Raw genomic sequence first — 72,089 nt, forward strand, 5'->3', positions numbered from 1 at the left:
TCTGAGCAACTGGGATACGATGATATTTGTCAACCAAGTAAGCGAGCCTGGATGCACGCCACACAAAAAATAAAAAAATATAAAAAAAAATGTAGAAAAGAACAGCACTGTACCTGATAAGGTTTAGAGGAAGTCTTTTGGTCCAGTCGGTGTCAACGAACTGGAACCTTTGTTCTAGTTTCGAGGTGTTATAGTTGGATGATAACAGAGTAATGTTTCTTATCCAATGGCAGCTCGTCTATTTTGCGACACTGCGATAATGTTAAGTCGGCTACATGGTATGTCAGTGTAAATTGCAGTCATATTATTCATGGACAATACACGTGATTTTATATTTAGTTTAAATAGTAGCGTTTGGAAGTACACGGGACCTCGTAATATTTACAGCCTCTCCACATCATGTCCATATTGCGAAAGCATATATTGCGATATGTATTGCAATATATTGCAAGAAGTATTTTTAAACATAAAACTACTTACAATCGAGTTAATGCTTGATTTATAAAGCAAAAACATAACAAAATAACAATGCTTGATTAAGCTTTAACAACAACCTTTAATCATGACAAAATAGAATGTAAATAATATTTGGCACAAATGAAACACGGAAATATCCGAAGATTTCCGAGTGTTACGAAGTTTTCCGAATGCAAGTCAAAATACCGGTTTTTGACCAGCTTATCGCAATACGTATTGTTTTCATGTTTGAACCGGTAAATACCGGTAAACCGGTTATATTGCGCAGCCCTATTTACCTCTGTTCGAATCGAAAGTTGGGGGTAATATGTGAGCCCACTTCAGGTGTTCCCGCCATGGCAGTGCTGGAGTATTACTACCAAGTGCGTAAAACCAAACTCACTCACTAACTCAATGTAAACAGACACATTTACTCCATATATACGTCCCTTGAATCTGAGAATGAATTTGGCCATAACATGTTGGATTAATGTAGCGTCATGAACACTGCTTAGTGGTGGATACGACGCGAAAAATGTTTTAGTAATGATAATGGTAGTAGTAGTAGTGGCTGTAGTAGTAGTAGTAGTAGTAGTAGTGGTGGTGGTAGTAGTAGTAGTAGTAGTAGTAGAGGTGGTGGTAGTAGTAGTGGTGGTGGTAGTAGTAGTAGTAGTAGTAGTGAAAGTAGTAGTGGTGGTAGATGTGGTGGTGGTAGTAGTAGTAGTAGCATGAGTAGGAGTAGAATTAGTAGTAACAGCAGTATTAGTAGTGGTGGTGTGGTGGTGGTAGTGGTAGTAGTAGTAGTGAGTGAGTGAGTTTAGTTTTATAGTGCTCAGCCCACTATATGGCGGCGGTCTGTAAATAATCGAGTCTGGACCAGACAATCCAGTCATCAACAGCATGAGCATCGATCTGCGCAATTGGGAACCGATGACATGTGTCAACCAAGTCAGCGAGCCTGACCACCCGATCCCATTAGTCGCCTCTTGCGACAAGCATGGGTTACAGAAGACCAATAGTATAACCCGAACCGAATAGTAGTTGTAATAACCCGTAGTAGTAGTGGTTAGTAGTAGTGGTAGTGGTAGTAGTAGTAGAAAGTAGTAGTAGTAGTGGTAGTAGTAGTAGTAGTGGTAGTAGTGGTAGTAGTAGTAGTAGTAGTTAGTAGTAGTAGTAGTGGTAGTAGTAGTAGTAGTAGTAGTAGTAGTAGTAGTAGTAGTATTAGTGCCACTGCAGTAAAAGTGAAATAGTGAAACCAACTTACTTTGTCAGTTGTCAACATTATACGATCATCATGAGGTGAGGTGAAATTGGGTTTAACGTCGTGCTTGAGAATATTTCGCTCATATGACGAACGATCATCATGATGACAGGAGACAATAACATCAATGGAGGAGGAGAAAGAGGATCAGTGATGCATGCCTTAATACTTCGTCATAATAACACAAACAAAACCATTAACAGTCATCAACAAAACCGGACCTGAATGATATTGCCATTTCAGTCATCACGTGGCAGGCACGGGCCTAACGCAGTGCCCGGATGCAATGGGATGGCCCTTATGTCAGTGTCACACTAGTCAAGGTATGACGGCTTTATCCGACACGGAACACTTACTCCAGCGCAAAGTGACACGGATGTCCCCGTATACAGTGATGAAACACAACATATCTACATATAAAGTTAACGCACATCCGTATCTACATATGACGATGACGCACGTAAGACAACTCAGGGAGTTGTTGTCGATGTTGTAGCTGACTGAAACATGTTTGGAGTCCGACCCCTGTCAAAATGAGGTGAGATTTATTCCCGCTTGTGTCAATTCTTGAAATGGTACATTTTTCCAGAATAGTCAAGTGTGTCCGAAAATATACATCTGCATGCAGTGTGCGAAATAGCCACTGGTCCGCTAGACCGTGGCTAGTAAAAATCCTATCGGGCCAGTAAATCTCCACAGGCACTGGCCCGACTGGATAGAGAATTTTCACGGGGTCATTTGGTTTTATGGTATTTTACCTATTCGTAATCATTTTGCTTACTTTCTACATTCAAATTTCGCGGTAGTGAATTATTTTGTGGTCTAGTAACTTTCAGGCATAGCTTGCCTGACTGACTAGCAAAATTTGGAAAATATTTCGCACACAGGCTGCATGTATTACCAAAAGTAAGATCTAAGTTTTCACTTCATTAAACATTCGCCAATCGTACACCTCCACACAGTATTATGTAATGACGACATTCTGTACACGTTATCTTTTTTGTGAAAAGATGTTCAGTTTATAAAATCAAGAAGAAAATAAACACGCCCCATTTTCAACGTGTTCTCAAACTTTCCGGTCGCCTGTCATACAGATCTCAAGGCTAGCATGTAGGTAACACATGTAAATGTGGACTGTTCTGGAAAGGATTCTGTGTCTTGTAGTTCCACGCCATGCCCTGATAAACCTCCAACCCAATGTAACATACGAGTGAACCATCTGCTGGCGTATTGATATGCCTCACGAGGTGTATTTACGTCACAAACAATTGTCTCGTCGGTGTATATTTGATGAACCTGTTTCAGCCGTCTGTGCTGAAGGAATATGACGCAGTACTGGACCACATGGCATGCTGGTCACATCTGGTTTAAACATACACAAAGAACTTAGTTAAGCACCACCTGACACATCTCACGATTGAATAAGCCCCGATCTTAACCCTTTGGAGCATATCTGAGACATGATTGGTCGTCGTGTGCAACAAAGGGATCTTCCTGTACAGAACCTGGCCCAGTTGGAAGCTGCTTTACACGAGGAATGGCGTAGACTGACCCTTCAGGAGACCAGGAGGCTGACAGGGGGTATGAGGAGGAGAGTGCTGGCTGTCATACAGTCACATGGAGGTTACACTCGGTATTGACTTTGAATCGTGTAAGTCACGCAAAAATGACATTTTGAGGTTCACATTCACCAATAAATTCAACATTAAACATTTCAGTGCCATACTTGTACAGACATGGTTTTGTATGAAAATCAGTGTTGTTTTTTTAAATGACCAATTATCATTATACAATCAACATGGATTCCAAATATTTTGTCGTTCATACGGGTCAGAAAAAAACTGTTTCTCCATTGCGGTCACCACGAGAAGTTTTATGTACTTGTTGAAAACCTATCATTGCAAAAATACCGGAGGTGCTTAATTAAGTTATTTGTGTATATTTTATTCAGAAAAGGATTGGCAAACTAGCCTAAATGGCTTATATTAATGCCGCTCCATAATACATGTGTAGGTTTACATATATACATGATGTTGTACGTAGTAAATATAACAAGCCGTGAAAATAAGAACATGTAATAATGAATTGGTGGACTGACTGTACAATATCCATATTCGTCTGATATACTGAGTTAATACCCCCCACACCATCACACTATCGCCGCCAAACGTCTCAACTTCCTCAACGCAACAACGTGCTGTGCGTTCGTTCCGACGTCTGTAGACTCGTACCCGACCATCAGCTTTGTTCAGCTGGAAGCGGCTCTCGTCACTGAAGAGTACCCGGCGCCAGTTCCGCGGCTGCCACTGCCGAACTCTACGTGCCCAAGCCAATCGACGACGTCGATGTTCACGCGATTAACGTCACGCCCCGGAATGGTCTGTAGGCTCTGATACCGAATCGGCGGAGTCGTCTGGATATGGTCCTTCTACTGACTGGATGGGTAAGGCTGGTTGTTGCTGATGACGTACAGTCAGGAATCTGTTGCGCAAGTGAAGCACCCGTAAAGTGGCAGTCTTCCTGAGGGGGTGGTTACGAATTTGGTCTCTCCCTGTCCTAGGCCTGTCTGCAGTCCGACCTGTTGTTCTGAAGCGTGTCATCAGTCTGGTGATGGTTTTCTTGCTGCAACCCATGATTCGACTGTGAGACGTGGGGATGCGTTCAGGAGATGTGTTCCTAAATAAATTTCCGTCATAACGAAAACAGAAGAAATGTTTTTACAATTTTACTTTGGGGACGTTTCTTTTTGCCCTCAGTTTACCATTTAGCACATCCCGCAGTGAGAAACCTTTCGCATAAAAATATGATCACATCTGTAGAGGGTTCTTCTTATTAAATTAACCATGTCCTCTTGGTAATGAGTGAGTGAGTGAGTTGGGTTTTACGCCGCTTTTAGCAATATTCCTGCAATAATCATGGCGGGGGACACCAGAAATGGGCTTCACACATTGTACCCATGTGGGGAATCGAACCCAGGTCTTCGGCGTGACGAGCGAACGCTTTAACCCCTAGGCTACCCCACCGCCCCTTTTGGTAATGAGATCAGTTGAATAATATGATATTTTGCCTGAATACTTGCAACGGATATCGCATGAAGGCATTATGCATTCCCACTTGATTATGTCAGCAAGGACACTTTTTGATATTTCTATTTACAAAATGTTTTTACTTGGTTTACATAATGTGCGTCGAGCGTTGACTACGAGATCTGTTCTTGACCAATCAGAGGGTTAAACTGTGTCACGTGACAAAAAATGTGTTACACGTGGAGAACAAATAGACTTTGGGACAAACATGTACGTATGTATGTAACAAAATTTATATAAGCAATCATCACAATGCAGGTGTAGTGAACGTCAATTAATCAGATTTGCAGACTTCACGATGAGGTACGGTTGGTGTATTTTTCAGTTGTTAAGGAGATAATGTTTCCTTTATATTCAATATTTGTTGTTTAAACATGAAATAAATAGACTTTATGTTCAAAATCATGTTGGAACATAATGTGGCGCTATAGGTAGGTATTCCTACCCTTTTGGTGAACATTGACTAGCCTTTGCATGCGTTTGTGACGGGCACCATCGCTTATATTAAATATTTAAATTGTCATGATTTATCGCTATTTTGCTTTTTACACTCAATGGAATCTGTACTGTGGGTAATCGAGACTGGATGTACTGTTGTAAGGTTGGGTCCAGAATTCGAACCCACGCTCTCAGAGACAGGCACCTAATCGCCAGCTCACGAAGTCAGCCATCTAACCCACTCAGCCACCCGTGAAACATGTGTTACATTTAGGATTACATTTTCTCAGTAAGGTGCAGATTTTAGTACTCTTTTCGGGTTGAGTCACATCCGGGATTCGAACCCCACTTAAAGAGTCAGCCACCTAATCGCCAGCAAATAATGATGCTACTTGTGTTAAAATGTAACTGATGTCGCTGTATTTTTGTTTCAGTGTTGTATTTGCAGTATTCCTGCTTCCCGTGGCTGCTGCCACCAACTTTCCCTACACTATTCCCGACCGATGGAACGGGGGTGTCTCCACCAATATATGCACCACCCCGGACGTGAAGCTGTGTGGCTGGGAGATGAAGTTGGTCTTCTCCGTCAATGTACAGAGCATCGCCGTGAGTACACCGTTTAGCGACACGTTTTCAATGAAACGGGGTTTTAAAGACCCCTTTTAGCCATCCCAAGAATTTATGACAGACAGGGAGATGTACTGGATATAAAACATCGCTTGTTAATATGACGTTAACCCTTGCTATCCCATGCTATGACATATGACTTCCCTGCTAACTGGTGCTTCCGGAAGAGCAGGGCATGTTTGCCTTTTTCGCAAATGCAAACACCTGGTGTCATCACTGATTTTCAGGGACCCATTCAAAGAATTCTCATAAATAATTTATGTAATCTTTTTCTGTAGATATTAGAGATTGGCGGTTCTCTGAAATTGACCTCGTTGGAATTTAGGGACCAAACATTTACTCAGGGATTTTGTTTCTTGAAATAAATTATTTTCCAAAATCAACAGCATATGTTTCTCTGCTCATGTTTTACGTTCCTAGAACTTGTGTTATAAATTATGCCGATGCATAAAGTGAGTTTGTGAACTGAAATTCACGTAGCAATATTTCAACAACATCATGGCGGAGGAAAACTATATGGGGACTCAAACCAGTTTTATTAACCCTTGCTGGCGCTTACAGGCGCTTAGTTAGTTAGTTAGTTTGTTAGTGAGTTAAAGTGTTCGCTCGTCTCGTCGAACTCCCGGATCCTATCCATGCATAGGTACATAATATGATATCCATTTCTGCTGTTCAGTCTCCTTATACTGCTGTAATATTGCTAAAAATGGCAAGATATGCTCACATATTTCGCGGACATCTGGTCACTACGTTATTTAAGTTCCTGTCTATAACTTTACTGTTCTTTTGCCCTTTACGTCAAATGGAATCTGTCTGAAGATTGACGTTACATCTTAAACCATCCTCACTCATTCACTCACTGCTATAAAAAACACACACCGAAAAACACGAATACGAAAATAGAAAAACAAAGACCAATGCAAGACAAAGCAAAGAAATATCCTCAGAAAAAAACGAGCATTAAAAAAACTACTACCAAAAGAAACAAACACCCCGGCTCTGTTACCCATCACCGGTTTCATTGCATATATGTCTGTCTCAACAGCCTCATGACTTCCTACTGACAAACCCACAGTCGAACAGTCGTGTGTACTACATCAAGAACCAGTCGTCTAACGGTGACAGATCGGCCGGACAGGAGTTGTGTATCGGCTTTAACGCTGATATCTCTGGGACGTCTCCTGTTGTAATATCAAGACTAGTCTTCACGAAGACATCTTCTGATGGACAACCTTGCCCAGGTAATACCAGATTAAGATGCAGTGGTGTCATGTACATGTTTGTAACCCGTGAAGATCCGGGTTAGAATGAACCTTCAGTAACCCATGCTTGTCGTAAGAGACGACTAACGGGATCGGGTGGTCAGGCTCGCTGACTTGGTTGACACATTTTATCGGTTCCCAATTGTTCAGATCGATTATCATGCTGTTGATTACTGGATTGTCTGGTCCAGACTCGAATATTTAAAGACCACCGCCATGTAGCTTCGTTTATAACCAGCGTCACATTGCGCAGGCTGTAATTAAACATAAATGTATTCCCACAATGTAGATTGGACAAGCTGCAGGGCAAAATACAATATAGACTTGAAAACATACTACTCATCAAATGTTTAGACTCACTTAAAACAATCACTATATGTTATGCATATATGCCTGGTTACATCGAAGATGAATTTCTCCACTAACTTGGGGGAACCAACTGCAAACCTTATGCAGATGAATTGCACGAGGATCGTGCATCAAATTGGTGAAAAGCATGTGCAAATATCGTGTTTGTGAACAGCTGCGTTTTGGCGAGTGAGTGAGTTAAGAATTCACCAATTTTCACTGAGTTTCATTATTTATTGAACTCATGACAAATAATCTTTTCAACGTTACGAACTTGTTTTACAATACATCAGTTCATGTGTAAACAGTACCCTTAAACTGTATAGAATATTTTGCAAAATCTAGTTTAGATAAGTTGACTGAAGTAAGTGGCTACATTTACACTAGTGAGTCTAAACGTTTGATGGGCAGTATATACAAAGATTTTATTTGATAAAAATGACAAACGTTTATCAAAACGTCCTAGGCTTGAAACAGCTGCAGAAAGTCTGCAACCATAAGGTCCGTATCAAAATCATTACCTTCGTATTTTCTTTATTGATTCTGTACTTTTTAGTCACCATGAGTGTAATTACCTTTTTGCCCGACTGTGAACTCTCTATTACATATGGAATACTGTAAGGGACATTCTCGCGATCTCGACCTTTGGAAACAAGCTAAAAATGCCAAAAGTGCGAGAATTCGAGATCGCGAGAACGCGAGATTTTGGCCAAATAGGATATTCGTAAAGAGCGTTTCAAGGGACATAACTCTATGGGGTTCGTTTGAAATAAATTTCGGTCGGTAGAGAGCGCGAGAGTCGATTTAATTCATTTGAACTTTTTAATTTCATATTGTAATGTTAATACGTAATCTTTTTCGGAATAATTTATATGGTAGGTTCGCTGGGGGCTGATAGTATTAATGAGAGGAATGCAATATTGATTTTAGAGAAGTGTGGCGTGATAGTGTGCCTTTAACAAAACACTGTTCACAGCTGTGTTCATTGAATGACTCGTTCTGTCATTCCAGCAACCGTATCAGGCGCCTACGCTGACGTCCTTGGCAAATCCATCCTGTTCTATGAGGCCCAGAGATCGGGACACCTTCCTTCAACCAACAGAATACCGTGGAGAGCTGACTCCGCCCTCAATGACGGCAGCGACAACAACAGAGACCTCACCGGAGGCTGGTATGATGGTCAGTACATGTATATGACATGGTCATACTCAGTAGACGCTTGCAACATGATACACCTTCTAATGGTCATTTTATTATTTTTTCATTTATGATTTCGACTATATTTTTAGAAATCGTTTAGACATCCCACATATCAACTGTTTTAGTTGCCCAATTCGTGTGGGTTATGGGTTCGAATCCCTTATTATGGTATGTGGGCACCACATCCGGACTCTTGGCTTTCGCCAAAGCCCACGACCGTATCACTTGTAGCGTTCCTCCACATACAACCGCCACACTGTGTTCTAACTGACATAGTGTTCAAAGTGTCCTTAAGACTCGCTCAATCCCTCCCTCCCTCACTCTCTCACTCATGTGTTGTTCAGCTGGCGACAATGTCAAGTTCAACTTCCCCATGGCGTGGTCCACAACGACCCTGGCCTGGGGGTTGATCCAGTTCAGGGCAGGGTACCAGGCAGCTGGCGAGCTGACCAACGTGTACGACTCCCTGAGGTGGCCACTGGACTATCTGCTCAAGTGCTGGGACAGTGACCACAACGAATACTGGGCTCAGGTCAGCTCCATGTTATTTCAAAAGAAATGAATATGTTTTTTAATTATCAGTAGGATAAAATATACACTAACTAAACGCGTACATTGAATAAGCAAAGCCTCGTTCATGACACAAACTCCACCCAATGCTGTATGGAGAGGTAGGGCTTAAACTTTCCAAATGTCAACTTTCCCCAGTCAAGCAATATTTCAGACCAATAGGCTGTGGTCACCAATTCACAACCTTTGAGGTACAGTCGAGCATATTCCTTCCAGCACAATGACATAAGGCACCATAGGACTGTGGCTCCAATTTGTTTGACCAAGGCTACAACACTCAAGACCACAATGTTTTTATAGTAAATTTAGATATGTGGGGGGCATTTCCAAATTTTAAGTATCGGTGACAAAAATGTCCAATCGCGCCATAAGTCCTGGTGAAAATTGACTTGCCTTTGCATGTGTTTGTGAAGGGCACCATCGCTTATATTAAATATTTAAATTGTGATGGTGCATAAACAAAAGACTCACGAAATAATACAATTGCCTCTGTCCTTCGAGAGATTTCCGATTAATACTGACAAGGCTTTGACGCTTTTATGAATATATGCGAGTTGTCAAATGTGTGATCCCAGATATAACATTATGTTAAATACGAATCATAGTTCATGTTGAAGTGAATAATCTTATTATAACCATGTAGAACTGGATTAAAATATCCGACCACGGACGTCTTTCACAGGTCGGGGACGGTTATGCAGATCACTCTCAATGGACAAGACCTGAGGACATGACCGCAGCACGACCTTCCTACAAGGTCACCATTGGCAGTCCCGGAAGTGACGTAACCGGCGAGACTGCGGCTGCATTTGCCGCGGCTTCAATAGCTTTCAGAAGTGAAGGTATCAGAAAACTATTCCATAAAGACACAGTTTATGCAGATTAAATTATAGAGAACGACGTACGGCTTGTCCTGATACAACATAGAGTTATTTTTGTTGTTTTGTTGCTGTTATTTTAGCATTGTTGTTTCTTTTATCTCATTTAATATTTTAATGTTCAGTATTTAATAATTTAGTTAGTTTAATTAGCAGTGTTATATTCAATACTAAATTTGATAACAGTACTGCAGTTTATTATGTAGTCACATGTTTGTATATATCATTATACATTTTAACAATGTATTGCTATTTTATAACTTTTGTTATTATACTATTAGTTTATAAATATTAATCAGTGCACAATTTGTTGATAAGATACAATGCGACTCTTTACCGAAGAAATGCTAACAGTACATTGGCTATGTTGTACAAACAACATTGCTTGACAGATCATATACAGTAATATGAAAATATAGGGTGGTGCGGAACCTCTCTCGAGGGCAGCATCTACGGTATCCACTCTTTGTTTTAGAATAATGTACGAGGTATTTCAAAACACAAAACTATATTATAAAATTTGTGTGTAAATGTTTGCATGGAACGAAAATTTAACGTGTGGGGTGGCATATCTGTGTTAGGGGCAACGCCCTCTGTGTATTTGAAGGGAATATGAACAGTGAGCGGTACACAGATATTCTCGAGGGACATTTACTCCATCTGCTCACGTGTTCTATGGAAAGTTTTGGATTTTCCAGCAAGACAACGACCAAAAACATCGTTCAAAGCATTCACAGGCCTGGTTTCGGACCCAAAATGTGACATTATTAGATTGGCCAAGCTATAACCCTGACCTAAATCCAATAGAAAATGTTTGGGGACTTATGAAGGAAAGTGTCAATAAGAAAAATCTGACAATTATTGCTGAAATGAAAGAAGAGGTGGTCCGATATTGGGACAGCATGGACCACGACTTTCTAACTTCTTTGATCAGTAGTATGCCCCGCCGCATTGAAGCCTGCATTGCTGCCCATGGTGACTTGACAAATAATAACTGTTCACCTGTCTTTGAATCTGGAGTTATGTTCTGCTAATATTCACATTTAATACGTGAGTAATGAGTGTAAAAAAAAAAATTACAATCTTAAATTCTCAATAATTTCTGGTTGTACTTTATCTGGTGTTCCACCGCCGTGATATTGCTGGAATATTGCTAAAAGCCCGTCATGCATATCCCGTGTGGGAAAAGGGTTCATGCAAACATACATATAATTGATCTGTATGTTTAAGTCTCTGTAATGCCACATTATATTTCATGTGTCAGTGCTGGTATGTTCCTATTCCAGCTGTTGATGTACGAGGCCAATCCCTCTGACGCTGGACTGAAGGCCCGGGTCGAGAACTTCGTCAACAGGTATCGGTCTTCTGTAACCAAGACACCCACTTGTGAACTCTCGTGGTATGCCAAGTGGGGCACTCTTCGATACACAGGTGAGTTGGGGTGAGTGAGGTGAGGTTGGTGGTGAGTGGTGGGTGAGTTCAGGAGGGTGAGTTGAAGTTGGTGAGTTGTGGTGGGTGAGGTGAGGTTGGTGAGTTAAGGAGGGTGAGTTGAAGTTGGTGACTTGAGGAGAGCTAGTTGTGGTGGATGAGTTGATGTTGGTGAGTTGATGTTGGTGAGTTGAGGTGGGTGAATTGAGGTTGGTGAGTCGAGGCTGGTGAGTTTAGGTGAGTGAGTTGAGGTTGGTGAGTTGATGTTGGTGGGTTGAGGTTGGTGAGTTGAGGTTGGTGAGTTGAGGTGAGTGAGTTGAGGTTGGTGAGTTAAGGTGAGTCGGTTGAGGTTGGTGAGTTGAGGTTGGTGAGTGGAGGTTGGTGAGTTGAGGTTGGTGAGTGGAGGTTGGTGAATTGAGTTTGGTGAGTTGAGGTGAGTGAATTGAGGTTGGTTAGTTGAGGCTGTGAGTTGAGGTTGGTGAGTTGTGGTGGGTGAGTTGAGGTGGGTGAGTTGAGGGAGGGTGAGTTGAAGTTGGTGGGAGGTTGAAGTTGGTGAGTTGAGGGTGAGAGTGAGGTTGGTGAGTTGAGAGGAGTTGGTGATGAGTTGAGGTTATTGATGTTGGTGAGTTTATGTTGCTAGTTGATGGTGGGAGTTGAGTTGGAGGTTGATGTTGGTGAGTTGAGGCTGGTGAGTTGAGGTGGGTGTGTTGAGGTTGGTGAGTTGATGTTGGTGGGTTGAGTTGGGGTTGGTGAGTTGAGGTTGGTGAGTTGAGGTTGGTGAGTGAGTTGAGGTGAGTGAGTTGAGGTTGGTGAGTTGAGGTGAGTCAGTTGAGGTTGGTGAGTTGAAGTTTAGTGAGTGGAGTTTGGTGAGTTGGGTTTGAGTTGAGCTTTGAGTGAGTTGAGTTGGTGGAGTCGAGGTTGGTGACTTGAGGTTGGTGAGTTTGAGGTTGTGAGTTAAGGTTGAGGTGAGTTGATTTAGAGAAAGGAGGTTGGTGAGTTGTGGTTGGTGAGTTTGATGGTTGGTGAGTTGAGGTTGATGAGTTGAGGTTGGTGAGTTGAGTTTGGTGAGTTCTGGTTGGTGGGTTGAGGTTGGTGAGTTGAGGTTGGTGAATTGAGGTGGTTGAGTTGTGGTTGGGAGGTTGAGTTTGGTGAGTTATGGTGGGTAAGTTGAGGTTGGTGAGGTGAAGTTGGTGAGGAAAAGTGAGTGAGTTGAGGTTGGTGAGTTGAGGCTGTGAGTTGAGGTGATTTGAGGTTGGTGAGTTGAGGTTGGTGAGTTGAGGTGAGTTGGAGTTGAGGTTGTTGATTTGAGGTGAGTGAGTTGAGGTTAGTCAGTTGGGTTGGTGAGTTGAGTTGTAGGTGAGTTGAGGGGTTGTGAGGTGAGGCTGGTTAGTTGAGGTTGGTGAGTGGAGGTGGTGGTGAGGTTGTGAGTTGAGGTTGGTGACTTGAGAGTTGTGAGTTGAGGTTGAGTCAGTTGAGGTTGGCCAGTTGAGGTTGGTGAGTCGAGGCAGTGAGTTTAGTGAGTGAGTTGAGGTTGTGAGTTGATGTTGGTGAGGTGAGTGAGTTGATGTTTGTGAGTTGATGTTTGTGAGTTGATGTGGGTGAGTTGAGGTTGGTGAGTTGAGGTTGGTGAGTCGAGGCTGGTGAGTTTAGGTGAGTGATGTTGGTGAGTTGAGGTTGTGAGTTGATGTTGGTGAGTTGAGGTGAGTGAGAGTGAGGGTTGGTGAGTTGAGGTTGGTGAGTTGATGTTTGTGAGTTGAGGTGGGTGAGTTTTGAGAGTTGGTGAGTTGAGGTTGGTGAGTTGAGTCAGTTGAGGCTGGTGAGTTTAGAGTGAGTGAGTTGAGGTTGTGAGTTGAGGTTGGTGAGTTGGAGGTGAGTGAGTTGAGGTTGGTGAGTTGAGGTGGGAGTTGAGAGTCAGTGAGAGGGTTGGTGAGTTGAGGTTGGTGAGTTGAGGTGAGTGAGTTGAGGTTGGTGGTACGACATTTTAAATAAATGTATACTGGATAAGAATCCAACGCGTGCCATCATTGAACACAGGACCAACTATGTTAACGCTTCCACCGACATTCCTAGTGTGTTCCATTTACGCGGAAGAAGTGGTACCCAGCACGTCACTTTTCTTAATTGAGTGAGTACGGCTGGTGAAACTATGTAGGGGCTTCACACACTACGCGTATGGGAACCGAGCCCCTTAAAACTCGAGATTTTTATTAAGATCTTGGCGAACTCAATGCTCGATCAGTGGAGTGAGTGAGTGAGTGAGTGGAGGTTTAGGCAGTTTTTACTCAATATTCTAGCAAGATCACACAAGAAATAGGCTTCACGCATTGTACCTCTGGGGGATTCGAACCCGGCCTTCGGCGTGACGAGCGACTATTAGGTTACCTCACCGCCTCTCGATTAGTAGAACTGGTTACATTTGTAACTTCCTGTTTGTGTTTGTGTCTATTTCAGCCAACGCGGCTCTAATAGCGATGGTTGCGGCCGATGTCGGCATCGAGGAAACTAAGTACAGGGAGTGGGCGCTGTCACAGATAGACTACATGCTTGGTGCCAATGAGGCCGGCCGCAGCTACGTCGTAGGATATGGCAACAACCCTCCACAGCGACCACATCATCGCGCCAGGTCAGTGATGGTGAGAGTGGGAAAGTGAGTGGCGTGTGAGTGTGTGATTGGGTGAGTGAGTGATTGAGTGTGTGAGCGAGTGAGGGAGTGAGGGGTGAGTGAGTGAGTGAGTGAGCAACCTGAAAGCATCAGTTGGTAATAATGTTTTTTCTCTCTTTTTGACTGCTGTTCTCACAGAACAAGGAATTTCGTTGCAGCCCTCACTGAAAACAGTCTTGGGGTGCATGGCACCCGTGAAGATCCAGATTAGAATTGATCTACATCAACCCATGCTTGTCGTAAGAGGTGACTAACGGGATCGGGTGGTCAGTCGTTCACTTGGTTGACACAGATCATCGTATGCCAATTGCGTAGATCGATGCTCATGGTGTTGATCACTGGATTGTCTGGTCCAGACTCCATTATTTACAGACCACCGCCATATAGCTGGAATATTGCTGAGTGTAGCATTAAACAACAAACAGGGTGCATGATCTTTGTCCGGTGTGTATTTCAGCTCCTGCAGCTCTGATCTCAACCAACCCTGCAACTGGAACGACTATAACAACCCCGGTCCCAACCCAAACGTTCTCACGGGCGCTCTCGTCGGGGGTCCTGATAACGGGGGCAACTACACCGACGCCAGGTCTGACTACATCCGCAACGAGGTCGCCTGTGACTACAATGCTGGGTTTCAGTCGGTGTTAGCGGGTATGGCCTCTATTTTCCTTCGGCAAACATCGGTAATTTCCGTACTTGTGTGATCGGAAAGAGCTTTTCGTTCTCTTGTTTAATCAAAGACAATACGTTGTAAGTAATTCAGCATAAACCCCTACCTTTTTGCTGTAAAAGACTGGGATTAAGATAGGGTACACACTAAACATTAGTACATGTAGCTCTACTGGCTAGCGACCAGTTATCGCCGCTTACCAGTTATCGCCAACACCTGTCTGTCGCGCTTGCTCAGACAGATTGACTTGTACTTCCGTAGTATTTCACTCATTGACACATCACAAAAGCGATAGGCTACGAGAGTTAAAATCAAGCGGTCTGTGCAAGCGCTACAGACAGGTGTTGGCGATAACTGGTACGCTAGCCAGTAGAATATTAGTGTAAACACTTTACCAAACCCATATATCGTTATAATGATATCTGCGCTGGTGAAACTCGTCTAAAAAGAAATATGATTAATCAAATTAATTTATATAGCCAGTCATATTACTTTGAAATTTGTTTGTAAAACGACATTTAGCCAATTATCAAAACATGCACCTTTTGTTCAAGGCTTGGTAGATCTGCAGGCTCGGGGCAAACTGCCGGCGCACACGAACCCGTGTTTTAAATGATGGAAGTCTCTTCGTTTAATCGAAATAAACAGATGAAAACTGAAACATGTGACATTGTATGTTTGTCTGAAGTATTTGTAGTGAGTGAATGAGTTTAGTTTTACGCAGCTTTTCTTAATGAACAAGCAATATCAAGGCGGGGGACACCAGAAATGGGTTTCACACATTGTACCCATGTGGGGAATCGAACCCGGGTCTTCGGCGTAGAGAGTGAACGGTTTAACCACTAGGCTACCCCACCAACCGAAGCATTTGTAAGGCCCATGCCGATGGAATTGTTCCCCAGAAACCTTTGTTGGTTGAAAGACGGAACCGAGTGCCGTTGTACAAACAATGTTGGGGTTAAGGTGATCGTAACTAGCAAACCTTAATGTATAGTTACGACTGCCGTTGCGCTAAACCCGTGAAGATCCGGGTTAGAATCGATCTTCAATAACCCATGCTTGTCGTAAAAGGCGACTAACGGGATCGGGTGGTCAGGACCGCTGACTTGGTTGTCATCGTATCCCTATTGCGTAGATCGATGCTCATGCTGTTGACCACAGGATTGTTTGGTCTAGACTCGATTATTTACAGACCGCTGTCATACGGCTGAAAAACAACAGTAAACAACCAACCAACAAACAATCTAATCCAAGTCCAGAATCACAATGTGCCAAGGAACATTAAGTGTTACCCCTTTTGACACAACAATATATACTAGGCACATACAATCTAAATTTATCAAACCTGTGTAGACACATAAGGATTTAAACTCAGACCTTAGTGACATGTATCCAACATGCATCCACGTGCCACGTTCCGTGACGTCAATGGGTTCGTCCTTGAGACGTGCAATACGTTGTTGCACGTGCATTCCGGGAAAGAGAAACAGAGCAAATGAATGCCACACAATACTGTCACATTGGAAAGCTCAACCCCTGCCCTTGCGATCGTTCAAAAAATTAAACGGCTATTGAAACGCATAGCATGCCAAGGCTCACCTCTGCACAACGTCATGAGGCCATTGGGATGGTCCGTGGGGGAATGTCTTAACGACAAGTGGCTGCACATTTTCACTGCCACCGGAACACCATTTCTGCACTGGTGAGACGCTACCAGAACACAAATGACGTCATCGATCGGCCACGTTCTGGACGTCCACGCGTAACAACGCCAAGACAGGACATATGGATAAGGGTAACCCATCTTCGCCACAGGTTTCAGACTGCAGTGATGACTGCCCGAACCATCCCAGGACTTCGCCGTATCCACCCCAACACAGTTCGACAACGTTTACGTCATCACGAGATCAGACCACGACGTCCCGCCATACGGCCTATCCTGACACAACGTCATCGACAAGCTCGCCGAATGTGGTGCCGAAATCATGTCCGCAGACCCTTGTTTTGGTGGAGAAATGTTGTTTTAAAGATGAGTCCAGGTTTAACATTTTCCATAGTGATGGACGTGAACGTGCCTATAGACGCGTGGGAGAACGTTATGCACAGGCCTGTGTCTTGGAGAGGAATCGCTTTGGTGGTGGTTCCGTGATGATTTGGGGTGGAATAACCGCACGCCACAGAACTCCTTAGGTGATTGTTCAGGGCAACTTAACTGGTGTGGGCTACAGGGATCAGATTCTTCGACCTGTGGCAATTCCTTTTCTGCAACGTCATGGCCCTGGGTTAACATTCCAACAGGACAATGCCCGCCCTCATACGGCAAGGGTTGCTATGGAGTTCTTGCAACACCACAACGTGAGTTTCTGAGACCTAAGTCACTCACTCACTCACTCTGATGTTTGAACAATTAAGTAGCTAGTAGCCACACTCAATGTCATCCATCTTATTTGGGAAAATGGGAAAGCATTAATGGAGAGTCTTGAAGAAAGGGGCACAACTCTTGCAACGTTCAACGATTTGTTCATAAATCTCAATCCTCTTAATGTTTGAAGCGATGTAAAATCGTTATATGGCGCTCTTGTTATGTTCGTGCACGAAAGGGGAGGACGTTTAGACAAATACATCAACAGAACTACAATAACAGCCTTATGACTGATGTACGTATGTATGATTAATAAATACCGTTAGGACACATGTGCGTGTGCGTGTGTGAATGTTAAAGCCCTATTCCTTAACTATCCCCTTTTCCCATTCCATTCACTATAAGTATAACAGAATGTATATGTTGATGAAACACGTCGGCACTTAACACATGCAAACAATACGGCAATAATACCGAAGGAAAATCTCAGTGAATCCAGTCTTGTCAGTGGCATTAGGTCACAGGGTCAAGGTTATGGGATATACTGGAGTATTCCATTACCTACGTAATTCCTTGCAACGTCGAGCGGTCGGATAGCCTGGAAGTTGAAACGTTCGTCGTCACACCAAAGACCGGGTTCGATTCCACATATGGCTTTAATGTGTGAAGCCACATCTTGTGTCTCCTGCAGTGATATTGCTGGAATACTGCCAAAGCGACGTAATACTAAACGAAAACCCACCCACTCACTCGCTATAGAGCCCGAACGGATTTCAGCTAAAGAAGCGGATGTAAAATGCTTTCAAGTCGAGCACGAAACACTCAGTGAAAAGAGGGGTTATCTCCCTTATAATGGCCGTCCGGTCGAATGTTGTCCTCTCGCGTTGCGAAGACTTTTGTCTATCATGGGACGACGTTGTGTGTGCGAGAACCAAGGCTGACAGGGAGAAACTTTATTTTGTATGTGTACCTGCAGCTGCACATCGTTTTTCTGGATCTAAACATAATTATATATTTTTAGAAGAGGTTGCATGGTTTTATGTTGTTCAGTTTTGCAATCATACTATTTACAGTTTGTTTTTAAAGCAATTGCTGGGGGGCTCTTTTGTGGTAGCTTTGCAATAGTATGACAAGCATCCCGACCTACCACGACACTGTTTAATGCCATGTCGCTCGTTTCAGCAATTTGGAAGCCACAGTCCAATGAGTTAAGGGATGTAGCTGTGGTCATTATTATGATAAAATATATTTATGGACATGTCGCAAATATTCACTGATGGAATTTAGGAAAATACTATGTAATGATGTTGTAACTTGTAACCAAAATGTCACTGTAACCGCTCCCTGGTGGTCTTGAATTATTAATTCCTCTTGTAAGTAAGTAACTAGTCTGTTCACGGGGCGTTGGGGTACCCTAGTGGTTAAAGCGTTGGCTCGTCACGCCGAAGACCCGGGTTCGATTCCCCACATAGGCACAATGTGTGAAGCCCATTTCTGGTGTCCCCGGCTGTGATATTGCTGGAATATTGCTAAAAGCGGCTTAAAACTAAACTCAGTCAGTCAGTAGTCTGTTCACTCACTTACTCACTCACTCATAATCTTTAATACACACACACACATCGAAAGTTTGACTTTTCAATTAAATTCATGTATTGAATATACATACAATAAATCGTGATACATATATCACGTAAATTCACTAAATGAGATATACTTACATGGAATCAGCATATCATTTTTTTTTTATATTAATCACACTAAATATACGTATAGGTAATCAGTTTGACGTATCATTCAAATTAATAAAATTCAATGTACATACAAGTATTAAGTTTTAATATTAGTCAAATAAATATAACACCATATATGTAAGTGAGGGATCAGTTTGACATATAAGAGAATAAAACGAAACCAAACTCGAGTAGCCTATGAAAAATAATTGTGTTTTTAAGTTGAAATAAAATTTTCTCTTCCGCTACGAGAACTTTTCTATCGACGCGTGTGACATAACGCTCGCCCATGACTATTGACAAGTTTACGTAGGGAGTTTCATGTCGTTCCTGGCTGTCCCAACAACCTCGGTTGACACTCTGTCCCAAACTCTGTTTTAAATACACAACTGCCTGTTTACTAAATATCATTAAAAATATCATTACAAAACACGGTAACGGAAATGCGCCTCGGATCACGATGCTCCCCGTTACAAGTAGACATATTCCGCATAATGATAGTACTTTATTTGATCCACTGTAAACAGGGTTCTGCTGAATTAGGAGTCTCCCAGCAACCACAATCTATCGGTTCCGAGTAATCATTTCTTTTTGTGATAAAAACACTTGTCTTTCATGTTTCGGTGTGAAAGAAATATATTTCGTTAAGCTCTGCGATTGTAAGGTAACCTTGCATCTGAAAAAAACCCAGTTCAGCAGATCTATGTTTTTACAGGCCCGAACTGCATATGATCTGCATATGATGTTGACGTCTACATATGATGTTAATATCTACTTATGGTGTTGATATCTACATATCATGCTAACATCTACAAATAACGTTCATATAAGGACCTGTGATCATATAATCTACATGTGATGTTGATATCAACCTATGATGTCGATATCTAATTATGATGCTAATATCTACAGATGACGTTAACATCTGTGTATGATGTGATGATCAACATATGATGTTATGTTCTGTATATAATATTATACTGTTCATATGATATGATCCACCTATGATTTTATGATCTACCTATCATGCTAATATCTACGAATGATGTTAACATCTAAATATGATGTTAGGATCTATATATAATGATCAACGTATAATATTATGATCCCTATGATGTTATGATCGTTTTATGATGTTATGATCGTTTTATGATGTTATCATCTACATATATTATGATCCCCCTATGATGTTATGCTCGTTTTATGATGTTATGACCTACTTATGATGTTATGATCTACATATGATGTTATGATCTACTTTTGATGTTATGATCTACTTATGATGTTTAATTATTCCTGTTAGTTCCTCTGTGGCGCCCTGCACTATTGCCATGGGTAAGTTACAAAGTCCTATTTCGTTTCTGCATTCCAAAATGACTTTTTCACTTGCAAACAAAAAGAAACTTCTTCAGAAACTGGACATGGGATATGGTTTGTTTCAAAGAATGGCCCTTAAATATGGAAGCATACAAATGGCGGTGCTGAATTAGCATCCAGGCATATGTATGCGTAACAATAATTTTCAAATACGCTTCATCCTTACTTTTGCTCAGAGTTCCAGATCAAACACTCTATCAATATATAGTTGCCGGACCTATTTTAACATGGAATCCCCTTAGGACCAAATTTAACAGGACGGTGGACTTAAAGTCCTAAGTGAAGGTGAGTGAGTGCGTATGGTTTTACGGTGCTTTTTGCAATATTCCAGCAATATAACACCTATACAACATGTAACACCAGAAATGGGATTCACACATTGTACCCAAGTGGGGTTTGACCCCAGGTTTTCGGCGTGATGAGCGAGCGCTTTTACCACTAGGCTACCCCACATATGTGAAGGAGATCGTTGATGTTTACAGCCTCCAAACCTCGCACCACTGGGCCACCGTGCTGTCAATGTAACATTGGATAGTTGTAGAGCATCACTTGATTGATTTAACACAACACCCGGTGCCATCACTATTTCCATCGACTTCATTAAATATTCACCTCCATTTTGCCATATACATCCAATGGAACCTCTTTTGCTGGATAATAGAGACTGGTTATTCTATGTCCTTGATGGTTCATATTGGCGTATACAACCTCATTGTCCAAGGGATAAGGCAACCAGATGATCGAAGCTCACTGCATATCACATGTGTACCAGGACTCGCTGATTGGGGGTTTGAATCCAAGTTTTGAATCTGGGTCTGTCAGGGCCACGTCTGTTCTGCTGTCGAGATAAAAGATTCAGTTTTCAACATTTAACTGTCGCCGTTCACATAGCGGGAGGATGAAGATCAATTGACAAATAACCTTGATTAGTGAGTGAACTAAACTGTATCGTGACATCGGCATTATTTAAGCCTCACAGCGACGAGGTTAGTTTGATTAAACTGTATAAAAACCCTTAAGGTAGGTTACGCCAAGTCAGTATCTAAGATAACATCTTTAAGTGGCATTTAGTAGCTAGCATGATGCAGAAGAACAGAGTTGAATAGACAACTCCTTTATTGCAAAAGATGCGACGTTTCGGCGTAGGTGCTAACACCCTTATCGAGCGTCATCATTGACAGTGTAAGCATCTTCACCAACACGTCGCATATCTAAGATAGATATAAGGGGTCGATATATGCGAGTAAGCTGGATTTAATGCCGATTTGAACAGTATTCCAATTGTCTAAGAACATATCCAGATCGTTGCTTCTTTCATACACGCTGTATGGCCTATTTTTATAAACGCAGCTAGGATTGCAGAACTTCTGCAAAGAACCTTGACCGTCTTAAAGGACTGTCTCGGACGCGAGCGAAGGACATAACTACCCATTTGTGCATTTTTCCATGAAGGTTTTCTTGATTTATCATTTTTTCACCCATTTTTTGAAATTGTGACTGATCTAGATGGATAATATTAGACACCTGGTATCAGGGTCTAAATGCCCTACTTCTGACCCCACACGTAAGTCTCGTTACTCGAGGTTTAGATGCTGTAGTCATGTTGGTATTGTCTATTGAATCGGTTACTTTGTCCACACTCGAAGATTCCAGGGAAGCTGGTCAAATAATGTAACAATTGGCGATCAATTATCCTGTCCTTTTTGTGTGTCGGACAAGCAAAGAGTTGATATTGTCCATAAAAATCTATATACTGACTTTTAGCACTCTGGATTTACTCCTCGTGGGTTGTCAAGTTCATTGTCAGTGTCAAATACACAGATCAATTGCTTTTGACACCCATTTGTCAATTTTGTGGCCACGTGTGTCACAGTTTTCGCTCACTATGTCTAGCATATATTAGTTGAATGGCGTTATATAGTTTACGTAAGAATGGATAACGAGTACTTTTAATGGTGTTGTGAATCTGATAGCAGTTTAAAGTGCACTGCAAACTGGTCCTGTATTTGTTTATATAAACTTTAACACTTAGTCTACATGACCAGTGCTTACAATCCGAGGCAAATTAATCGTCAGTAGGTTCGAAACGAAGAATTTATTTGAGTGGTTGGTACCAAGAACAATTCGTTACATGTATATCCGTCAGTTCGTTATAAACGTATAGTGGTAGTACCTCGAATTCAGCGCACCCGTGAAGATCCGGGTTAGAATTGATTTTCAGTAACCCATGCTTGTCGTAAGAGGCGACTAACGGGATCGGGTGATCAGTCTCGCTGACTTGGTTGACACATGTCATCGTATCCCAATTGCGTAGATCGATGCTCATTCTGTTTATCACTGGATTGTCTGCTCCTGACTCGATTATTTACAGACAGCCGCCATATAGCTGGAATACTGCGTAAAACTAAACTCACTCACTCCAGTTAAGTTCTGACAGCTGTCGTTGAAAACCAATGTATTTAAATAGATCCACTGATCACGTGCAGAGTTTCCAACCCCAAGAGAGAAGGAAGCCTGAGATGACGCGGTACAAGGCAGCCCCCAACCAGGCCCTGAAGCCAACGCATCATTGCAAATTCCCCTTCTCAGAGAAGTCACTGAAACCGATTGTATTCAGACCTATTTGTGTTATTGTTCAAGGATTTTCATTTTGAATTTTCATTTAAAGCCAGTTTGGCGTGAGAGCGTGACATGAGTAATGGTAACGTGAGCTGAAGCCAAAAGCGTGAGATTTGGCAGGTCTGAGTGAGTGAGTGAGTTTAGTTTCACGCCGCACTCAGCAATATTCCAGCTGCATGGAGGCGGTCTGTAAATCATCGATTCTGGACCAGACAATCCAGTGATCAACAGCATGATCATCTATCTATGCATTCGATATTATGACATGTGTTAACCAAATCAGCGAGCCTGACCACCAGATCCCGTTAGTCGCCTCACTGCTCTCAAAGATGTATCGCCTGAAGTTGCTTTGGAGTGTACGAAGATGAGAGTACTATGTTTCAATTACTGTTGAGACAAACTGTCGGGAAAAAGATAGAAAACTCCCATCGTTGATGGTGACAATAAATGAAACAAACAAGGAACGGTTATTCAATTGCTATTTATTTGATACGATGATCATAGTTGAATATTTTACTGTAAGCTTGGAGTATTTAGCAAACTGTTTTCAGCCTAGTAACGTTTTGTAATGCTTTAGACAAAGTACAGTTTTGAATGTATTCTTTGTTTTGCCCGGCAGGTTAGGGTCATCTCAAAACGACCATTTGATAACTGACCTCCAAATTGCGATATTTCAAGCCCGATGTTTATTCAGTAAAGTAAATAAGTTAGTGATTGATCTGTGGTGAAACTGCTTTGAATAGACTTCCATATTTGTTTCGGCAACTCTGTCTGCGCGGTAGGGTAAGCTATGAGTGAACAGGAATATCACCACAAGAGGTTAAAATTGATTAAAGCGACAATGACAAGAAACTTTGCTTCGATAGTACCGTTCTGACTATATCATGAGCAGGTGTTTATGAATCCATGTCAAACATGATTACACAGGTAATGGCGAATGAAGCAATTAATGATAACTACAACAAGGAGGTGTGGCGACTGTCGCTTCAAGTGTCCGAGTGAGTGATTTGGTTCAACGGCTCATTCAACCGTTACGGTCTTTCAGTTATATTGTGGAGTGAGTGAGTGAGTGAGTGAGTGGAGTGAGTGAGTGAGTGGTACCTTGTAAGTATATATAATTTAATGAATTTACATGATATGCTTTCCTGTTTAATGTATGTTTAACACTATGAATTTGACTGAAAAGTCAAACTATTTACGCATGTTTGTATTTAAGATTATGTGTGATTGAGAGGGTGGGTGGGTGAGTGAGTGAGTGGGTGAGTGAGTGAGTGAGTGAGTGGTACCTTGTAAGTATATATAATTTAATGAATTTACATGATATGCTTTCCTGTTTAATGTATGTTTAACACTATGAATTTGACTGAAAAGTCAAACTATTTACGCATGTTTGTATTTAAGATTATGTGTGAGTGAGTGAGTGAGTGAGTGAGTAACCCACGATCACGATCCTCGTGTTGAACCACAGTGGTAGGGTTCAGGTATTCCAGAGAGCTGTATGTCCTGTATATGGAGGACAATTCCACATTAGACGCATCAGTGACAAAGATGATGATGGATGCAATTCCCTATTTTGACTGATGATACAGTCGTACTCGTACAATCCACTCTGCTTTTGGCAGAAATTTCTCATGAATATAGAGGAGTTTATTGCTTTTATGTATTGAAATCATATATCTGGTGGTTTATACTCCCGGTGGTACCGGTGTGCAGAGTTGTGTCCCTTGGGTTCGAATCCAGGCTTCGCTCTCATGATGTTTTCAGACGATGTAAATCCTTATTTCTAAGAGTGAGTGAGTGAGTTAATATTTAACGTCACATCGGCAATATCTCAGCCATATCGTGACGAAAAACAATTTATACAATAAAAAGTGAAAACATTTTGAAGATTAAAACCTGTCGACGATGGACAGTAAAAATACTAGATAATCACAGATATAATATAAAACTAGCGAACAAAGCTAAAACATTCCAGACATTACAGTATAAAACACGGGCTATAGATCGCCAACAACTGAAGGTAGATCACCATACTAGGGACCATGGGGACTTACGTTACTTTTGCTACCTGCATGGATCCTAGCTGGATTTATATCATCCCTTCAGCCGCTGGCGATTATAGTCGAATTTAGCCATAAGTTAAAAGCACATAAATACTACGTTTAAAGAATCTGGTAAGTTGAGATTGACTTTAAATGTTTCGGGACTTACGTACCCTCTCAGGAGGACCCTTATTTCTAAGAGAAGGATTTCGTTGTGTATTTTGTGCTATTTCTCCAATGACAACTCAAACATGAAAATCTCCACAGAATATATATGGGAATTCATATTTACATGTAACATCGAATTTGAGGACATCTTGGTTGTTTTTCCTCATATTTACTACGAGTTAAAGCACATTCAATTCTTTCAAATTACCATGACATTAATGATTCACTATGATATATATGTCGTTGACTAAATCGGGGGTTCTTCATATTCTTGTGATGGTTCATGTACTATTGCACCAGCACAACCGTAGATTGTACAGTGCATGTCCCACTCTGATGGACAGAACTGCACTATTATCTGATACCAACTTAAAGAGGTATATCAGATGAAACCCACGTGTCTCTTCAGTATTTGTAGAAAGAATCTAAGTATTAATGTTCATGTCAAAATGTTTTTTAATACTGTCTATAGTTTTGCTCGCTACCAATGTTTTAACTTGGTATCCATGTATGTCACAGGGCCGTGGATAACAGCGATAGCTATCATTACATCTTGACACACGTATACCGCTTAATTTAACTAGAACTTTACTAAATAATTTCATTAAAATTATTGATATGAGCTGCAGCTACTTGCCTTTTAGCCGCAAGCCATATGTCATGATATCCTACCTGTTTGAATACAACTCCCATGCTAATATCACCGGTCATTGTGAAACACCGCCAACTTCAAAGGCTCTGCCACGAAGGCCTAGTAAACAATAGAAAACAATAAATTTATACAGGCTTTGTTTTCGCTTCTGTATTTGCAGATAGGATTCTAGCCGACAGTGCGAAGTTCAAATTTATAGGGGCAAATTGTCTCACATTTGTTGAATCACGTTTGCAGCCACACTCGATACAAGAAGAGGAATAAGTCCCCGTTTTATTCCTCACTATTTCCAGCCTTTGACAGAAGGTGTAAAATACCGTCTCGGTTCACAATGAGATGTAACACGTACTTTAGATTGTGGCAAGGTTGAAAAAAAGTTAACTACAATAATTGCATTGTGCGTCCCTTTTTCAACACCTGCGCCCCGACCCTTCAAACAACTTGGGTCGTGTATTTACGATACCTTTGATTGCTTTGTGTGGCATCTGCGTCTTGTACAACCGTCCGTTTTTGGAACAGAACTTTACTCAGAGAGTACTTTTGTATTTCATATATTTCACTTCAATATGAAATATGTCTTTCGTTCACTGTTCACGTGGTGTGAAAAAATGTTTGTTATTCGTGAGTGGTATCAATGAAAATATAGAATATTTTTTATATTTTATAAATAGGATTAATAGGGTTATTAATAGGAAAGGCCTCGATGGTGAAGTGCCAGAAGATTGGGGGTTTGTTGGTAGGATCCCCTGTCATATTAAAAGTCGTTAAAACATGTCACTTGATGTTATTCAACCTTGGATGGTACCTTGTGTAACACTTGCCGCTCGGAGTATAATCTGTCTAAGTGGTATATCCATGTTAGATAGAGGCATGGTGTCTTGCGAAAATCTGACGGTGCCAAATCTGAAGAATACGGAGGATTTTCATTGAGTTCAAAGTTACAGGGGACTTGTGGACAGGAATATTGTACTGGTGAAACAACTCTCCTTGAGTGAGATTAAGACGTGATGTTTTCGCACAGTTTCTGGAACAGATTAGTATGATATTGGTCATTTGTGATCTGACCTTTCTGGATTTATTCCACCAGTTGGTGGTGTCCATTGATATAGGTTAATCTCTGTGGTCCATGGTTCGGGACGATTTGACCGAAATGAAAACCAATGCCTTCTGAAGATGACCGGAGGAGAGCTGGACCTTCTCACCGATAGGTTCTTGAGGAAAATTGGGGACAAGATGTTTACAAGAAGAAGGCATACTCATGGACATCACCCCTGCTTTAAAGATTTAAAGTGTCAAAAACACTCTCCACACGTCTTTATCACTAGAGGGATGACTTCAGCTTTCACATGATCATCTTTCGTCCACCAATATTACAGGAAATTCTTGAATAGTGTACACATTTACAACCACTGATGGACATACACGAGAAGAACCGAGCTTGTTCAATTTACGAGGATGGTGTCTTGCTCAAGAATTGTTTGACTAGTTTAATAACATTCACGGTCAAGTAAAGCTTTCAAAAAAGCTTTAAGAGGTTGAAATTCATCCTGTAATGGAAAAAAAGTCTACTTAATGATTAAGGGCACAAAAACTAATACGTACTTTGTGTATACGTTCAACCACCACTCGTAATTGAAACAGAACACAACGCTAATCCCCATTTGAGTATGGCTTGACTGGTCGAGATTTGACTACTTACAAAACGTTTGACTGCGGCATTACCACGTACATCGACCCCCTTTACAACACCATTAAATATAGGAAAAATGTAAACTTACAAAGCTAATTTCTGCAGGACTGTTACTGTCACCTTTGTGTTCGTTACAACTCCCGTCACGATCCTGGTAGAATGGATCTTGCACAATCTATGGGTCTCGTAACAGCCAAGTAACGGGGACTTGGTTGATGCATGTCATCCTATCCCGGTGACGTTCTAATAATGTTAGTCACCGGATTGTCTGGTCCAGACACGATTATTTACAGACAGCCAGAATATTGCTGAGAGAGGCCTTAAACAACAAACACACACAAACACACATTACAGGACAGTATGGCGAAAACATAGTTCGTTGCTCAAGAATGTTCCAGATGCGTTTCTTAAAGCGTTCGCTCGTCAAGCCTCTAGTCGGTGTTCGATTCCTCATGTGGGTGAAATGTGTCACGTTTTCTATTTTACCCCGTAATAATATTACTGGAATATTGTTAACTTCCTGCTGGGTCTTGTTCGAGAAAAAGGTGTTAGTAAAGGGAAGCAATGTAAACGAGGTTTTTGGTTGGGGAGCTAGCAAGTTTGGGAGCAATATATCATTTTCTGTGTGCATGATATTTTTAAACATTTTTTAAACCTTGAAAATATGCCACATTGCTTCATTCTAACAAGCCATGCATGCAAGCCAGGCATGATTTTTAGAAATCAAAACAATATTCACTTTGTTCACAAGAGCACTCTAAAACTCGAGATCATGAACATAGGAAAACATTAAGAATTTTATCACACGTTGACAATCCTTAATATTGGTTCAAAAACGTTATTTCAAGGTCGAAGGCACGAATGTCAGCATGAAAGGCCCGAGACAACAAAAACAACAATAAACAATAAACCCCTTTGCTCTAATCAATAAATGCATACAAAGAAAGTCCCCTTTCTCTATTTCATTGTTTTTTAACAAAACGAAATAAATATATGTAACGTGTTGTCCAATAGCCGTCTCAAAAACCAGGAAACCAGAGCGATCGTTCTCCGCTAGTCCCCATGCTCGCTACCAATGTCAATGTTTCTCAAGTCTTTGTGTAACAAATCGTCACCAACTTGTGATCATTAAATACATAAGACCATTGTGGAGTTTGTTGTAATGCTGCTTAAAGAAGCATGGGCAAGGGAGGGTCGGGCGAGGTGTGCATGCCTGTGCGCCACACCACACACCTGTGTGTGGATATGGCGTGAAAATCGGTTGAAGGTCAAACAGAAACGAACATTTGGCAATGGTACATCAAACCATTTGAATTTAATTAATGGGGTGGTTGCATTCTTTAAAACAATGTTCAGCGTTTACAGGATCTTATATTTGGAAAATAAAAGCCACAAAACCCTTTCCATGTCCCCAAGAAGGTTCGGGGTCGATTGTACTCAGGATACACCCATTTCATATTTCTCTTCTTTTAGGTAAAGAGTGTTTAAGGCAAAGAAGTAAGCGAAAGACCCATTGTCAATGACTGATTAATAAGTATAGACAGACAGACAGATTTTATTTCTGTAATTCTAGGCCAAGGGCCCATAATACAAAATGCAGGCACATTGGTACATCGTATTGTACATGCTTAAGTATTAGCGCTGTAAATATAATGAATAACACAGTGTAATATCAGATGTGCCTCTTATTTTCTTCATATGACAGCGTTCAAGACAAATTAACGTGTTTAAGTTGATACAAAAATATGTTTGCCTAGTAAGGTTATCAAAACTGTGGTTAACATTGTACATGATGGAGGACATTCTTGTCTAATATCTTCATATCTCTCACATATTAACACATTGGTACAAAAGTGCAGGCACAATGGTAACATCAAACTGTACATTCTAAAGTATTTACACTGTGAATAAAATGAATTACACATGTAATATCATATTTGCTTCTTACTTTAGAAGAAGCGTTGCACGATCTGCCCAATGTGCGAAATCAGGACATCAATTGCTATGATAAATACCTTGGGCCATTCACCATCGTAGCTTTGTTTCAGCGTCCGCCACTCACACCAAAATAGTCCATAAAAAGTAACTGTTTGTTGCCTATCTCCGCAGTACCATCAGTACGTCCTGTCCTTTGTTATTCTGGGTGATGTCCTTGGGAATGACACTGGTTGTTTGTCTTGAACCGATGAGGACAAGGCGACTCCCTGATATAACCCTATGGTCTTCTTTGGCAACTCGCAAAAGAACCATCCAAACTGTTGATGAAGTATACATACGTTCATCAACAAAGTTCTAAAGATTATGCTGCACTGTTGTTCTAAACCCGTAAACGTTTAAGAAGACGCACTTTGCAGATCCACAATCGACGAAAAGAAATAGGAATCGTTGAAAATGTATTGATTCATTGTAAATTTGCGGTCAGTTCAAAAACTACCTGGAACAACACTGCGACAGAATTAGGCCGACTAAGTAAACCGGATCAGGTAAATCAAACCTAATCTATTTTGAATGTCTCCATGTCACCTGCTCTATTTACTGGTACGAAATAGAGAAAGGTGAATATTTGTCCTTTAGGGGTAGCAAAGAGTTTCTTTGTTGGAGTTGGTTTCAGTAGATTACTTCGGCTGTGAATTGAAGCCGCAAACCCCTTTCTATTATCAGAGATAATCTCTACTGAATTAAAGCAACAAAACATTGTTTAAAATCATTACAAATCTCTCAGTGACGAATGTGGGACTAGTACAAGTCGCATTATATAGAGGACTAATTGTTCAAAATGCGAAAAACATGTTGTTTTTTAATTTTAGCAGAGATTTCTTTCGAAAGTAGAAAGTTTTTTTGTTTCGATTCCATGTTATTTAGAAACAATTAAAAACGTTTATCTACGATATTGCGTGCTTGCATTCACGTTTTGAATGCAAATGTTTACCTTAGCTTTAAATGTTCATTTACGGCGCACTGACCAATAATATATCAGCAGTATGACGCCGTCTTCTAAATTCGACCAGACAATCCAGTGATCGATGTATTCAAAACAACGTTACGACCTCAGAAATATGTGTAATGTTTTTCACGAGTTAAGAACGTTGCTGTCATTGATGAAACAAAACCAGAAAGTCCGGATGATGGTCAATGATCATAATTACATAAACTGCTGGGCAAAAGAAGATGTATACGTGTAAATTGGGTTTAACAAAATATTACAAACGTTGTAAAACTTTGCTTTGCTGAAAACAATCGCCCAGACACTGCAAACTAAAGGTCCAAATCGAACTATAATACCGTATTAAATGCATGATCAATCCAATAACCATTCCATGTTCGTTTTATTCCTAGCCACTATAAGACATGGAAGTTTACTTTTGTATTACCCGGCAGTTTGGCAATACGTTCAGAACAGCACGTACGCTGCATTCGTAATATGTTCTAAATTATCTAGGTTATCTTAATTATGACACAACAGTGATCTTATACCATAGAGATCATGCAATGACGTTATGTTTAGGCGAACATTGTCATGGCAATTCCATGAATTAGTGCTGACAGTTGTTCAAACCAACGTAAAGTTTCCTCATATTAAGTAGCGTGGGAGCCTCATGTCAAACAACGGCGGTCACAGTAACCTTATTTGCAACATATCGACCTGTCTGGCGACCATCGTGGACTTAGTCTCAAGGAGTGAGCAGGTAAACATTGAACACCGGGTTTGGTGATGTATAGAGTGTTTTGCAACATCTTCAGGCCAATTCATTCAAGGATAAAATTCTTGGACATGTGGTGGAATGTGTAAAAATCGATCGGATTTTTATTTCTATATTATTTTTTTGGTTCGCAAGATCATACGATGGGTTGCCGCAACCTGTACGAGGCTAAAAGGTTAATATATCCATGTTGTATATTTGTCACATGTCTGGGGCCTGTGTGGTGTTATTTACTGATGATACATCTGAGTACCTGTCGCATCCATGTTATTAACTCTAGGATCCAGCTGAGTCTATATGTGATCTATGTTACTTACAATACGTTCCCCGATAGTTCCATGTTATCTTTATGATCCACGTCAGTACCAATGTGAACCATGTTATGACTCTATCATCCATTCAAGTACATATGCCATCCATGTTATAACTATATGGTCCAGGCCAGTACCATTGTCATCCGTGTTATGACTCTATGATCCATTCAAGCACATATGCCATCCGTGTTATTACTATCCGTGTTATTACTATATGATCCAGTCAGGCTCTATGTGATCCATGGTATAACTATATGATCCAGGCAGTAGCTATGTGACCCATGTTATGACTATATGATCCAGGCTAGTACCTATACCATCCATGTTATGACTATATGATCCATGTTATAACTATATGATACTTGCTAGTACTATTCACTATGTTACACTGGCCAGTACTTACATGATCCATAATTATTATTTACTACATGAACCAGCTCGGTATTTATGTTATTCATGGTATACACAATATAATACAGGCTAGTACCCGTGTGATACATGCTATTCATGAAATGGTCCAGAAGAGTACGTATACTATACATGCATTTCGCCGTATGATCCTGACAAGTACCAACGAGACCCATGCTATGCATCCACCCTGGCCAATTCCTATAGGATACATGTTGTTTCATATGATCCGCAGTGTTTTACACCAATCGCAGTGTCCATTTTATAACTATGTGGTCAATATACACTACCAACGAAAACCCGGGTCAGAGAAACTTTACGCTCGCCTTTGATAGTGGCTAAATATCACTAACAAGAAATGGATACTCCATAGTGATGTATATATTTGGTGTGGGTATCCTATTTTTAACCTCAAGCGTGCAGTATTTCAGCCACTATTTTCCACCTAGTTTTCTAACGGTTTGGTCAAATCTAATTTTCAAGTGTATACTATCTTTTGCTAGTGAATATGCATTATCCACGCCATCATCATGTTCTGTAGGATAACGACTTTTGTTACGGTGTTTGACAACATGTGTTTGTCCATGGCAAATATAGTGTATGTTGCAGATGCTATTACACAGTGAGCCATATTATCTTTTTATTATAAGACTTTTAAGGCACTGACCGTTTTAATTTTTCAGAAGAAAACTTTGGAGGGAAAGGTAGAGAACAAATTTAGGAAAGCCAGGGCACCGACTTATAATATATCAGCTAATAGCGAGTGAGTGAGTGAGTGAGTGAGTGAGTGAGTAAGTGATTGAGTGAGTGAGTAAGTGATTGAGTGAGTGAGTGAGTGAGTTGGAAGCACACGCACGGATGTCCTACGGTTCTTATATAACAACACAGATCGCCAAAAATTAATGGTTGAATGTAGCTGCCATAGAGGTAACATGCTAGTGGTCGGTGTAAATAACGGCAATTTGGTGGTAACTCACAAATTTCGCCGAAATTAATATAAACAATATTGAAAGAATTTTAAATAAAATAATAAAATATTATCTAAACATAAATCCAGCTGCACAATGGTCATTTATTTCTAACCCGCTAATAATTATCTGTAATGTTTTATTTCATAGGTCACAGGCCAATACAAAAATACAATAAAATAGTCCAATGATATAGTAGGTTGATGACATCATATCCGCCCTTTTGGATGTTGAACTTTGTCAAACGGGGTCATTGTCAGATAAGTGACACATTACAAATATATATTCCAGTTTCCAATCGAAATTCACTGTAGGGATCAGGAAACCGAATTTCCGCCTAAATGAAGTATTTGTATCAGTCCATATTTCGTTTCACGTTCATATGGTCCGAAATGCGACGTTTGTGGTCATATGGTGTCCGGATAAGCAGGTTTCCATTGTATTTACATACATAAGAATATTACTGGATACATGAATCTCGTGAAAATGAATTTTACCCATTAATTACAATTTCAAGGTTCACGTGGAGTGTTCTGTTGTGTACCTCTCTCTCGTCATCAACGTTAACAGTGTGTTCCTGTGATACCCCGACAAACTATCCGAGTCACCATCGACTGCAGCACCCTTCCTTGGCTCACGTTGAAGACGTTGCTTGCTTTGCTTACATTTCTTACAGTAGCATTTTTACATGTCTGTTTTTTAAATCAAATCGAGTTAGTTGATATCAAACATGTACATTGGCGTTAAAGAACAGCTTTAACCTTCTGTTGTGTGCCACAATGTTGATAGTAGATATTTGCGGAGGGTACAATGGAATGGTTGGTTTTGCTCACGTTTGTGGTGTGTTTTTGGGGGTAGGGAATTGCCTCTGTATGTTAGTGTCATCGAGTGAGTGCATTACCTCTATACGATCTATGATAAGGGCAATATTAAGTGTATATTGTATACGTTATCACTATATGGCATATGTTTAGTATATCAAGTATATCATCTATGTTAGGACTAAAATATGGTCCAAACTGTGTATATAAAGTATAATGTATACGTTATCACTGTATGGTCCATGCCATGTACACAAAGTATAGCTTCTATGTTAGGAGTACATATGAATGGTCCATACTGTGGATCTATTAGTATATTAACACTAAAACACACACACATATATGTGTAACATGCAAAAGTATAGCGCGCGAACAGTAGGTTATCAATGTATAAGGCTGTGTATATTGTCCACAAAAAATATCTTCTATGTGTCCTGAAACCCGATGTATCCCACTGAGTGAAAATCTTGATGTCTGTGCGAAAGGAAACGATGTTAAATTTACAATATTTCCTTTTTATCAAGTTCAAAATTCGGACAAAGTAAAACCAATTTCAAAACACTACTTCATAGACAAGTTCAAACCAATGTTAATCCATTTTGCAAACTGTGACCTTGTCGCTCTAGAATGTTGTCCCTATTGTGACGTCACAATATATATGTAATGACGTCATTCTGTAACCGCTACAATCTCCTGAAGAGTAAAGAACGAAACATGTTGGAGAAAAGGGCTCCCTGTTTTATTTATCTATGTGATATATATATATATATATATATATATATACTGTCGTTATGCGACCCATGTTATGTATAAAATCACATATTCATCCATGTTATAACTGTCACGTGATATGTAATGAACAACTATATTATCCATGTTATAACTATATGGCCAATACTATGTATAGCATCACATGTTAACCAATGCTATAAATATATGGCCCGTTCTATTTATAAAAAGCTATATCATCCATGATATAAAAACATAGCCGTCCTATGTATAAAATCACATATTTACCCCTGTTATAACTATATGACTCGTCAGGTATAAAAAGTATGATAGTATCCATGTTATAACTATGTGCTCGGGCTATATATTAAAACCCCTAATGATCCATGTTATATCTGTAACATCCTTGTTATAACTATATGGTCCGTGCTATAAATAATATGAACTAAGTGTCGATGTGTCCTTGTGTAAGTGAGTGAGCGAGTGAGTGAGGTTGTCAGCTTACTGTAAGCTTTTTATCTGGTGGGGCGGTAGGGTAGCCTAGTGGTTACAGTGTTTGCTTGTCACGCTGAAGATCCGGGTTCGGTACCAACATGGGTACAATGAGTCAAGCCCATTTCTGGTGTCACCCGCCGTGATATTGCAGGAAAATTGCTTAAAGAAAAGTAAAACTGAACTCGTTCGCTTTCCGTCTGGTATTTAGCCTCATTCACTCATGTCTTGTACTATAATTTTCGTGAAATGTATCAAAAGACACCGTTAAACATTCCTAAGGCGAAAGGTTCTCACACATACTCGAACACTACCATGAATAAACATACGTGAATGTATCAAAAGACAATATTGCTAACTCCTTTTCGCAAAACGTTCATTTTGTAGATAGATCACATGATATAACAGCTAGGAGCAATCCATGTTGATGTAGTGATGTTTGTATGTGTCTATTCACCTAACTGTCGAGGGTTCATTAACATTCCTAAAGCGAAAGGTTTTCACAAATATCCGAACATACCATAAGTAAACATTTAAAGCTTTTAAAGATTCATTACGGAAGGGGCTGCATTTCAACATCGATGGAAATGCTTTAAAAAACTACTTTTATCAGATTAGTAAAAAAGGGTTATCCGGAAGCTTTGCCATGATTTACAAGAACCGCATCAGGATGTCTGGATACAGGCAAGGTGTTTTATATTCAGTGCGGTTTGGTTTCTTTTGTCTTTTCAAATATCACAGCCTGGTGTTAAAACACTTTTAAGCAAGTCAGCCACGCACAAGGTTACGTGAATTTGTCATTACCCAAAAATATTTGTATTTTTCCGGGTGTTGTGCCAAGCATTGAAAACACATTTTCCAAAAGTATCTTATAATTAAACATGCTACTATTTTTAATTTCAAAGAGACGGTTTTTACTTAGGAAACTAGATAAACTGATTTTAAAAACATTTACCTGACTGATCATAATTTTGATAAAAACTACCTGTATAATTTAATCCGGTACTCAATATGTGAGATGTAAATAGAAACCAACTGTTTGCACCTTTCGACAAATGAACGATCGTTGGGTTTTCTTTACCTACAAAATACCTGTGGGAAGCAAAACAAACATTCTCTGTTTGAAATATACTCATTTTAAAATACGCTCACAAGATGATTAATGATTCAACAAATATGTAAACACTACCTGTATTAGTTTGTTAAAAAAGTTACTCTTTGGGTGCAGTTTCTTTGTTGCACACGTTATTCATTCAGCTGGTGTCAGATTCAAATATTTGGCGTCAGTTTTCAGAGAATATCTGTTGAACGCTGGCCTCACTTCCTATATCGTTGTTCGAAAACAGACGCAAAAGTCCTACACTTTGCAGTGCGTATTTGCATACCGATAATGGATTTGTCTAAACATTTAGGGAATCCGTTCTAAAAGAGGATATAAAAGTGTAGGGTAAACTTTTGTTGATTCTAATGAACTTCGCGACACCGCCAATTGAATATGTTAAAGTTTGTTTTTCAGTTCCGGTGTTTTTAATAGGCTATTAAACAAGAGTCAGCAAAACTATTTTCAAATAGAAATTTGGCAGACCCTAACTGTTACAAGTCTAACAGAATAAGAGTTGAGATCAGAATAAATGTCTTTAAATTAAATAAAAGCGGAATAAACCATTTATACAATTTTGAGTAATGCGTGCTAAAAGCAGAATCCATTGTACGATTCCTACTATTGCATAAGCCTAGTGGTTAAAGCGTTCGCTCGTCACGCCGAAAGCCCGGGTTCGATTTCTCAAATGGTGACAATGTGTGAAGCTCATTTGTGGTGTCCCACGCCGTGATATTGCTGGAATATTGCTAAAAGCGGCGTAAAACCCCCCAAACAAAATTGTTCATGAAGAGCTATTATAACGCTTGAATTTTTGTCGTATTTTCTTGTCAATCATTATATTGGTTTAGATGCATCAAGTATATAATATAGACATATGTACGTTGATATGTGTTGGTCTATGTTATTCATCTTTCAGCTTCCGAATCGTGAACGCGATGTGAGGAGTTGCGTCCCTTGGGCACACCAGTAACCTCTGCTTGTGGATTCGAATCCGGTATCGTCCCGATGTTTCTAGGCTTGTCAGCACCTTACCAAGTGGTAAACGCGGTTTCATCCAAGGGGTAAATGTATGCGGCTTACATCACTTCGATCCTACTTCTCGCATTAAGCTAACACACCGTAATACAACTGGGTGAGGTGAGGTGAAATTGGGTTTAACGTCGTGCTTGAGAATATTTCGCTCATATGACGACGTGCATGCGTGTGTATGTGTATGTGCGGCTGCTTGTACTAGCCCAGACTTAAGCTGGTTTTATAGTGCTAGCCCACTGAGATACCATGCCGCAGTGAAGCATGAACACCCCACTCAGACACATTATACTGACTCCGAGCCGACCAGTCCTTGTTGTACCCAATAATGCCGAGCGCCAGGCAATGACCAACAAGTACCATATTTTAACGTCTTTTGGTATGACGAGGTCGGGGATCGAACCCGCGACCTTCCGCTCTCCGGGCGGACGCTCTAACCACTACACCACGGAGGCGGTCAATACAACTGGAATACTGTCCAAAGCGCTGTTAAACCCAACTTACTCACTCACTCTCACTAAGGCATTACTCATAAACCGTGAAGATCCGGATTAGAATTGATCTTCAGCACCCCATGCTCGTCGTAAGAGGCGACTAACGGGATCGGGTGGTCAGGTTCACTAACCTCTTAGACACATGTCATCGTATCCCAATTGCGTAAAACGATGCTCACGATGTTGATCACTGGATATGAACTTATGAGAGTAAAGCAGCCTGTGTTATAAATATTCAAACTAAATAACGAGGGGAAACAGAACTGGCTTCATACAAAATAACGAGGGGGGAATAGAACTGGCTTCATACAAAGCGCACCCGTTACGGATTCGACATGACAACGCCTTTACCACCAAACCACACTTTGTATCTCGTTTATTGGAATACAACATGGTTGACCGCAACCATTTGTTTACATAAAAGCGATACAAGTCGGACCGACTGGACGACATGGATACTAAAGATTATTTGCAATTCGTATTTTAATCTCCGCATGATGAAAATATGCCATTCTAATGGGTTAATACTGGCTATATCCACGAATAACCTTATCTGTTATTTTATGTTAAAGACAGATCTAAATCATTTATTTTATTGCCCAGCAACACACATTAATCGTCAACATATACGTTTTAATATTATTAGTGTTATATAACAGATCATAACCGTTGTAACATAAATGTCACCGTCATTGAATACCAATTTTCGTTTATTCCGTTTCTGAAGGTCGTGAAAGCCAACACATATTGACAATTGGAAATCAGTGATGACACCATCGACTTTGAGGGAGTTTAGTTATCGCCGCTTATAGAAATATTCTAGCAATATCACGGCGGGGACACCAGAAATAGGCTTCACACATTGAACCCACGTGGGGAATCGAACCCAGGTCTTCAGTGTGACGAACGGAAGCTTAAACCACTAGGCTACCCCACCGCCCCTGATGACACCAGATATTTGCGAAAAGGGTAATATAGATCATTATGTCCTCGTATCTCAAGCCTGTACCAACGCCTTAATATGCAAGGTTACGCAATCATTTCATCACTGATGAAGTTCTATTCCATGTCATCACCGACACAATTTGGTACATCATCACCCCTCGTGGTAAGTGCAGCCACATCACTGAACTTATAAATCGCTTCTTATTCACATTTTCGTACATGTGCGCAAGGTTCGATAAATTCGTTTTCAAATATTCGTTCAGGAATTCAAGCTGCAAAAACATTTTAAACTGCACCGTTGCGCTATCATTTTTAATTACGCCAAGCACACATCGTGTGGGTTAACCCGACTGAGCTCCAGTCAACTGTCTAATCCGTGCTGCTCTGATCTACGAGAGACCTCCGATTACGTGTTGGCAGTGTCGCGAGTCCTGGGGAGATTCAATGGGCGTACGTACGTACGTTTTTGCTGTTTTACTTGCTGGAGACGCCTCTTCGTGATAAACACAAGCGCTCGGTTTAAAACAGATCAGACGCGCACTTGTTTAGCCGGCGTTCCAAACAACGCACATGCTCACTTTTGATCTCACAGATTTTTTTGAATTTTTGGTTCCGAGAATGTACCTTTTTCATTGTTATTTTTAAACGGTAAACGTTAATACTGACTCTATGTTAATTATACATCGGAACTTTTATACAATAATATCGCTTTAACTTCAACATTAACAGCCTGTTTAAGAAATGAATGGACATTAGAAGAAGATGGTAGGTTTAATTTCATGGATGTTTTGATAATTACACCTTAGGAGGGGTTTGAAGTCATTGCATTGTATCGAGCCAGTTAAAGTCAATTTGCCAGAATTGTAATAAGGAAATCAGTGCAAAGAACACCCAGTCTTAACTATCCTCAGAAACACATTCTGTTTGGTGTAAAGGGAAAAACAGCTGTGAAAATTATATGAATGGATCACTGAAGGTCAGTGATGACACAAGATGTTCGCGAAAATGGTATATGAAATTTCAATCTATTTATAAATTCAAAACTAAGTAATGTACAATCGAGTATTTTATACATTTATTAAGAAAATATAACGTAAAATCCATGTTTTGTTCATATTGTTTTATTGGCTTTTCATTTCTCTTATATGGACCGCGGATAAACAGTTTTGACTTTGATCTTGACTTAACTAATCCTTGACCGCTACACATGTTCTCGTTGAGTGTTTGACGCCTTGAAGTCGGATTTTTTTTTGTGGTGGAGGAGTGTAAAGTCAAAACTCCAACATCTAATCCAGTCAAACTTTTCATTGAGGCGATGGTAGGACTTAACATTTAGAAGGGTATATTGAATATAATATCATGATGATGTAGCGCAATGTTGATGTTTAGGAGAATGTGAAACTTTGAATTTGTAATAATCATTATGATTTTAAAATACGAATATGTCTGACAATAAACTATTTCGACAATGCAACAAAACATGAGTCTACTTTTATCTTTTTATTCGAAGAATGAGGGAATTTATTTTTCCATGCTTCTTAATAATCATCATCAAGTGAGAAAACCAAGTTTATTTAATGTGAATGTTTGGGATGTTTTTGTCAATTTTAAAATAGTTCTTTTATCAAGGCAGGGAAAATTCCCATTTCCCAGTGAGTGAGTGAATATGGTTTCAAATTCGAATAATTTCGCGGACCCAGAAATGAGTGTGACATATTGTACTCATGAGTTGTACTCATGAACGCATTAACCGTTAGGCTACACCGTCGCTGATTAGGGAAAAGGTCCCGCCACCATGTCGGTTCTCCGTTTCTAAGGTTTATAGGAAGCCATCACCTTATTAAGCTCCTGGAAATGATGTAAAACTGATTCATGTAAAGTACAAATTAATTAGATAGTCTTCAGGTTTAGATTCTTCATTGGAAATGCACATCCCCCTCCCAGTCCCCGATTCTTCATCCCCAACAACAGAACAAGATAGTTCAGTAAGGTTAACTAGTACGTGTGAACATTCAGTCGCTTAAAAAGCACATAGTATAGAATAATTAGAGAGTGAGTAAGTTTTACACCGCAATATTCCAGCAATGGCAGGGGGGCACTAGAAGTGGTCTTCATATTTAGCATCCAAGAATTGTGATTAAATAATCAATTAAAAATGGTTTAAATATGCAAATATGTATACTAAATATTCAGTCATTATCAATGTTTAAGTCATGGTATAAGTCCTGCAGATGCTTGATTGGCCTTATTACTACGACACGATGTTTCATATCAGAAGAACTACCCAGAACGTCACTGCATTATGAATACTAAAACTCTGTCCCTCTCTCTGAGCTCAAACAGAAACTAATGAGGGAAATACTTCATTAAAATATAGCAACGATATTGCTCAAATTCAACGATATTGCTCAAAGGATACGAAGGTGATACCCAAAATGAATTATATATATTTCATAAAGTTAGCGTATCAATAAGATCCACCCCACCCCAAATCAACCCAAAACAACTCCGTTTCTATTGATCGCAAATTCTCTTTGACGAATACCTTCTCCATCCTCCCGGTCATCAAGTTTAAGTTGGTCATTCAATCACCTGTGATCCAGAGAGGTGACTTTGAGTCATGAATGATCACATTTGACAGAATTCATGAGAACCTACCATCGATGATTCTGTCTAGGAATGATTGAAGGAACCTGTACAGTGTCAAATAATGATACCGTGAATGCATGGACTGTGGAACACAACTAAGATGTTTGAATAGCTCAAGTATAGGTGTCTGAATAACCTGTGGTCAAGTGCTACCAATCAATCACACGGGATTCCTGACACGGTTGACCATTGTGCCCCGGCTCAACAATGCCTTTCAGTGATGATCTATGTTATACCAGGAGTGTTCGACATGTTGACACAAGCCAGCAACCATTGTTTTAATCACATGCATTCCTCTTCACACGTTCTTCTTGCCTGTGTAGCATCTTTGCTTAAGGCTTTTCCTAGGTAAATGGAGAGCGTTTTAAGTCACACGTGGACATGCGCTCCTCGCGGGAGCTATGTAAGTTCTTCTCGTGCGTTGATCTCCCAAAGTTAAGTCGAAAATACCAGGTATTATCCCACACTCTCTGGTGTCAAGTTCAACAAGATAATGAACACTTCGCTGCCAGATTGTCTCACTTGGAACTTGGATGCAGAGGTTTTTGTTTCTGGTCACGTGTAATGAAGCCTTGTAGTACAGTGACTGGGTTAGAAAGAATGAGTGATTTAAATCCTTTGTCAGACAGCTGTAGTATTAGCTCAGATCGGCGATATATCTGGGTCAAATTGGTGCACATTACCTTTGTCGCCAAGGTGCAAAGACTTTTTCAGAAATGCACTTTTTTCATATTTTGAACACCGTGTGTATTACCATATGGGAGCATGCAGCTGTCCTGTTTTAAAAATTTAAAGAACACAAGCCACGGGAGCACAATGGCTCTATCGTCAAGACACTGTAAACATAAAGTATTGTTAGTCATTCATAGTGTTTAAAACCTTGCACATGTGGCGTTTATAAGGATTTAGGGATTTACACCTATGAATTACCGCCATTTACAACCAAGTGAGTCTTTGAATAAGAAGGAATGAATAACATAGCTAAACTGATTAAATGTTAAATATCGATATTTAAACACATTTTTTCAGCTGTGGAAACAATGACATCTCAGACGTGTTTACAGACAATATGTTTCTGACGCCTTATATCCATATATTGTATCAAACTACGAATTGGCAAGAGGTCAATCGTAGCTTGTGCTAATAATTGAATCTGGCTATCTGTATATGTTTGATTCTTGCAACAATTCATTGCATGTCTTTTTAAAAAGTGTTTTTATGGTAATTAAGTTTTTCAATATGAATAAGAAGAAAGCATATTGATAATGTACACAGAACACATAATCTTTAGGAATTTGGACATTCATACGTGTGCCGGACGATATTGGAGAACGCATCTTGCAAATTGTTGATGATGTTAAAATAATTATATTTTTATAATGGATTGTAATAAATAGTGTTATATTTAAAAGATAAGTGCATGATGATTTTCTGTTCTTCACAGATTGAAAGAAAGCACATTGTCCGATTGCATATTTCACAGACACGTATTTTGATATTTACATATATTCAATACGGAATCTGGTAAAAGAAACCGCTTCTTACAGTTTATGCTTTGGCCGTATATTTTGTAGGACTAAAACAGTTAATGGGGAAATTCAATGATATGATTACATTCCAAAACTTGTGAAGTATGTTATACCTGTTGATAAGTGTTATCCAGCAGGCGAATATGGTCAGTCATTCATAACAGTATGCTAATGAGAATGGCTCAAATATATTGCAAACAGTACGGATGTGTATGCATCAAATATGAACTATTTAAAAAATACATGTATGAATATCATGAGCTACATGTGCCATCTGTCCCGTTTCCATTATTCGAGTGTAATGACGTTTTGGTTTTTGCACAAGACGATATTAGCGACTCTCAACGCTGTCTAGACAAATAAGAAATATGACGTCACAATGGCGAGTTTGTGATAACAGTTTGACTGTGACGTCATCAACCACCAATATCCTCACAGTTGGAACGCCGTGGTACAACTGAAATTCTAAGAAGCAAAGTTTGACTTATTCAGATATTTGTCACTGCATTGTGTGGACCTATATAACATTTAATATTAATAACGGTAGTGAACAAACAAGATTTAGTGAGTGTAATTTAACTGCATGTTTGTTGTCTAGGAGTGAGTGAGTAATATTTAGCAATATTCCAGCAATATCATGGCGGGGAACATCAGAAATGGGCTTCACACATTGTACCCATGTGGGGAATCAAACCCGGGTCTTCGGCGTGATAAGCGGACGCTTTGACCACTAGGCTACCCCACCGCCCCTTGTTGTCTAGGAAGTCAATTGAAACGTTGTAGTATACGGATTTCTTCTCATCAATTTATATATCTAACTCGCATCTATGTAATGGCAGATATAGAAAATAAAACACTAAACACAATATAAGCAAACTTTAAAAGATCTATACTGTAGCGTCCCTTTATGTCAATGATGACACTGGGTGTATATGAAACATGTTATTAAGCACAACGACAGTAAAACATACAGCGCGAATATGTTCAAATCTGCTGGAAATTACACACTGTAAACCGTTGATCATAACGCTACTGACAGTACCAGAATATAACAAGTTCTTGTGACCATTTCTGGAACTGCTTCCGTCTAAACAGAGAAATATAACTGATTTACCTTTACAATGGCCAATGTTTTATGTTAACTGCTCGTGCTGAAATTGAATACTTGAGTGTTAATGTAGTTTCCTTTTATAGTGAACTAACATGCTGTGATATATCCTCTTGGAATTAGGAGGAAATGAATTAAAAGTCATGTCTATCAAATATTGATATTGGGCTGTCGTAACTCCCCAATCGAAATGTAAGAACTATTTGCAGCTCAAGCAACCTTACGATACAATAATTTCCTTTTCCTGTCGATTATTTAATATTTGACAACGTTGGATTTTGGACGATTTGTCAAGGTCGTATATTATTGACACATTTACTTTTTCAATGGATGAAATTAAATAGTGAATTATCGCGTATCCTTGACAGTTGATGCCAAGGTTTAAAAGCACAGCTTGTAAACGATGTAGGTTATGTTTGAGATTTGTTGTGATCTTTTTAACACTTTGGTACACATGGTAGCAGGTTCGACTCGCTTCAGATACGCTGTGGATAAAGATTCATGTGTTGTGAATGTTTACAGAAATCAGCTACAGGTAGCGAGGATATTAGGTTGTGACGCTGCAGTAGAGATGGTGGTATTGACAATGAACATTCCATGTTTGTTCTGAAATGACCATTTCAATATTTACTACATAGTTTCATAAATCGACCTGCGATAGCAGGATTTGGGCAACGCTTTTTGTGATGTTTTAGCACGTTGGTACGCACTGTGAACAAATGCCACGCATTTTATTTCAATATTTTTATGACATTGACATTATGATGTCAAAGCTTAGTGAATTCAGTGTTACGACATTGACAAACATACACATATATGTTACTCAGTATAAACGTGTTCTCTGCTGAATATAAATATAACGTAAATAAATGATTGCCATCCAAACATGTGCGAAGGTGTTTGAACCTTCCCATGGGTTGTTAAAAGGGAAAAAAGCCTAAAAAATGTTTGCTCATTTTTTCTTCAATAAAACCCAATATATTTCTGGGAACGTAAACATATAACGCCCATGAAAAATGAATACCCTGTCTTGATTATCTGAAGAAACAGATTCCGTCGGGCGTAATGGGTATAAAATATCGGTGAAAATTGTTTGAATGTACCATTGAAAAAGTAACAACGCCAGTGTTGGTGAAATGGGTTAGCATGTCCTGCCCAACCGGTATCATTCGAAATCCACACATTTTGGAAAAAAAACGATCAGTATTTTTTGCCAGACGCGGAACTATTTCCCGAGAAAAACCCCAGAGCCCATTGAACGATTCTGATTACTAGATTCCGATGTATATGAATCCCCATCAAATAGCGCTCATACCAGGTGCCTGGGAAAAGCGGAGCGTAATATCATACTCTACCGGTCGCACCTATCACAAACACATTCAAAGGCAAGTAAAATATTCAACTGTTTGTTGTTCAACGCCACACTCAGCAATATTCCAGCTATATGGCGGCCGTCTGTAAATAATCGAGTCTGGACCAGACAATCCGGTGATGAACAGCATGAACATCGATCTACGCAAATGGGATACAATGACATGTGTCAACCAAGTCAGCGAGCCTGACCACCCGATCCTGTTAGTCGCCTCATACGACAAGCATGGGTTACTGAAGACCTATTCTAACCCGGATCTTCACGCTCAGTATTCAACTGAACAATTGGAAACAGTGTCATGCTTTGTGATTTGGTCGATGCCGTCGAAAGTTGCTGATATTTCAGACACTGGTTTGCCTGGTACATGTTCAAGCATACTTAATTCAAAAGATATTGTGACGCAACATCAAAATCAACGTTAAACATTTACTGCCGCAAATGTTTTACAATGTTCCAGGTATGGCGACAATCAACAGTTCATAAGAACGCGAATGAAATGTTCATTGATGCAGGCTCGGCACAAACCGATCCCTTTCAAGAACACAATCATGGCCTGATGTAAGACAATTTTTTATCTGTATACTCCCCAGGGAGTTGAACATAATCAGTACGATGGTGTCATAAGTAAACAGCGCACCTGGATATGAGCGCCATGTAAGCGGACTGTTACTATTATTACGATTACATGTAAATTGCATTGAGACTCAGATCCACCCTTTCGAGATTTCGATGTAGTAATTTTGGTTTGACTGTAGAAACTGGAAGATATTGTCATATTTTGCACTCTGAAAGGTATTGTCCATTTTGTAAATTGAATAACGAATTTTATATCGAAGATTAATACCATGTAATGTTTATCTGTAATAGTTACAATTCACCTAGAAAAATTTACCTCAGTAAATTTACACAGAAAGATTGTTAATCTGTACAACACTAAATTTGATGTCCTCAACAAATAATATTGTTATTTATAAGATATGTCGTTATCTGGAGAAAGTCCAAAGATTAAGGAAAAAGATGAATACTACTTTATTACTTCGCACATAAGTTAAACATTGTGTAAAGACAATGGCCTATGGCCCTTTACTGAAATAAATCTGTCTGTCTGTAACTGAATTATTGATTGACGGAAAAAAGAAACACCTGACACTTAATCAATATCAGCATTTATATACACGACACGGTGTACATAACATCATAAGGCCAATATGCATTATATATGCATAATATGTGATCGAAAACACTTGTTTTTCTTTTTCGTCCCTGATAAAAAACAAAGTATAAAACATTGCCAGCATTGCGTCTTGTAATACCTATACATATAGGTTCTTCGTAAGAAAGTATTTAAAACAATTTCACAGCTGGCAGTAGTCCACATTCCTCATGTAAAGCCCTCTGTTTGTACGATTGTTTGTACACAACAGCCCACGTTATCATTCTGCAAATATGTTTCTTTAAGCATAACAAAAAATGAACTAAGCACATACATTAAAAGCAGGAACCAGCCGCCAAAACAGACTTCTGGTAAGAAACACCAGACACAGTGCAAATATTATATTTTCTTACTAATGTCGTATGGATTTAGTGTGATTTGTTGAATATATCTGAGCAATTACTACATGGCCTTGGGAGTAGATCGTGACCTGACTTCTACGTAGCTTATCTAGTATATACCTGTAGCTTACCTGTACATACAATCCCGGGCTGAGAGGTTAAAGTTTTTTAATCACGTTATGAGTCGCTTTGGAAGGTGTTGCTAAGTCGTAATGCTGCTTACATATTACCTTGCCTGCAGCATAATGTTTTTGTGAATGCTATTGAAACACTGTAATAAAAAAATCTCAGTGTATGAAATTTAGAACATGTATTTTCTGTTTATACACATTTTGGAAAAGATTAAAAAAATATTTTATTCGTTTTGAACTATTTATGCATTATTTTTGTATCACAAATATTTCAATTGTTGTTTTCCCTTTTTATGTCACACGCTATAGTAATTTATACGGTTAATGTCGCGCATTACAGTAAACAAGCAAATGTAATCGAATTAAAAAAATGTTTTTAGTGATTATAATAACATGTATTTCATGTCTTACACTACCATGCACAAACAATAAAAATGTATACAAATGTATTGTATAGAACCATTGTTCTACTTCAAGGGGACTTGTATTTATACTATTCAAGTAACAGGAACTGCTTCCAGTGAAGCTGTCCACACGGCGGCTCACAAAGAACATATAGTGAGTGAGTGAGTTTAGTTTTACGCCGTTTTAGCAATATTCCAGCAACATCACGGCGGGGGACACCAGAAATTGGCTTCACACATTGTACCCATGTGGGGATCGAACCCAGGTGTTCAGTGTGACGAGCGAACGCTTCAACCACTATGCTACCCACATTACAAAACAGGAACAGAAAGGTGGAAATGAATTCCAGTACAAAATGCGGTTGTCATAAGCACTGAAATATCATAAATAAAAACATGCTACGTAACCCAGTGTCACGTGTTATGTACCCAGTGAATTATACCAATTATGTATATATTGAGAAGAAACCATACTTCCTTTGTTCTTCCACTGTCATTAAACGATACACCATACACTAGTTATACTTTAAATATCGGTTCCTCTCTCATATCCTTTTTTCATATTATATACATCGAGCTTTCTGGCGCTGTGTATCAACAATAGCCCATTGTGGTGGCCAACTGTAGTTCGGATTGTGAATGAATGAACGAACGAATGAACGAACGAACGAATGAATGGTCGTTTTTTCATCCAATACTTTCTGAGAAATTCTGACTTTGGCGTCACTCATTCACTCGTACAGAGGCTGAACTAAGATTTACTAAGTTCCATTGCTGTGTCTTTGACTTATCGTGCTATATCTAAAAACAATGGTGTGAATCACTTGCAAAATTAGGCAACATGCATGTCTGTACCTACATCTACATCTCCACATCTTATCGACATCTACATCTACACCGACCCCACATACACCTACATATCTGTATCTACATCCACACATTTGGTAACATGCACTTCTACACGTGTGCCTCCACATACACTCATACATTTACAGTGTTCATTTTAATATCTTGATTAAATCTTCTATGTATACAAAAAAGGTCAGTTTAATATGTCTATGGCTGCAAGTAAATATTTTTCGTGAAACACATTTTTGAACTGTTACCAGACTTCACAAAGGGATGAAGGTGGAATCCTTCCCTTATCACCAGGAAGGGCGTCCCCGTTGGCACAACCACAACTGGATCATATGTTAATGGCTGTCTCTTTACGGCATTGGGATGTAAACACGACGTTTTGCAGGATTACAGCAATGAAATCGGAATTGTGCTCAGGAGATAGAGGTACTTATGGCCAATGTTTTATTGGCACATGCAGTTTACTTCGAATGCTCCTTTCAGGATTTACGTCGCCTACGTCATATGTCCAATGTATTAAGACGATGTAATACGTCCCAAAGTATACACGTATAATATCCTATACTTTAAATGCATGGAATGCCATATGTATACCCCATTGAGTGAGTGAGTGAGTGAGTATGGTTTTACGCCGCTTTTAGCAATATTCCAGCAATATCACGGCGGGGAACACCAGAAATGGGCTTCACACATTGTACCCATGTGGGGAATCGAACACAGGTCTTCTGCGTGACGAGCCAACGCTTTAACCACTAGGCTACCCCACCGTCCCGAATACCCCATTGAATAGTTATGATTGGTGATGATTAAAGTGTAGTTGCATGTATTATGTATTCGGTGAACATTTGTATAATGACACATGCATCATCTGTGAATGTATACTGTCGATAGATTATGTTCCATATACCATATACATGCACATGACATATTTATATGGTGTATACGTGTATAATAATACACGCAGAATATGTACACTGTATAATGTACTTTGTTCCATATATTATGTATATATACTGATGACCCACTCAGTGTCACACGTTTACAATGCCATACGCATAGTGCCCACTGTATTAATGACCCATACACAATCCACATGTATTGTATTGGATGTCCCATGTACAACCACTAAATATTAACATATAATGTGTTACATGCCTCATATACAAGCCTTATGTATTACACATGTATTGTCTTATTGTGTTGGATGTCCCATGTACAAGCCTTATGTTTTAACGTATAATGTGTTACATGCCCCAGATAAATCCTTATGTATTAACATATAATGTGTTACATGCCCCAGATACAATCCTTATGTATTAACATAATGTGTTACATGCCCAAGATACAATCCTTATGTATTACGTATACTGTGTTTCATGCCCCATATACAATCCTTATGCATTACCTATAATGTGATACATGCCCCATATCATATGTGCCATATATTGTAATAGTACCTCATGTAATATCTCCACCATGCATTGTATCTCATAGACTGACTGACTGACTGAGTTTGGTTTTACGCCACTTTTAGCAATATTCCAGCAACATCACGGCGGGGGACACCAGAAAGGGGCTTCGAACATAATACCCATGTGGGGATTCGAACCCTGGTCTTCGGCGTGACGAGCCAACACTTTAACCACTAGACTACCCCACCGCCCCATCTCATAGACAGTACCCCGCACATCGTGTCTAATGTTATATGAAGCCATAAAATACGTTGTAAACTACAATGTGGTTCTGAAATAGATATGAAACTGTTCGCTTATGTGATTATATATGTATGTTATGCCATCTATGAATGTTAATAAATGATAACAAGGATGTATTGTTAGTATTGTTTTTATTCCTGTGAATATTTTTACATACGATGAAGATAACTAGATCTACCTGATATGCATGCAACAGTATGACGATCATAACATTTAGCAAACATTGATATTTTCACAAAATATAATTAATCCGACATTTTCGTTAATCCGACATATTTCTCTGCAACCACAAGTGTCGGATTAACGAGAGTTGACTGTATTAGAATCTTGGTCATAAGAGGCGGCTGGTCTGGGTGGTCAGGCTAGTGGACATCATTAATGCATGTCATCGGTTCCCAGTTACGCAAGTCGATGCTCACGAAGTCAATTATTGGATTATCTGGTTCAGACTTGATCACTTACAGGTCGCTTTCATATAGCAGGAAAATGGTGAATGCAGCGGTAAACAAAAAAGAAACAAACAAAAACACCCCAGAAAAACAAACATTTAGAATTATACTTCTGACGAGGATGCAAGAAACGGCTTATGCGTGTATGTAATGTTGGTTATGAAAGTGGAATAGATTTTGTGGCTTGCATTTTTTAACAAATTCTTTTGATCTTTCGAAGCGAAAAGATAAATCATTCATAATTCTTGACATGCGATGCCAAGTGATATCATTATACAAACAAGGTTAAAGCTTGAATGAAAGAGATGTTAACCTTGACACTTAGGGGGTTAGACAAATATACAACATAGTCGTCTTGGTTTGATGTCAGATCACATATGTAATGCCCACAACTTGGAGAGCTGGTGATGGAATTACTGTGTACGCTTATGTCGGATTACAAAAATCAAGGTTTGAGTTAGAGAAACGCATGAAAACAAATAATATTATATCATACTGTAAGCATCTTTTTGTTGCATTATTCAAATAGACAAACCGCTTAACCACAGTAAGATTATCGTATTATGAAAAACAAGGTAACGTCTTATGAGAATTATACTAAGCCTTTCTTGCTTAAACATGTGTACATTTCGCACCACAAAGAGATTTGGAGTTCTGTTGATTCAAAACATAAATTTAATTTATTTACTTTTATTCAGATTTGTTCACAGCGTAGGTGGTTCCAAAAAGGAAGAAAGAAATGCCAGGATGCTAAATGTACTGTGTATAGCGTGAGTGAGTATGGTTTTACGCCGCTTTTAGCAATATTAAAGCAATATCACGGGGCTACACCAGAAATGGGCTTCACACATAGTACCCATATGGGGAAACGAACCCGGGTCGTCGGCGTGACGATCGAACGCTTTAACCACTAGGCTACCCCACTGCTCCGTGTACATACCGATGTCATACCGAAGTCATAGTGACGTTGTAAAATACAAGGTACTTAAGTTTATCTATTACAATGCATAGTCACATATATCATAAATGTACTTAGATTTACATACGAATTCATACGCTTTTAAGTGTAAATAATAGACTGAACTGTCATTTACAATAGTGTACCTACCTTCAAGCCATATCAAACAAGCAGTTGGTCGTTAACCTAATTACAATGCATTATTAGTCACACATGACATTAATGTCACCTTTTTACAGACTCATGCATGTACTCTTTAAAATGTAATTTATAGCGCTAAAGGTGAATTTACATGTAGTGTACGTACATGCAGACAGACAGACAGACATTTTATTCAGTAATAGGCCACTGGCCCAAAATACATTCATAAAAATGATAAGAAGTTACATGCGTTTTACCAGGGAGACTATATAACGTTGTAGATTATCCCTGGTTTTACATAAAAACATCAGAATCTCTTATTTTCCCAACATTATATAAAAATAGGCACAAATTATTTATTTTCCCAACATTTATGTTTGTTGAAGTCATTATGTTTATAAAACTGTGTTGTGAAATAGGATGTTTCAAATATTTACCCAGAAACTTATTCCTTATATCTAAGTAGGCTTTACAATAAAGTAAAACATGTATTTCATCTTCAGTTAAATTAAGATTATTTTTGTACGTACATGCAAATTGTATAAACCAAGCTATTGATGGTTAACCTTGTAACAAACTGGGAAAGTTTGACTCAGGTCTCCAGGAAAGACGTCTACAGCAGAGACACCAGATCAGGGTTCGCCACAGACACCACAGGGTGGATTTGAACTGACCTGAACTATACCTTCACTCTGGTGTTCTGCGGCATTAGAGGTACATGTTTACACCATTATGATGTACAACTTATATTTGTTGAATACATGTATGATATATAAAATGGATATATACATAGCGGTTGTTTGCAATCACTACGTGTCTGCATACAATGACCAGTTAAATGAATAATGTTACACTCATACGTTTTTTTTCATTTTGGGGCGCTGCTTACGGGAGGCATTATTAGTTTGCAAAAAATAGCAAATTTCGTAATTGTTCTAGGGGAAAAAGTTTGTTCATTTCGTTTATATCTGGGTTTCTTGATATATGTTTACCTTTGTAGGACCAAGGTAGGACAAATAAACAGAGTGTGAAATTTATCTCCAATACCGTTTATATACTGGACAAAAATAGTTAGGGATATATGTAAATTTTAATCATAATAAAATATCAATCATAAAAATACCAATATCTCTAACATACTTTGTCCAGTATATTACAAAGAGAGCATAATCTTTAACTTGGGTGGTGGTTGAGTGTTTTACTCCATCGTCCTGTATCAACTGGAAGGCAAGGGTTTGAGGTTTTGACATTGAGTAACGCCCTCCGATCAGTCCACCTGGTATGGGACGGGGGGTTCTGATGGCTAATACAGGAACTGTTCCCATAATGTCAAACCACATCAATACACTCATGCACTGTCCAAGAGATCTCCAAGTATGGATGTACCAAAGCAACAAATAAATACAGCTAAAGGCAGGTTCCTTTATTTGGGTCAGCAGCGATGATATAAACCAACACAAATTATCCGTCAGAAGTCAGAATTAACGTGCTAACACAAAAACATGAAAGTCGCAACCTTGACCGAAATAAAATCCGAAAACAATAACTTCACGTGGAGGTGCTAAAACTTCCTATTTCGGCCTTTGTTTACGTGTTGACATTTCAATTATTCTCATAAACCCAAAACAATCAACAATAAAAGGACAATACATACACGGTAACATTGTCTCCATATTCATACATTTGGAAGCTTTAAACTGACGCAGTTCACAAAAAGAGTCAACGTCTTTGCATTTTAACGACGAATACTTGAAAAAACCCAACGTGGACCATGGATTTGACTTGCATTTTTTCATGGTGTTAATGTTTGAAGATATTAACGCCATGCTGCCCTTGACCCAAGACTACACGGGGCGAGGAAATTTTCCTTCAACAACCTGCTGCTAAGAGGAAAATAAACTGACCATGGCTGTGCTGTGATTTCAACAAAGTTGCTTAATTCTAATATAACTCTCCACTTTGACATAGAACGGCTGGTGGTTCGTGGTCAGATTGCCAGCGATTACTGGGAAATTATGCCACACAATGCCACACAGCCAGGTTTCCTTTACAAGGGATTTGGATTTTGCTTTGAAAAAATGAGACACACCTAATCATTTTATCGATCAGGAATGACAGATCAAAACATATGAAGAAGCTCTGCTATAAGTCTGCAAATGTATTACCCAAAATGATTAAGCAGATGTCAGTTTTGTAGGGCAACATCTGTTCTGCATTCTTGTCCAGTTGTTGTTTGGGTTGTCAATCATGAATGTTTTAATATATTTAATCCGTAGATAACTATCAATCATTGTTTGTCACTCCAGAAGTTAGCATTGGAAAAGGCGAAGTCTACGACAGTTCAACCATTGAACCGTACACTATTCTTCTACAGATTATCGCCGAACGTTTCTTAAAATATCCATGAGGGTATCACAGTCTGATTACAGTATGTTATGTTCAGTCGTCGGGTCCCAATTGCTCAGATTGATGCTCATGCTGTTGATCACTGGATTGTCTGGTCCAGACTCGATTATTTACAGACCTCCGCCATATATTGCTGAATGTTGCTGAGTGCGGCGTAAAACTAAACTCACTCACCTTCCATAATCATAATATTTATTAACCGACAGTGACGTCAATCTATTGTTCTTTGGGGGACACTTTTTCTCGTAATATCCCTCAAATCTGATACAATCTCGCTTCCTCGGGCAATTATCTAAATAATGTCCCTCTGTCCCGGGCAATTATCTTAATAACGTCCCTGTGCCCCGGGCATTATCTTAATAACGTCCCTCTGCCTTGGGATTTTCTGAGGAATAGCCCTTGACTTTGAATTATTACTTGTTTTGAAGATTGATACGACTTTGTCTTGCCATCACTGGATGCGATCTTAAAATATGACATTATTGACAATTTCCAACATGTAGTGCCGACACCCGGTTTCGAACCCGCAACCTTTCGCTTACTAGCTTGGCGGTTTTATCCACTAGGCTACGAAGGATCGCTGTGAAGATTGAGATTGTTTGTCGGTATGAACCGTGTGTTCCTCGCAAGACGGGTAGTGCGGGCAGCGCACGTGCAGGGCACATGTAGCGCGTGTGGAGCACGTGCATTGCGAGGCGTCGGCTGCCAGTCTCATCCCAGTTGATTTCAACAGTAAATACCAAATATTGAAATATATCTAAAGTATATCTTCGGTCGGTTTATAAGTTGGATATAACATGACCCGTGGGCATTATTGAAAAGTAAGCCCTCTTCCCTTGGAAAATGCCCGCGGGGCTTCGGCCCATGGGCATTTCCCGCTGGAAGCGGGCTTACTTTTCAATAATGCCCGCGTGTCATGTTATATCCTACACATAAAAGCGACAAAACTACTCCCAAAACATAAGAAATCGCTGCAAAAACAGAGAGCATTGCACGATTCTGACTATGTCATTAGCGTGTGTTTATGCATCTTTATGAAATTGCGACGATAGCAGGAGTAAGGGAAGAAGTGAACATGTACCCTTTAAAAACATATGCAGAGTCAAATGTTCACCACAACACAACACGGGAAATACCGCCATCTACTACTTGGGGCTCATGTCCGTTTTGTAATCTTGATGATTAAATGTGACACCCATCACAAACACACGCACATGCGTGTAAAATATTCACCTGAACAAACAAGAAACAGCATCTATAACTGCAGCCAAAAAGAGCAGCAAACGCATCTTTTCAGAGTTTAACAGTTATCTCAGAAAGCACTGTACATGTCACTGTCTGTTTCTTACGTCAGGCGTTGAACCTGGCATTATTGAAATTGGTGAACTTATTTTTGCTATTCATACCCGCGGGTGGTAACTATAGACTAGCCTACTTTACCCGAACACCTGGTGCCATCACTATTCGACAGCGTTTCATAAACGTCGGAATTGTACAATCGACTCTACTATTAGCAAAGATGTTTTTCTAGGTATGGAAAGGGTTATTTCGTTTGTATTTTTCTACATATCATTCCAAAGTTTTGATTTTTCAAATATTACATCATGCCTATGTCTAGGTCACCTCTCGACAGGTTAGTGTGACACAGTCCGGATGTGTATCTAGATGTCAAAGACGTAGACATACCATGCATTCAACTTATGTTTTTTGAAGATTTATCTGCAGTAACCCAACAGGAGCTCCCAGATAACAATGTGAACCACAGACAATATCCCTCGATCCCAGGAAGGGCGTTTACATCTCTATATCATAAAAAAGGATTTAAGCCTTCATCTTGTGAGTGAGTTGGCGTGGGGGATATTGACAAGCCTAATGGCGCCGTTTGGACACATCTTTAGACTAATGCCCAAACAAATACTTAATGGGAAATTGATTGAATCGCAAGACACGGCGAGCATATTTCCCCCTGTTACCACGTGGGGACGTTTGATGGTGCTTGTTCAGGGAATATTTTACATTTAGTATTAATAAAAGCCATGATGGACACTGTGAAATAGGAGATGGTATGAAGATTGCTAACATTTGGGACAGAAGCAACGTATGCATGAGTGTGTGAATTATGACATTAATGGCAGGTGCGTGGTTGTACTTGTTACTCCCAACTGACCTGATCTCCACAGCCATGATGGACACTGTGACATAGGAGATGGTTTGAAGATTGCTAACATTGGAGACAGAAGCAACGTATGCATGTGTGTGTGAATTATGACATTAATGGCAGGTGCGTGGTTGTACTTGTTACTCCCAACTGACCTGATCTCCACAGCCATGATGGACACTGTGACATAGGAGATGGTATGAAGATTGCTAACATTTGGGACAGAAGGAACGTATGCATGTGTGTGTGAATTATGACATTAATGGCAGGTGCGTAGTTGTACTTGTTACTCCCAACTGACCTGATCTGACCTTGTGAAATGTTATGAATGAAACGTTCTTGTTTAAATATATCCGTAGGGGTGGGGCACTGAGCTGCAACTGTTCAAAATGTTATGATTGATCGATAAAATATGGGGTAAAGTGTTGGGGAGAATTTTACAAATTTGCAACATCAGATCACACTTTTCACGTTATTAGATATGACAATTATGTTATTTATTTTGTACAGAATGTTTTAGACTGACTGACTGAGTTTGGTTTTACGCCGCTTTTAGCAATATTCCAGCAATATCACGGCGGGGGACACCAGAAATGGGCTTCACACATTGTACCCATGTGGGGAATCGAACCCGGGTCTTCGGCGTGACGAGCCAACGCTTTAACCACAAGGCTACCCCACCGCCCCGAATGTTTTACAGAGGATGGCAAATACGTATGAACAGTATGTACAACTTTAGTCGAAAAGTGTATGACGAACTACGGTTATAACGAAGAACTAGTGGTCTCTTTGAGTTTCTTTATAAATGAAATATACTCTATATTAAGTGATAAAGGATTGCTTAGATGCAGCTGAGTGAGTGAGTGAGTGAGTGAGTGAGTGTTTTTCATGCGGCTTTGAAAAGTGTTCCACTTCCACCACAACATGTCAAATGGCAAATATCGTTTTGAGCTGCAGCTGAGTGAGTCTGTGTGTGTGAGTGAGTGCGTGTGTGCGTGTATGCGTGTATGCGTGTGTATGATCAGGAATTGGTGGGGGTTGGGGTTGGGTTGGGTTGGGGTTCGGGTTGGGGTTGGCGAGCTGGTATATTCGAAATAGAAGCTAGACATCTACAGCAAACCAGATTCATTATAAAACTTGAAAATACGACCCTCACAACAATAAAACTTTGTGGAAGTCAGTAGCATGATTATGCCTTGACATAAACACATGTCATGGACAATTTATTGATTTCGATAAAATTGTTCTTGATACAACTTTGCAGTATATTGAGGAGGCAATAACAATGACACGATTCCCTGGTATCATCACCATCAAACACTGAATCATCATCACCATGAATTGATGATATGGTCAATAAATGTACAATGGCGAAATCGTATAAAAAAGGGTTTTATAGTGTTTTTTGTAAGTCTATGAAATTGAGAACATTCATTCACTTACACGACTACGTATATGTAAATTACTGACTTTCAGTCATGCAACAAAGTATTTCTTAAATTCAACACAATTTAAAATAAGTACAACCAGCCCGATTGTCAATGTTTATGTGACCTTGTGTATTGCTAGTCGTTTAAGCCACAGTTCAGCATTTAGGAGTTTAATACCCTGGATTACATGGCTATTAGAAAGCCTGCCTGCCAAAACAATCTCTTTGCCAACTCTAGTCAACTGACCCTTATAATGACGTTGACCTTGACAAAGCAGAAGGTCAAGAGGACCCAGCCAAAAAGGATCTTGTTTAAACGAGAAGGATAATTACAACATTGACACCAGTGTGTAAACATGTTTTTAATTAGGGAGCAGAATACTACTCCATTGTGACGGGATAAATCCTTGAATAGAGATGGCATTGTTCTTAGTAGATTGCTCTCTGAGACGGAATTATGCCGTTAAATGCTCTCGTGAACGTTTTTGTATTAATGCGAAACATTAAACATTAGAGTTAAATAACAGCAGTCATCCAAACGAAGCCTTTAAATATTGTCAAACATGTTGAAAACATCATCTTGTTCTGAGATCAGTTGTTCATGCCAATCAGGTTTCCCTGGTCATTTGGGTTTAAATATTTAAAATTCAGTATGTAACTAGGGATTTTGTTAGTCGATATTTGTTTTTCAAGATTCATCAGTTTCCATTTCATGTATGTATATTAATGTTTTATATACCTGTGGAAGGTCAGTACATACGTGAACTTATGTAATGTTGCAATGTATTTACATGGTAAAAATGTGTTTCTATCATGATAAAAATGTGTTCTAATCCTTGTACACAACAATATTTTTGGAGTTGAGAAATTTACATTGCGCATGAATCCTTGCATGTATATTTGATAAGGCTGCAAGTTATAACATAATCTCGAGGTGAATAGTTAATACACTGTTTAAACATATTTTTATTTAATTTTTTTTTTAATAATAATAGTTTATTACTGTGTCATATGTTACATGTAGTTATACATTTTGGCACTTTACCTTATACAAACACCGGGCCAGTTCTGGCCTAAATGACACCAGATAAATAGATATATTTTTCAGTAAAATTGAATAAAAAGTATTATAAAAATATTCAACAGGGATCGGTGAACAAGCTGTAAGCTTATGTGAACACCTCTCCCTTACAAACACAAATAATGATTACATAATTTGACTGTAAATCGTGAACAAACTATACAAAATAGGAAATAAAGTATGTCGGCATCATAAATTGAAAGTAAACAGTCATTTTATCCTGAGAAAAAGCAATCAAATCTGCCTGATTGTGCAATATACAAACGAACAGATTCAAGAATCTGCATGTTTATAGGTACATTTACATGATCATTTCCGAATAATACTGAATCGAATGTGTATCCTTTTTGGTAAAAGTACATGTTATTTCGAGTTTCAGTATGAGTAGGACAAGTAAAGACAAAATGAAAATTATCTTCATTTGCTATTCCACATGAGCATATCGGACTCTCTGAAATGCATCTTTCGTATTTGTGAGCATCGAGGTTAGTTAGTACAGTAATAAATAGAACAGGTAATTAGTCCATTAATTCACATTCTCACAATATGTGCAAAAATAAATAATTTTTAAAATCCACACTTGATTTATTTTATTTATGTACAGTTTTGCAAGCTCTTATACAAAATCTACATGATGATATTCCTCATCATAAAAATTGTGTTTTCATTCAAACTGATATATTGAACAATTTCTACATTTCATTCAAACGTAATCCGATATGTCATAAGATTTCCAAGGATGTTACCCCAGGTGTTAAGGAAACCGTGCTATTATGTGACATGGAATTACAAGTTGACTCTTTCATGGCGAACCTGAAGAAGTCCTAGTTAGAATGTCCCAGTTTAGAAGGTACAAAAACTAATATGATTTTCCACCATGGTCCTGTGTCAACTTGCCTCGAAAACTTCCCAGGTAGTTCTATCTTTGTAAATCCTATTAAACACCAAGCTATTGTCACTCTTAGATGGTGAAAAACGTCATTTGTCAAAAAAGTTTATTCCAGAAACAGATGCTGGGATGCAATCTCAGATATCGGGGAAATTAGAAAAAATGACACAACCCTGTCCAAACATCCAGGAAGGGAGACGAGGAAGTGGAGCCTTCTCACCAACAATATTTCTTTTCAAGCGATAAAGGCCTTTGAATGATTCCTGAAATATAGTCGTGTTATCGTGATATTTCAAAGGGGGATTACATGATGTTTGCCTTGACAGTTCTCAAGGGGCCCCTCCCTCGCCGGTGCAGGTCAAGTATGAGGGTCACACGCACCTGAGAAGGAGGTTGGCGAGGCTTACATGTTGCGCTAACACCTGCTAATATTGTACACTTGAAACAAAAGAGACAGGTGAACCTTTCCTCATCTGTGTTCAAATTGAGTTTTATTTATATATGAAGTTTATACTGATGTGTAGGTTTATTATAGTCTAGACATCAATGTTTACTGTCATACTGAATAAATATAATACTTGTTTTATATGCGCTGGTATGATAATGAAAATCTGTTCACTGTAACAGTTCTGGTGTCCCCCGCCGTGATATTGCTAGAATATTGCACAAAAATACGGCGTAAAACTACAGTCACTCTCTGTTTACGGATGTTAATCCTCACATTAATTCTCAGTTACACATTTCATCAAATTATAATGCAGTATTCATTTATTCCAATTCATGGATATATGAAGAAAATAATACGTTTGTACATAATAACATTTTTATAGCAACACATTGTTACGTAACTTACATATCAACGCTTCCAAACAACAAGGTACATGTCCTTAAAAGAAATATGTAAAATTATAAAAAGTATGTACTTTCTTAACTTGATCAGAGTGTTTAACAAATTAAACTAAAACTTAACTCACTCACTCACTCAAAGGAAAAAAAACATACTTTGAATAAAAAATGCAATGAATAAGGAACATTAAACAACATTTTTTAAATAAAACATGCAATGAATATGGCCCATCTGTCCAGTCGGTGAAGTAAGATATTACCCAATGCACTATTCCATGACCCAGTATTCAGTTCATCGATTAAAACATGTTTACAATGTCCGCACCCACGTGTCAGTGTTTCGCGTCAGGCGTCCATACAACAGATTCAAGGTCGGAATCTATGGTAAGCTGCTAGTTTATCTTTGTGACATCTGTAATATTGACATTTCCTCACAAAACACAATTTCCTTGTCCCTTCCCAGTATGCTGAAGTTGCTGAGATCAGATGTACCTGAAGACTGATACGGAGGAGGGCAATATGCCGGCTGCTTGTCATATCCTGTCATCCCCAGCGTTACCACGGACACAGGCTCTACAAGCTTATATATTTACTCGACAACCATGGTGTGTTGTAGCCAGTTGTAGGACCAAACTGACAGAAGTCCCCGCGGGCGTGACACATGCAAACAACGTCCCGTCCAACTGGGACAAGAGGCGGTTTCTGGGAACACATTGCCTTCCTGATTTCCGTGTTGATCTGGTATTGCGATGATGGTAAATATATGAACGAAGGCATACGATGATGTTACTCTCTCACTCACACACTCTCCCCTCATTTCTCCCCCCCCTTCTCTTTCGTGTTCGTTTCTCCCCCCTCTCTCTCTCTCTCTCAGCTTCCCTGTCTCTTCTCTTCTTGGATCCCTATATTTTTGTCTATCCCCCCGCCCCTTTCTCATTTATTGCCGATTCGGTCTCCCATTCTCAGCCTCTCCTTTCTTCCTTGTCCCTTCCCTTCTTCCATCCCTATATTTTCTCTCTTCCTCTCACTCATTTAGTGCCCTTTCTGACTCCCTGTCGTACCCTCTGTCTATCTTCTTCCTGTGTCTCCTCTCTCCCTGCAAACACTGCTCTACATTAACTATCTCATTGGCTCACTCCGCTCTCTTCTCCTCCTCTCTTCTCTCTTTCCTCTCAACTCTCACGCCTTTCTTCTTCGGTCTCTTCCTTCTTTCACCCTTCATCCCACTCTTCATTTTCTGCATTTCTCTCTCTCTCTCTCTCTCTCTCTCTCTCTTTATGATTACGAAAAACACACCAGCTTCATTCAAAACGATTTTCTTCTGCATGTTCTCGTTGCTATTTAGTATGAGTATGTCAGAGACTAGGCAAACATTTTCAAGGGTGATATAGACAATGGACAACTGCAAGGTACCAAATGTCAAACCTCCTAAATTTGTCCTAATTGTACATAATGGTTGACAAACATTCTGCGCAAAAAACAAACATTAACCAAATCCTAGAATGCCTTCGGAAGTAATGCACTGTTTTCATTTGTGGAGGAGCATGGTTCTCTCCTGACAATTAGATGTTCTGCCAATACGACAATACAAGGAACATGTGAATGTGTTATTTGTTCTAAGGTAGCATTTGAAACACATCACGGGGGCCAGGTATGCATTCTATGTCAGCTGATGCACTTTAACCTTGGACGTTTGATCTCCATCATGTGGTGTACATTGTCTCGCACTCACATTGTCTGTTTGTTTGTTTGTTTTGTTGTACCCTGTCTAGATTTGTTTAGTCATATCTCATTGCGTGTCAACAACATTTAGTGAGGTGAGGTGAGGTGAAATTGGGTTTAACGTCGTGCTTGAGAATATTTCGCTCATATGACGACGTGCATGCGTGTGTGTATGTGTATGTGAGGCTGCTTGTACTAGCCCAGACTTAAGCTGGTTTTATAGTGCTAGCCCACTGAGATACCATGCCGCAGTGAAGCATGAATACCCCACTCAGACACATTATACTGACTCCGAGCCGACCAGTCCTTGTTGTACCCATTAATGCCGAGCGCCAGACAGGGACCAACAAGTACCATATTTTAACGTCTTTTGGTATGACGCGGTCGGGGATCGAACCCGCGACCTTCCGCTCTCCAGGCGGACGCTCTAACCACTACGACACGGAGGCGGTCACAACATTTAGTAATGAACAGGAGCGATATTTTTATGGACAGACAACTTCTTTATTACAATAAACTCGATGTTTCGGTGTAGATGCTAACACTGTTATCAAGTCAAGGGATACACAACATTATGGACAAGGAGAAATATATACAAGAAGGGTACAACTGAAGAGGTTGATGTGCAGTGTGATGATATTACTAAATGGGGCGGTGGGGTAGCCTAATGGTTAAAGCGTTGGCTCGTCACGCCGAAGGCCCGGGTTCGAATCCCCACATGGGTACAATGCGTGAAGCCCATTTCTGGTGTCCCCCGCCGTGATGTTGCTGGAATATTGCTAAAAGCGGCGTAAAACCAAACTCAGTCAGTCAGTGATATTACTAATGGTTGTTGTGATAATAGATTTATCAGTGAGTGAGTTTAGTTTTATGCCGCACTCAGCAATATTCCAGCTGTATGGCGGCGGTCCGTAAATAATCGAGTCTGGACCAAACAATCCAGTGATCAACAGCATGAACATCGATCTACGCAACTGGGATGTGTCAACCAAGTAATCCAGCCTGGCTACCCTTTCGACACGGGTTCATGATTATAAAGCCAGATGGACAATTGCAAAGTATATGGGCCGCTTAATCTTGATTGGTCTTGATTAGATGATGGTAACTGAGATCGAGGTTATTACATTTCTACGGTTTACCATCATCTAATCAAGGGCAATCAAGATTAAGTAATATTCTCCTTGTCCATCATTGTTCATCATACCAGCCTCTAAATGCCCCTACAAGAAACATTTAGTTGTGTTTAGGTCTGAGAGCTACTGGAATTAACACACCTTCTGTGGGTTGGTATGTCTGTCGAGGCTTGAGTGGTCTATGCCATTTTGCCCAGTATTAGGGCGGGGACATCAATGATACTCTCGTGGACAATCGAAACAGGTGGCTTTGGCGCAACGAACAAACATTTTCAATGTAAGGTTACACAATCGTCCAACTGGATGTCAATCACTGGATTGTTTGCAGAGACTCGAATATTTACATACTACCGTCATAACGTAGGTTTATTGCGGTGAGTCGGCATTTACAGACAGACAGATATTTTATTCAGTAACAGGCCTCCGGCCCAAAATACAATCATGATAATATGTAACATATCAGCGCATTTTACAGTATTTGCAGTTTGTGTTTCTTGTTTACATGATATAAGAATAAACATACATTTATCATCATATCCATATTTTCACTCTGTAGAATAGATATAAAATTTATAATGTGGGGAAGTTACTAAAATATTTCTTAATATATTTATTCCTGATACTACATTTAGCTTCTACCAACAATCAAGCAAACACATATTAATAAGGAAAGCCGAACGTGATACATGCCATTGCTTTTAGCAAAAGAGAAAAGAATGAATGAATGAGTATGGTTTAACGCCGCTTTTAACAATACAGCAATATTCCAGCAATATTCCAGCAATATCACGGCAGGAAGACCAGAAATGGGCTTCACACATTGTACCCATGTGGGGAATCGAACCCGGGCCTTCGGCGTGACGAACCAACGCTTTAACCACTAGGCTACCCCACCGCCCCATTTAGTAATATAAAGAAATATCTTTGTTGCCTATTTGTCAGTCTTAAGACAGTGATATGTTATGACGCAGCCATTGAAGGGGTAAAATATAATGTGAAATTTGCGGTTTTCATTAAATCCACTCTTACTGACAAAGCTTGTTGTTATTTATGATATGATTCTACCTTTTGAGCCCCATAGAGCGTCGTTGACGTTTGATATACTGAACAAAAGGCCAAGGGTCAATAGTGTTTTGGACCCGTGAAGATCCGGGTTGAAATTGATCATACTTGTCGTAAGAGGTGGCTAACTGGATCGGGTGGTTAGGGTCGCTGACTTGGTTGACACATGTCGTCGTATCCCAACTGATCGATGTTCATGATGTTGATCACTGGATTGTCTGGTCCGGACTCAATTATATACAGACCGCTGCCATATAGCTGGAATATTGCTGAGTGTGGCGTCAAACTAAACTCACTCACTCACTCATTAGTGTTTTGGGTCCTTTGGTTTTTGTAGTGAAGATTGAGCACACACACACCATTTCATACACATGCCCTCAAAATATTACTGTACCCCAACGTCTTTTGTTCAAAATATCATAGTATTATTTTGACATTACTACCAGTACTAAATGAAATGAATACGACAAAACAATGTTCATAAACATACAATCTCCGTTGAAAGCACAAATGCATAGATATATGTAGAAAAAGCGCACAACACATTTCGTTCATAAAACACACGATACCTCAACGTTGTCAAGACAACAGCATTTAACCCGCTGACCTTTCAACTGTCCCGGAAGAGGGGATGATATGTAAAAAGAATCACTCTAACATGCTATTTCCGGTTGGTTGCTTAAGGTTTTTGTAAAATCATTGCACGTTTTGCATCATGTTATCTTATTATTCGCACTTGAGGATTACATTTTTCCACGTTTTAACCCCAAAGGTGCTATGCTTTGATCTGACTGCTAGTTAAACACGCTGGACAATGAAGGTATTGTTCCCAGAAGCCATGTAGACTGTCGGACATGGTCGCTTTGCCTCCATCTCTTCAATTCTATATTTATACACCACTTTTAATCTCCCTATCCAGTTTGTTTCCGCATTCGGCGGTGTTAATCCTTTGATGCAAGGGGTTCGAGAGATTAAGACTTGCGTGGTTCCGACCAAACACTTTCTAATGTCGTCATCTTGTCGAGGACAGGAAGTCAAAAAGTTATGTAGGTTTGAGGTTGGCTTCTCCGCAGTTTGACATGGCTTTGTCAGATATTTCTGAAATCTGCAATGTATAAAGAACCTATTTGGCACTCAAATCCTCAACATATTTATATGCTGTGAACTTTAATTGAACTTTAATACTGTAGAGATGTTTCTTGAAAAGCACGCATGTATGTGTACGATATGACTAGGGTCTCTTGAATGTCTTATTTTAAATTTGGGTTTGAGGTTTTGGTTTATCGTGCGTGTGTGTAATAAATGACAGCCATGAAAAGGATTTAATAAAATAAACATGAACTAAGTTCAAACCTTATTTTTGCAGGTCGACAGATCAGTGGGAGTTTACAAAGCCCTTCTTGAATGAATGCAGTTATTAGACAAGCATTAACGTCATTTCGCTTCAATGTTATATTTACATCACATCACAGTTTGGACGTTTACGTAAGAAGTAAGAAGTAAAACGCATTTCAAAAGAAATTTTAAAGGAACACGACAGCTCTATGCTGACAAACAAGGCGTTATAATGCTTTGGGGGCGATAGGGTAGCCTAGTGGTTAAAGCGTCCGCTCGTCACGCTTAAGACCCGGGTTCGATTCCCCACATGGTTACAATGTCTAAAACCCATTTCTGGTGTTCCCCGCCATATAGCTGGAATATTGCTTAAAGCGGCGTAAAACCATACTCACTATAATGCACTGTATGTGTCTTTTCTGACTGATCCTGTCACAGTTAAGGGAAGCAATTCTTAGACTCCTTAGATCATGCCCTTAGACCGATATGGTTGATCTTAATTACCCTAGAAGGCCAAGTTACACAAATGCCTTTTCTTTCTAAACGAGATAGCTATCAATCCCATACCTCAGATATCTGAGGTTTCTCACGTTTTGTTCTTTACCAATGTCTCACCATCTGGTATAGTTTCGTGTTGAAGGGTATTGAACATATTTTACTTTAAAAAACAACGACAAGATCTTGAGTTATAATTTCTGTGTTTAAAGAAGAAAACGTGATAAGCTGTTATCTTCAAGTGGTAGAGACTTGTTAACACTGCTTTGTAGGAATCACTATGAACATATTTATATCAGTGAACATCATCATATGCATAAATTAACATTCATATAAATTCAATATTTAATGAAAAATAACCCCAAACAAATCAATTAAGACTTTACTTGTAATGAGTAGAAAGGTGATGACTAAGCAGTTATTTAAATTCGTAAACTATTATACTTTGAATCTTCTGGAAAAAATATTCAGTACATGAGTGAGTGAGTGAGTGAGTTTAGTTTTACGGCGCACTAAGCAATATCCCAGCTATATGGCGTCGGTCTGTAAATAATCGAGTCTGGAGCAGACAATCCAGTGATCAACAGCATGAGCATCGACTGGGAACCGATGACATGTGTCAACCAAGTCAGCGAGCCTGACCACCCGATCCCGTTAGTCGCCTCTTACGACAAGCATGGGTTACTGAAGATCAATATTCTAACCCGGACCTGCACGGGTAACGAATGAATGAATGAATGAATGAATGAATGAATGAATGTAATAACTCCATATAATAAAATACCATGTCATTAAAACATTTTTTTTTTTTCACAAAGTCATCTATGTTTAGAAATAATTCAGCTAAATGCCATCATTCAATTGTTGTGTCATCAACGGCAATGAGTTATCATCTTGAACACAGTCAAAACCAACAAGATCTTTCACTTTACTCGTAAATTCTTAATTTCCGTTATTTATTCACTCGTTCAGAGCATTGGTCATGAAGTTCGTGTACCGGACACTGGTCAGTTTCAGAGGTCAGCGTTCTTTACACCATAATCCATCCTCTAAAGTGCACACTCCACCAATAAAATGACCTATTGTTGTCTGATAATCCTTCCGCGTTCTCTCATCCAGGTTTGGTCACTTTCAGAGGCAATCTTGTTTCGTCTGTGCCTCCGGGACCGTCTCAAAATCAATTTGCCAAATGCAAAAACGTTTTAGAGTATTTATACAAGACATCGTTTCGAAAAAGTAACATTCTTTATTGTGTTCATCAATAGTCCCGCCCATGGCAATGGCAAGAAGTCCAGCAAGTCACTGAACCCAACCACCTGTTCATTTACTCGTCTCTTACGACAAGCATAGGATGTTTAGAACGACAGTTCAAAAACTAAATTGGGGCGATAGCAATATATTTCTTCCTGTGACTGCGCCTTACCATAATATTTTTTATAACCCCTTTAAGGTGTTTACTCATGCAGTTGTCAAAGACAAAGGTACTTCTTTAGCACTAGTCTCGAATAGGGTTTCCTTTGTTGTTGCACACAATGACACAAATACAGTCTCGTTTAATGAGTTTGAGCAAATATTTTGATCTTATGTTGTTTCTTTTTGATGTCTCCTCTTCTTTAAGCTGATTAAGTACAAGGAGGATTTTTTTCATGACAAATATTTTGTTGTTGCTTCCTGAAAGAAGCAGCTATCAACATTTTTCCCCTTCACAGCTGACATTTTAAACTTTTAATGTACAAAATGAGGTTATGAGTTCTTGGACGATTATAGAGATTTTGACATCGTAAAGATGTCAGTAGCATTTAGGAATGCTTCAATTATTATTCTATAAGCATTTGCTATGAATGACCTTATTGTCATAAACAGCATAACGTATACTGAAACGTAATCTTTGCAATATGATAATGAACAGCACTTGAAAATACAAATAGAGAAAGTTTTTATGCGAACTAAAAAGAACGTGCAAGATTCGTTAATTGCGCAAGAAAAGATTACAAATCTATATTATTGTTCATATAACAATACCTTTGTCTTTTGAAATGGAAAGTGGCTGACATTTGTCTTCTACGAAATGTTCTAAAATTCTATTCATCAACAAAATGCAGGTTTTGCAAAATATTTACAAAAAATGGTTTTATTAAAAGGATAAATAGACTTTATACATGTAGCATTTGAAAGATGTATTTCAGAATTGAATTTTTGTAATTCTTACTTATATATAAATGACTGTGTACACAACGTGTGGTTGTAACGTTCCAAGAAGCAAAATATATATCGACTGTAAGAATAAATCAAAATACAATATATTCAACACTTTATTCAAGATTCATTTGGATAAATTATTTTATGAATATTAATCACTTATAACATGCAAATGCAGACTTGTTTAAACATTTGTGCATTCAATTTCTTATAATTAGACACTATCAACAGAACTATGTATGTTCCTATATATTAATTGCGTACTGAATAAAACCACTTAAAATGTGGTTTGAATTAATCCTTTTTGTGATTTTTCAGCTCTGTCAACGGCAGAATAATGTTTTCTGGAACGTTTGTTCCGCTATTTGATTGGTTGTTCAACCGTTGTTTGCGTCGACGGCAGAAGAGCCAAAGAAGTATCGATCTTTATGTTATCTTTTACATGGTCTGGAATAATAATTGCACAGACTGTTTGGGGTTTAATGAGTACCTGATCAATAGATAAACCTGAGTCTATTTCTATGTTGGGCTGTGTCGCACCTCTCATTTAACGTAAATCTGTGAACTCCTAGACCCCGCTTCTTGAACTTTGGTCATATTGCTCCCGTGGGCCTCAAAGCCAATAACACGTTGTCGGGATGGGTAAACACAGGTCCGCGGTGCCGCACGTCGAAACATTGGTTTTATGTAATGATTAATTAACTTCCTTTGTAAACACGTAACATTTTTTCATATTTTATTGATGGATCTTTTTACTCCACAGGAAGCGTTTTAAGTAAAAATGATTCTGAACTCTAATGTTGTTTATTTTGTAAATACAGTGGTGTGTTCAATGCCAAAAAGATCAGATGGCGATGATGGTGGTGGTGGTGGGGATGATGATAGTGGTGATGATGACGGTGGTGGTGATGATGATGGTGATGATGATGGTGGTGATGATGGTGGTGGTGATGATGATGATGATGATGCTGGTGGTGGTGGTGATGATGATGGTGATGATGGTGATGATGATGGTGGTGATGATGGTGGTGGTGATGGTGATGATGATGGTGGTGATGGGGATGATGATGGTGATAATGCACATAATGTAATCAAAACATTTCATCACACGTTCTAAATCAGTTGTTTAAGAAGTATCCGAATACCATTAATCTCTTTCCTTACTCTTTTCACAAACACATGGAATTTATTTTGAAAGATAATCTACTAATCTAATCAAATAGTTTAAATCATTACAACAATTCAAACTAGAATCTTGAAATGTTGGGTGTATGATGGGGTATGAACACAAACTGAAATAGTTCCGTTTATTATCCCGAGTTTTTTAAAACACTTTCGTGGTTTCTGGACTAAAGAAAAATTAAGATTCAGGAACTACATCCAAACCTAAATGCATAATCATCACTAAACTGTTCTTGATAATGATGAATGAGAAGCGCAAAACTGCTCTCCTTCTCTTCTACATTTATATAAAGTTTAAAATATCGTGAAAAATCATGTGTCTGTCTTTATTTATTGACCACTTATCCAAAAGTTTGTAAGACAAGAGGGGTGATTTCAACTTCACAATAGGTAACTATTCCTGGACGTCGACCAGTTATTACAACAAAGCGTCAGATATCTTGTGAATGGTATATATTCAGGGTTATGTCCTGATCAGGATCCAGTTCCCAGTTTTGACGGTGTCTGTATCAGGAGCTATCTGGAGGACAGGACAGTATTACGCTAAGCTGTTCGCGAACGCTTGGTATTATCACCATTTGATAGTAATTCATAAACAAATAATTGGACAATGAACTATCATATTCATATTCGTATACCATGTTGATTTTTGTATTTATACCTACTATAATTCTAGCTATAACTACACAGGATTGAGTTCAGGATAGATTGCTATGGAGAATCAACAGGGAATGAAACCGTCTGGTTTAACAATTTGAAAGTTTTCTTATTTAAATTATTTTACAATATGAACCATATGATACACACTGTACAAACTCCTTCCCATAAGGAAGCGTGGCATATACATTGCACCCAAAGACCTGCAAAGGATACCTTTGTTTGAATGATCAGATAGACAATGGGTTGATTGTCTTCCAGTAAGTCCCCACTCTACTGTGTTTGCTCGTAGTAGGATAAGCCTGAATCTGTTAGATTTACGCGAGTGAATGCGGAAGGATCTACCTTACCTGGCGTATATTTACAATTGGTAAAAGCAACACGTCTAAACAATCACAGACCAGTCTTCTGTACCTTGTGCTCTTCTTATAGAACACTGTCTGTTATGGGCTCTGTGCAAGAGTCCACATTGGTGATAAAGCACAACGGTGGCCAAGAACAGCGAAGTATGCACTTAACACCAGTTGTTAATGCTGAACTTTTCTTTGCCATCTGGTGTCCTTATTGGGCGGATCAGTGAAAAAATCACTTTACAAGTTCATAATATGTTTGCATCATATTTGTGCTTTCAGCTTGGTAGAAACCCACCTGCGTCACTGCATCACAAATTGTCGCTTTCACAATGAGACTTTGTGTATTTAGTACATTTGCACTCACCCTATTTGGAAGTTATGATATAATCCTTTTACATGTTAACAACTAGTTGTGTCTCACCTCACCCCTTTTGTATGTATTTAGATGGTCTAAACAGTAACAAAACATCCACTCAAAGAAACCGTTACTATTTCCAGTTCCGCTTCCTGATGGTTCATGCACCGCCATTGTAACATTAGGGGTTCCCTTCTCTGAAAATATTTGGAATCGTTCGTTCGTCTGGAAAGAAGAAAAAGTAACTCTTTCCATAATGACGTCTCATGGTCCACTCTTTTTCTTTCTCTTCTTTTTCTCTCTCTTTCTTTGCATTCTCTTTGTCTTGCTTTCAATCACTCTCGCATTCTTTTTCTTTTGATCCATCCCTAGTGGAGATCAAGTGACTCTCTTTTGTCGTTATATCAGGAAGTCTAATTCTCTCGCTTTCTTTTAAATTATTATGTCTTTTTCACTTCTCTTACGCCTTTCTCTCTCTCTTTCTCTCTCTCTCTTTCTCTCTATCTCACTCTCTCTCTCTTAATCTCAATGTTTTTCGCTCCCTCTCTTTCTTCCCCTCTCTTCTGCAGAATCTACAACTATCCGGTCTTTTGTACCCCTCTCTCTCTTAACCCCTCTCACTCATCATTTATGATTACAAACCCCCAGCGTATTCTTCTTCTTTCAAAACAACCTCTCTAAACGACGTAGTAGCATCATATCCCGTGAGTTCACACTATTCAGGTGAAATAGAAACACCACATCAACAACGTCTGACCAGCTGTATTTACACCTGGCTCTTGACATAATCTCTTCCGTGCCGTATTATGCCAGATCAATTTTAACACATTTATTGCGACTCCGACACTTGCCCTATAAGCCAGCAATGTCCCAATGTATTGTGTGTAACCGAGATTTGATGTTGACTGTTACCTACAGATCAAAACATTTAGAATTACGTCATGGGCAAAATGGGTGTTTTTGATTCAAGAATAGATGTGCTTTTGAAATTTATTTTTAAAATGTTGATTTCTGATCTCAGCCTTGACATTGTGTTACGTTACAAATACCGACAATGTGTAAAGTTAGAAATAAGGCTGTAAAAGCTGCTTTGATGCTTTTTCAGGAAAATGCCCGATGTGTGTTGTGTGAACCATCCTTTGTGTACGTCAGACGATGAAGAAAATTCTTCTATAGTATACTTTAAAAAAACATTCTTGTGAAAACGTCATCATTAATCAATATGTTTAATACCTGAAGACATGTGCAAATGTCAACAATCAAAATACCCAACAAGACAAGCGTGTATGTGAAAACGAGACACAAACCAGGTGAATTAACAGCCAATTAAGATACCCCGATTTTGGGAATCACAGTGAAGAGTCACGGGTCGAGGGAGCAGTGAGTGAGT

The 72,089-nt window shown here is 39.3% G+C and overlaps 1 protein-coding gene and 1 long non-coding RNA gene across 2 annotated transcripts; one reads left to right on the forward strand and one right to left on the reverse strand.

The window, feature by feature from the left end:
* Window positions 1-2,126: 2,126 nt before the first annotated feature.
* On the forward strand, window positions 2,127-15,547 carry LOC124273483 (endoglucanase A-like). The gene is made up of 10 exons (XM_046708752.1): window positions 2,127-2,255; window positions 5,676-5,847; window positions 6,914-7,109; window positions 8,490-8,657; window positions 9,023-9,210; window positions 9,931-10,119; window positions 11,413-11,557; window positions 14,006-14,177; window positions 14,674-14,867; window positions 15,441-15,547. The coding sequence occupies exons 1-10, from the start codon at window positions 2,251-2,253 to the stop codon at window positions 15,500-15,502; spliced, it is 1,491 nt and encodes a 496-aa protein (XP_046564708.1). The 5' UTR covers window positions 2,127-2,250; the 3' UTR covers window positions 15,503-15,547.
* Window positions 15,548-45,875: 30,328 nt separating this feature from the next.
* On the reverse strand, window positions 45,876-56,506 carry LOC124273495. The gene is made up of 3 exons (XR_006897663.1): window positions 56,484-56,506; window positions 56,263-56,267; window positions 45,876-45,972 (listed from the first exon to the last, which is right to left on the reverse strand). It is a non-coding gene; the product is annotated as an uncharacterized LOC124273495 (long non-coding RNA).
* Window positions 56,507-72,089: the final 15,583 nt, after the last annotated feature.

Source organism: Haliotis rubra, unplaced genomic scaffold (assembly GCF_003918875.1).
Source record: "Haliotis rubra isolate DU_JTF1 unplaced genomic scaffold, ASM391887v1 Scf181, whole genome shotgun sequence".
Classification (NCBI taxonomy): domain Eukaryota; kingdom Metazoa; phylum Mollusca; class Gastropoda; order Lepetellida; family Haliotidae; genus Haliotis; species Haliotis rubra.

What these genes read in the sequence shown, in the direction of transcription:
- LOC124273483 (XM_046708752.1), top strand. An exon ending in TCAATGTACAGAGCATCGCC is followed by an intron (nt 5,848 to 6,913) that starts GTGAGTACACCG and finishes CTGTCTCAACAG; the next exon opens with CCTCATGACTTCCTACTGAC. An exon ending in CGACCACATCATCGCGCCAG is followed by an intron (nt 14,178 to 14,673) that starts GTCAGTGATGGT and finishes TGTGTATTTCAG; the next exon opens with CTCCTGCAGCTCTGATCTCA.